Source organism: Bufo bufo, chromosome 9 (genome assembly GCF_905171765.1).
Source record: "Bufo bufo chromosome 9, aBufBuf1.1, whole genome shotgun sequence".
Lineage (NCBI taxonomy): Eukaryota > Metazoa > Chordata > Amphibia > Anura > Bufonidae > Bufo > Bufo bufo.
This window is the reverse complement of record NC_053397.1, coordinates 65573821-65634768: the sequence shown is the minus strand read 5'-3', so window position 1 is coordinate 65634768 and position 60948 is coordinate 65573821. Positions and strand designations below refer to the sequence as shown.

Genomic DNA, 60948 nt, shown 5'->3' with positions numbered 1-60948 from the left:
AAACGTGGTTTTGGTCTGCATCTGATCCGCATTTTTTGCGGATCAGATGCAGACCCATTCATTTCCATAGGGCTGCAAAAGCAGCACACGGTGTGGTGTCTACATCAGCACTTCCATTCCACGGCCCAGTGACAAAAATAGAACATGTACTTTTCTTGTCCATTTTTGCGGACAAAAATAGGCAGTTCTTACAAAGGGCTGGACATCCCCTTCCACAAAAAAGTGGAATGCACATGGTTGGTATCTGTGTTTTGAAGATTCGCAATTTGCAGATCACAAAAATGGCTACAGGTGTATGGATGAGGCCTAAGGCCCCTTGCAGCCGAGCGTTTGTCACGCTGCAAGTCCGCAGCGCAGCTCCCAGCCTCAGCTGCCAGCACTGATGGGGTCACATAGAATTATATTGATTTATGATGCTATGTAACCCTTACAGTTCTGGAATGTATTGGATAACACTGGCAACATTGTTATCCAATACATTCCAGAACTGTAAGGGCTACACAGCATCATAAATCAATATAATTCTATGTGACCCGTCCGTGCTGGGAGGTCAGGCCGCTTGTCTGCAAGGGGCCTAAGGGTCACACTCTTACTAGAATTCTATTTTTATTTTTTTTAAACCAGGAGTTTGCTGGAGATGAACCATTTCAAGATATCATGAATTTGTCCGTCAAGCTGGAGAAACTTAAAAGTGAGTAGCAGCTTTCTATGTAATGGGTATAAAAGACATGATGTGGCCTCGACAATTTCCACTATGCCTTCATTATGGAGTATTTCTCAGAGGCCTCACTCACACCGCTGTATCCAGTTTTCAGTCTGAAAAAAAACTGAGTGTTTGAAAAATGGATAGCTTGGGTGGTGCGTTTTTTTTTTTTGTTTTGTTTTTTTCCTCACCATTGTGTCAAAGAAAACGGATCCATCCCCATTGACTTTCATTGTGTGTCAGGACGGATCTGTTTGGCTCTGCTTCGTCAGGCGGACAGCAAAACGCTGCGTTTTGGTGTCCGCCTCCAGAGCAGAATGGAGACTGAACTGCGGCAAACTGATGCATTCTGAGCGGATACTTTTTCATTCAGAATGCATTAGGGAAAAACTGAACAGTTTTGGACCGCTCGTGAGAGCCCTGAATGGATATCGCAAACGGAAAGCCAAAACGCCAGTGTGAAAGTTGCCTTAGGCAAAAGTTGAATACCAATGTGGTGGGGGGGGTTCAAGCTTATTATTGGCAAATCTTGGGGGTAAAGAAAAATGGGGCATGTTGGCTTCATCATGCTCAATTATTTGGTCATTTTGTGGATAAGCTTCTGCCTAGCTTGCATGTTGATGATGAGGTTGGATGAAATGGTTGCTGTTCAGCAGCCGGTTATTGCATGAATATGTCCAGCTTTAAAAGTCTGGGTCCTGTTGTTCCTCTAGGGAACGTATGAATAAATCCACAGCTGGGCATTACCAGTCCTCTTGTCAATAGGTTGTTTCTCTATATCCTCTGTGCTATGTAGTAAGTGGTACCGGTGAAGCCATGATCTCCTGGCAGAGTGATTTCTCAGAGGCTGACCTAGACTAATCGTGCCTATGACAGCTAGACTTGCTTGGAGGACGGGACCCTCTGGGCAAGGCTTGGTGTAAAGCATGAACTATAGCTGTGATGCAGCTTGGGCATTTTATATGTGAAGTATATAGCAGAAGTATATTGGGTGTCAATGGTTCTCTCTGGGTGACTCTAATATACAGTTTTCTCCCTGAAGGTATATTCCTGAAACATGACCCTACCAGTGGTGGAGAAATAGGTATGTCCATTTTACATAACTGAATAAAAGTTGCTATATATACAGTACAGACCAAAAGTTTGGACACACCTTCTCATTCAAAGAATTTTCTTTATTTTCATGACTATGAAGGCATCAAAACTATGAATTAACACATGTGGAATTATATACATAACAAACAAGTGTGAAACAACTGAAAATATGTCACATTCGAGGTTCTTCAAAGTAGCCACCTTTTGCTTTGATTACTGCTTTGCACACTCTTGGCATTCTCTTGATGAGCTTCAAGAGGTAGTCACCTGAAATGGTCTTCCAACAGTCTTGAAGGAGTTCCCAGAGATGCTTAGCACTTGTTGGCCCTTTTGCCTTCACTCTGCGGTCCAGCTCACCCCAAACCATCTCGATTGGGTTCAGGTCCGGTGACTGTGGAGGCCAGGTCATCTGGCGCAGCACCCCATCACTCTCTCCTTCATGGTCAAATAGCCCTTACTTTCAAAGTTTTCCCAATTTTTCGGCTGACTGACTGACCTTCATTTCTTAAAGTAATTATGGCCACTCATTTTTCTTTACTTAGCTGCTTTTTTCTTGCCATAATACAAATTCTAACAGTCTATTCAGTAGGACTATCAGCTGTGTATCCACCTGACTTCTCCTCAACGCAACTGATGGTCCCAACCCCATTTATAAGGCAAGAAATCCCACTTATTAAACCTGACAGGGCACACCTGTGAAGTGAAAACCATTTCAGGGGACTACCTCTTGAAGCTCATCAAGAGAATGCCAAGAGTGTGCAAAGCAGTAATCAAAGCAAAAGGTGGCTACTTTGAAGAACCTAGAATATGACATATTTTCTGTTGTTTCACACTTGTTTGTCATGTATATACAGGTTCTTCTAAAAAAAAATTGCATATTGTGATAAAGTTCATTATTTTCTGTAATGTACTGATAAACATTAGACTTTCATATATTTTAGATTCATTACACACAACTGAAGTAGTTCAATCCTTTTCTTGTTTTAATATTGATGATTTTGGCATACAGCTCATGAAAACCCAAAATTCCTATCTAAAAAAATTAGCATGTTTCATCCGACCAATAAAAGAAAAGTGTTTTTAATACAAAAAAAAGTCAACCTTCAAATAATTAAGTTCAGTTATGCACTCAATACTTGGTCGGGAATCCTTTTGCAGAAATGACTGCTTCAATGTGGCGTGGCATGGAGGCAATCATCCTGTGGCACTGCTGAGGTGTTATGGAGGCCCAGGATGCTTCGATAGCGGCCTTATGCTCATCCAGAGTGTTGGGTCTTGCGTCTCTCAACTTTCTCTTCCCAATATCCCACAGATTCTCTATGGGGTTCAGGTCAGGAGAGTTGGCAGGCCAATTGAGCACAGTAATACCATGGTCAGTAAACCATTTACCAGTGGTTTTGGCACTGTGAGCAGGTGCCAGGTCGTGGTGAAAAATGAAATCTTCATCTCCATAAAGCTTTTCAGCAGATGGAAGCATGAAGTGCTCCAAAATCTCCTGATAGCTAGCTGCATTGACCCTGCCCTTGATAAAACACAGTGGACCAACACCATTAGCTGACATGGCACCCCAGACCATCACTGACTGTGGGTACTTGACACTGGACTTCAGGCATTTTGGCATTTCCCTCTCCCCAGTCTTCCTCCAGACTCTGGCACCTTGATTTCCGAATGACATGCAAAATTTGCTTTCATCCGAAAAAAGTACTTTGGACCACTGAGCAACAGTCCAGTGCTGCTTCTCTGTAGCCCAGGTCAGGCGCTTCTACCGCTGTTTCTGGTTCAAAAGTGGCTTAACCTGGGGAATGCGGCACCTGTAGCCCATTTCCTGCACACACCTGTACACGGTGGCTCTGGATGTTTCTACTCCAGACTCAGTCCACTGCTTCCGCAGGTCCCCCAAGGTCTGGAATCGGTCCTTCTCCACAATCTTCCTCAGGGTCTGGTCACCTCTTCTCGTTGTGCAGCGTTTTCTGCCACACTTTTTCCTTCCCACAGACTTCCCACTGAGGTGCCTTGATACAGCACTCTGGGAACAGCCTATTCGTTCAGAAATTTCTGTGTCTTACCCTCTTGCTTGAGGGTGTCAATGATGGCCTTCTGGACAGCAGTCAGGTCGGCAGTCTTACCCATGATTGCGGTTTTGAGTAATGAACCAAGCTGGGAGTTTTTAAAAGCCTCAGGAATCTTTTGCAGGTGTTTAGAGTTAATTAGTTGATTCAGATGATTAGGTTATTAGCTCGTTTAGAGAACCTTTTCATGATATGCTAATTTTTTTAGATAGGAATTTTGGGTTTTCATGAGCTGTATGCCAAAATCATCAATATTAAAACAAGAAAAGGCTTGAACTACTTCAGTTGTGTGTAATGAATCTAAAATATATGAAAGTCTAATGTTTATCAGTACATTACAGAAAATAATGAACTTTATCACAATATGCTAATTTTCTGAGAAGAACCTGTAATTCCACATGTGTTATTTCATAGTTGTGATGCCTTCAGTGTGAATCTACAATTTTCATAGTCATGAAAATAAAGAAAACTCTTTGAATGAGAAGGTGTGTCCAAACTTTTGGTCTGTACTGTGTGTATGTGTATGTGTATATGTATGTGTGTATATATATATATATATATATATATATATATATATAATATATTAGATTTTGTCCACATTTTTTCTGTCTTAGATTATATTGCCTTACATGCTATAGCTCAGGACATTGGCATTATCAGAACTTTGGCTGAGCTGAAGAAAAGAGTGCAGGATATAACGGGCAATACTAGAAATGATATATCCTATAAAGACTATGCCATGACGATGCTGGGACGCCGCTCAACTATGTGCCAGAGGTAACTGCTGAAGTGAGAGATCTAATATCAGTGATCAATGGCTTATCATTCAAAGTATAGAAATTTCTGCCACTGTCCATTTAAAAGGGTTGTCTTTCACCCCTTTGCCACCCATACCTCTTTTGGTTGGTACTTATGACCAAAAAATAAAATGCATAACATTACAATACATAGCAATTAAATGATTTGCAGATAACCCCAGGTCTGGGGTACTGCACCGTGACAGCATTGCGCCTGCTCAGCTGAGTAGAATAGCACCTGTTCAGCAGAGACGCAGGGCTAATGTCTGTGATTGGCCATAACGCCGATCAGACCCTTAACCCCTCAGATTCCATGGTCAATTATGACCACAGCATCCGAGGTGGCTTTCCCTGGGATCACTGTGTACTCCTGGGGTCTGAATGGTTCCCCCAAGCGGCAATTGGATATGCTGTTTGTTTCTTGTGATGGCCTCAGGTGGCAGGGCTCCATATGATTGTATTAAATGTCCCATATGCTACAATTGTAACATATTGCAGTGTGTGGGACAATTGCTTGTTAACATCCCCTAAGGGAGCTAGTGTAAAAAATAAATAAATGTGTAAAAAAAAAAAAGTCATACACACTCCATTATATCAATAAAAAAATACAGATCTTCTCGTGACAAATGAGCCCCACTCGGCTATATAGACATAATTATAAAAAGTTATTGGTGTCAGAATATGGCAATGCAAAGAAAAGAAAAACTATATAAATGTGGGAACATGGTAAAAGCAGAACCCATAAAACTATGGAGGAATTTTTTTTTCCTCAGTTCCACCCCATTTGAAATCTTTTTTTTTTTTTTTTTTTTTTTTTTTTTTTTTTTTTTACCTTCCCTTTACATCATATGTTATATTAAATTGTGCCATTTAGAAACTGCAACTTATCTCTCAAAAAAAACAAGCCTTCATATGGCTATGAATAGAAAAATAAAGTTATGGCTCCAGGAAGGCAGGGAGTGAAAAGTAAAAAATCGCCCGGAGTTGAAAAGATTAGAGCCCTGATGCCTTTTCTTGAGTGTAATATAACAAGCTGTATGTCTCCGATTAGTGTTTATTCTGACAGGTATTACTGAGGTTCTCCCGGGCACCTGTATGGCCCCTTTCACACGGGCGAGAATTCCGTGCGGGTGCAATGCGTGAGGTGAACGCATTGCACCTGCACTGAATCCAGACCCATTCACTTCAATGGGGCTGTTCAGATGAGCGGTGATTTTTCACGCATCACTAGTGCGTTGCGTGAAAATCGCAGCATGCTCTATATTCTGCGTGTTTTATGCAATGCAAGCCCCATAGAAATAAATGGGGCTGCGTGAAAATCGCAAGCAAGTGCGGATGCAATGCGATTTTTCACGCATGATTGCTAAGGAGACGAGGGATGAGTTACCCGGGACCCCATTTACTTTATTATTTTCCATTATAACATGATTATAATGAAAAATAATAGCATTCTTTAATTCAGAATGCCAAGTAAAAGGTCCATTGTGGGGTTAAAAAAGAAAAAAAAAATTAACTCTCCTCATCCACTTGATCGCGCAGCCGGGTTGGTCTTTCTTCTTCTTCTTGCAGGACCTGGCTGGAAAAGGACCTTCAGTGACGTCATCGCGTATACAGAACACCGATCCCAAACCTGAACTTCAGTGAAGTCTGGGTACCACAGTGATAAAAACTGAATATCGGAACTCAATCGCAGTCAAAACTGACTGCAATTGCGTACCTACTCGCACAATTTTCCCTGATCGCAGACGCAACTCATCCGGACACGCTCGTCTGCTTGGCATAAGACGTGGAGGAAAAAAATTCTGTGCTTCACCGCAGGAATCTGTCAATGGGGGGGGGAAGGCTAGACTGCAATGAAGACACGTGTCATGTAATTACCAGTGTTCCATCACTATAGGCAGAGTCACCGTCACCTAGTGTGTGGCTGGGAGGCAGCTTGCTCTGTCAACAGTGAAGACCAAGCAAGAGTCAATTCCTTCCAAACTTCAAACCCATCCTTAAATTCCAAATAAATATGGTGATGACTAGGAGACAAAGGATCCATGCCAGGTTTTCACAAGTTTGTTGTTCAGATTTAGTCCCCCTTCCAGATGAAAATCTAAACTCTAAACTTCCACTATAAAATGACATTACAGACAAAATTGATGTTCAGATTTGATTTATTGCTACATATTGTTCCCTAACAGGTTTTTTTTTTTTTTTTTTTAAGGATAACGAGATTCAGTGGTCAAGATGGAGAGTGTGAAAAGAGGCCCTGCTGGTTGGATCATGTCAACCCATCTTATGTCAGTTACTTTGAATTTACTCTACCTCCTGGTCTTCCATCTCCAATCACGCTCTTGCCACCTCCTCCACCCCCATCTCCTGCTGACATAGGTGCCATGGAAAATACAGAGACCTATCCTGCAGCATGATTCAGTTCTTTGACTTGGATAAAGATTTAACTATTTATTTTAGTATTTTTTGAGTAATTCTAATGTAATAAAGATTTCATACAAAACTCTGAATCTTACTGCCCTTTTTGAAAACTCAAATGCATGAATGCAAATGACTGGACCTGCTGGCTGGAATGGGTGTCCACAGGATGGGAATGGGACCTGTGGTTGTGATCTTCACAGCGGCTAATCCCAGCTCCAGCGCTCAGTCAGGCCATGTGTACAGTGGTTGTTGGAGGGAGCCAACTCTTCTTCCCCCCTCCGGGCACACCCTGGACTTTGGAGTCTCTGGCCTGGTGGTGGCTGGGGTGCCCTTGATGTCAGATGAGCAGTGTGGTGCAAGGAAGGAGAACAAGGGCCCTGGATGGATATGGAGAACAATGACCAGGCTGGTTTGGTTATAGTAAAATGATGATGGGTGTCCCAGTGCAAACGCAAGCAGGAGGCACGGTTTTCAAGTATTTCAGAGTAGGCTTTCCCAAAGGCCTCCTGCACACGGCCATTTTTTTTCCCCGTTAACTGCCCGTTTTTTGTGTTCCGTATAGTTCCGTATACAGACCGTATTCATTTCAATGGTTCCGCAAAAAAAACGGAATGTACTCCGTATGCATTCCGTTTCGGTATTTCCGTTCCGTTTTAACATAGAACATGTCCTATTATTGCCCGCAAATCACGTTCCGTGGCTCCATTCAAGTCAATGGGTCCGCAAAAAAACCGGAACACATACGGAAATGCATCCGTATGTTTTACATTCCGTTTTTTGCTGAACCATCTATTGAAAATGTTATGCCCAGCCGAATTTTATCTATGTAATTACTGTATACTGTATATGCCATACGGAAAAACGGAACAAAAACACAACGGAAACAAAAAACGGAACAACGGATCTGTGAAAAACGGACCGCAAAACACTGAAAAAGCCATACGGTCGTGTGCAATAGGCCAAAGGCTGGGGAAAGGAGGTGGCTATATGATGGCCCTCTCTGAGTATTTCTATAGATACTGGTTTCTTTAGATACTTCCCAAATGACCAAAGGTATGCAATTTCTCTCAATATTTCTCTTCCATGCCCAACTGAGGGGCATGTCTTAGATTGTATGGCCACACTAAGTGCAGTAAAATCTACAGCTGTATGCATGCTTTACCTTTACTGCCTTTGTCCAAGCACTGTCCATTTATGGTCTGCAACATTCTGCAAAAATACAGGGATTATTTTGTCCTGCTTCAGCTTATCTGTTTTACCAGCAGCAGCATATGTAGTGTCCCACTAGGTAAAGGTGGGCACTACACAAGGGCTAATGTGACCATTGTAATGTATATGATGTGTTATGTGTATTTTCCATGTGTTATCTGGGTATCAGGCCTGTTAGGGTGTAGTTCCTCCTCCTAGACATTAGAGGGAGCTAGGGAACCCCTAATATATATAGTTAGGCCCAGACAGGAAAGGGTAGTGTAATCCAGGAGGCTAGTGAGTGCAGACTAGCCAGCCTGTGAATAATGAGCCAGAGTTGGCTCAGAAGATTATCACCAGGGGAAGAGTTGCCTCCTGAGAAACCAAGTTCCCATAAGCAGAGCAGAGCCAGTATTCCAGCTAGACGAGTAAGCTGAAGGGCAGTAGGATTTTACCTAAAGCAAGGATATATACCTGAGGAAGTTTGCTACCAAGGATAAAGCCAGCATTAGGGCATACGGGCCTTGGGATAAAGACAGCCAGGAGTTCTGAGGAATAGTGCAGCCTGGTCTGTAAGTGTTGTTTAACCCTCTGAGTATCTTGCAAAGAACATTGTGCCTGCCATATATATATATATATAAAGCCTGCTTTATACTGCTGCATTACTTGGAACTTTACAAAAGACTGTATAAAGTTAACTGTTTCCAGTAAAGAAAGTTTGGTTCACCACAACAGCGTGTTCCTCACTTATTACTCACTATCAACAGGCACTGGCGTCACGAACCTTAAAGGGACCTTGCCCTAAGCACATTAAATATCAAACATCCAGGGCACCTCACCTATATACAAAGAGTGCCCAGAGGACTTCTGTGCCAGCCTCTCCATCACTGCTGTACGCCTGCCCAGGGTCTTCCTACAAACTGTGAGTAACCCATAGCAACCCTCGTTTGCCTAAGTAACTGTGACCTCACATCGCAATAACCTGCAGCGCTGCGTACTGCACATACACGTCTTGACTCTTCCGCAAAACTCTGCGTCTGCAAGTGCCCAGGGTGGGACTTCACTTCAAATGCTGTCTGCATGGAGCTGCTTCACCGCCCCTCCCCTCTTCTCTCAGTGACAAGTGTGGAATTCAACCAGAAGACCACTACAGCTGTCTCTCAGGGCAGAGGGGACGGGCTGTGAGAGCATTTAACAGTGACGCCCCACCCTGGGCACTTGCAGAACCAGAATAAAACTTTATATTCAAACTACTCCTGATGAGAAAAGCTCCTGTCTCTCATGCTTACCCCTGAGGCCCCCCCCCCCCCCCCCCCCCATACTGGAAGTTGTAGTTTTGCAACATCTGGAGGGCCGCAAGTTGGGCCTCCCTGCATTAAATCTGGCAGAGGAACAGCCTGCAGAAGTTCTCTGGATCCAGCTTTTCACCACCAGAGCCCATCACAGACTGCGGCATGGAATAGGAGGAGATTATTATTATTATTATTATTATTATTATTATTATTAATAAAATATATAATTTATTTTTATCTTTGCCACTTTGGATGAGCATACACGGGGGCCATGATCATTACTACTGGGATTACTATAAGGTCATGGTAGGGGGGACTTATTACTGGGGGTACTACAGGAGTGGAGCTTTAGTGCATAGGGTGCCCCCAGATATAACTTCAATGCAAAGTTTTTCCTGCTTGCAACTGTCAGGTCAAAATGCAACCCCATTCACTTTCACTAGTTCCTATGCTGCAGGGCTACACTACAGTGTTTGGCCGTGCAATGTGGATCACTGCCAAAGTCGCTGTATAACCCTCGCCCTAGGCTACATTGAGATTTTATTTTATTGCTGCTAATGTTCACATGATTCAGCTGCAGTCTGCAAGAATGCATCAGTGAAATGTATTCCTTTGGACTGCAGCTGCCATTTGGCTGCAGTCCAGCTTTAGGCCTCTTTCCCACTACCGTTTTATTTTTTTTGTTTTGCGGGCCGTTTTTTGCGTTCCGTATACGGAACCATTCATTTCAATGATTCCGCAAAAAAACGGAATGTACTCCGTATGCATTCCGTTTCCGTTGAAAGATAGAACATGTCCTATTATTGCCCGCAAATCCCATTCCATGGCTCCATTCAAGTCAATGGGTCTGTGTAAAGGGGGAATATTAGTCACCAATATTTATGCAAATATCGATCATTAATATTCATAAATGGGAGGAGCCATCTAGTGATAACTCCGCCTATTTATGCCTTTATATAATAACAATACCTTTGCTATGCTTTACACTAATCACTTATGCTAACTGCATGCGCCTTACTAACTCGCTACCGCTAACAAGTACACGCTACACAAAAGGGTACAAATATAACAGTATTTATTACACCAAGCAATACACTACGCACGCAGTACACTACAATACAGCACTAAATATACAATCCTAAACTACACTACACGTTCCCAATTCCACCCATCAACTAACTAGACAATTCACACATACAAGTATATTAACAATTCCACCCGTCTGTACTCACTGTCCCTACGGGGTTAACGGTGGCACTGCAAGGGAGTGCAGGCCACAGACACTATAGATTCAGCACTGCAAGGGTTACTTGCAAGTGAGTGCTGAGGTTTACCAGGGGTACAGCAGGGATCAGGGACACAGCAGGGAGTGGGGGTTATCAGGGGTACAAATAGGGGGACTTAAGGGTTAGTAGTGTCCACAGGATCAGGGGTACAACAGGTGAACAGACTGCCAGGGTTATAGGGTTACCAGGGCAGGGGAGTAACAGGGGGGTATATAGCAGGGACCAAGAGCAGGGGGATCCACAGGATCAGGGGTACAACAGGGGAACAGACTGCCAGGGTTATAGGGTTACCAGGGCAGGGGAGTAACAGGGGGGTATATAGCAGGGACCAAGAGCAGGGGGATATATATCAGGGGGGTTCACTTAGGGTAACAGGGGGGGGTATATAGAGGACTTAGGGTAATGCTACTTAGGGTAGCAGGGGGGGGGGTATATATACAGGATACTTAGGGTAATGCTCGTTGTCCAGGGAGGCTCGTTGGTCCAGGGGATGATTCTTCAGGGGTCGGGTCCGGTCGGGCTCCTTGTGGGGGCCGCGTTGTCCTGAGCGCCGATGCGCTCACCAGGTGGGGGCCCCGATCCTGCACACCTCCCGGAGCGCAGGACGCGCTCCTCTTCTTAGGTGGGGGGGTCCCGAACCTCCTGCTGAGTGCAGGGGCCGCCGGATATTTATCCCCGGCGGCCCGCACTCCCGCGCCGTCCACCAGGGGGCGCGCGCCCCCATCATCCGCGTGGGCTGGCGCAGTGATATGACGTCACTGCGCCGGCCCGTACATCGGGGACGCGCTGCACACCAGGCGGGAGAAGCCTTTGATCTCCCGCCTGTGGCACTCTGCATTCCGGCCAGCGAGATGTTAATTTCGCTGCTGGAATGCGCATAATAGAAGGAGGGGAGGCTTCTCCCCTTCTCCTATCATGTATAATTGTCGCCAGCGGCGCTGGCGACAATTATATCAAAGGGCTCAGATTCTGTTGAATCTGAGCTCTTTGTATCCATCAGGATGACCGGACCCTTGTCCGGTCATTCTGATGCAATTAGCCAGATTGCATCGGTGTGAATGCTTGGGGCCCATTCACACCGATGCATCTGGTTTCAGGTGTAGGAGGGGGGGGAATATATAGAATATACATGTGTATTGATGCTTGGGGCACATCCATACACATGTATACACTAATACATTCTAAGGGGGATTATATAAGGGGATATATAAGGGGGCACAGATAAGGGGGCATTATAGGATACAGGGGGCATTATAGGATTTCCCCAGTCGTCTCCATGACAGCACAAACTGAGATTGCCTTCCTCTGATAGGACAGGAAAAAGCACACAGAGAGGTTAAAACCCCACCCCCACCCCTCATCGCCAGTGTTTTTTTCCTGTCCTGACAAGGAAGGAATGCCAGAGAGGTGCTGGGAGCTCTTCTGGGTTCCCTAGTCCTTTTTTCTTCGGTTTTTACCTTTTTTCTTCTCGCCCTGCTACGGCAGGGGGTCATCCGTTAGACCGGAGGTCGGTTCCGGGGTCCGGCTCTTCCCTCCTCCAGGTGCGGTCTATGCCCGGGTCACCCTCATTCATGGTGACCCCGGCGAAATTCCCTCTGCGGCGGCCCAGGCGGGCTTGAAGCAGTGCGGTAGGGCGGCTGGAGCGACGCTATGACGCGCTTCCCTCCAGTCGCCAGGTGATGACGTCGGACGCCGGGAGGCGTGGCCAGCGTCGTGACGTCACGGAGGCCGCAGCCGGCGCCAAATTCAAAAGGGACACCGATTCGGACCGCTCTGAGGCCTCTACGATTCACCCTACCTGCTGACAGCATCGTAAGTGGACGGGAGCTGAGAGGATGAGCGCCCCTACCACCACTGGCTCGGGTCCTGAGCCCCCTACCACTCTGGGCGGTGTGAGTAGCCTGCTGGCACCTTTTCTTATTGCATATTTTCCCTGCAGTGGCTGGCCCTTTCCTCCCTTGTGTGTTGCAGGGAGAAAAGGAGTCTACCTCCTCTGTTAAATCCAAACCCAGGAAGTGCGGCGTCTGTTCTAAGCGCCTTCCTTCCTCAGGGTCCAAGTTACTGTGTAAGGACTGCACCTCTACCGTGGTGAAGGCAGAGTCCTCTAGTTTTATGGAGGAGATCAAGACTCTGGTCAGAACGGAGGTCCAATCAGCGTTGGCCGCTAGGGACCCCCCTGCCTCCCCTATACCCCAGCCCTGTCAGGGCCACAGACCACCCTCCTCCAGAGGCCTGGACTACTCCGGGAGTGACCTGGACTCGGCCGACTCTGTTTTGTCAGATGCGGGGACTTCGGCTAGATCTCAGGAATTGGAGGAAAGTAGTGAGTACAGGAGATTCCTCTTTAACCCAGAGGATATAGAAGAATTGATCCGAACCATCAGGGCTACTATTAAGATGGAGGTCCCTAAGAGGTCCAAGTCAGTCCAGGAGGAGATTTTCGGGGGTTTAGGGGAGAGGCACAAATCAGTGTTCCCGGTCCCGGACAATATCCAGAAGATGATACGGGCAGAATGGGAGAAGCCAGAGAAGGGTTCCTTTATCCCACGGGGCCTCAAAAGGCGATACCCCTTCGACGAAGCGGACTGTGCCGACTGGGAGACCATTCCCAGGGTGGATGCTCCCGTCGCTAAGGTAGCGAAACGTACGGTCCTTCCGTTTGAGGACGCAGCGCAGCTCAAGGACCCCCTAGATAGGAAAGCCGAGAGTCTGCTCAAGAGAACCTGGGAAGCTACAGCAGCTCTCCTAAAACCGGGGGTAGCAGCGACATGTGTGGCTCGTACACTCGCGGTGTGGCTTGAACAACTAGAGCACCATTTAGCGAATAAGGCCCCTCGGGAGGAGATCCTGGATAGTATTCCTCTTCTGAAGAAGGCTACTTTCTTCCTTGCCGATGCCGCTGCAGAATCGGTTAGGCTTTCTGCCCGCACGGCGGTTCTGTCCAATACCACCAGACGGGTACTACGGCTTAAAGCCTGGTCGGGCGACTCCGTATCGAAAAACAGGCTGATATCCCTACCCTTTCACGGTCAGTACGTGTTCGGGTCCGACCTGGACAAAATCCTTGAGAATGCCACGGACCGTAAGAAGGGCTTTCCAGAGGACAAATCCAAGTCCAGGAGACCGTTTTTTCGGAGGCCCCAGCAGGATCCCAGGGCCGATAGGAGGAGCCGCGAGGGTCGCGGATTTACGAGAGGCGGGAGAGGAAAAGGTTTTTTCCTTAATCCCAACAGGGGAGATCCCTCTCCCTCTTCATCAAAACAATGACATCATCCCGGTCGGAGGAAGGCTCAGCTCCTTTCTAGGGGTTTGGGAGCAAACCATCACGGATCCATATATATTAGGCATCGTAGAACATGGCTACACTATAGAACTGGATTCCCTTCCTCCGCAGAGGTTCGTCCTGACCAAGCTCACCAGGGGCCTCGAGTCTCCCTTATCCGAGGGCGTAAGAAACTTATTACGCCTGGGGGCAGTAGAAAAGGTACCCGCCAGAGATTTGGGGAAGGGTCACTATTCCCCCTTATTCCTGGTCCGGAAATCGAATGGCAATTTTCGGACCATCATAAATTTGAAACCCCTGAACAAACACATCACCTACCACAAGTTCAGGATGGAGACAGTCAAGTCAGCGGTGAAGCTCATCAAGAGAGGGTCTATGATGGCTACAATAGACCTCTCCGACGCATACTTCCACATCCCAATACAGGTCCGTTCCAGAAGATATCTGAGGTTCGCGGTGGAGCAAGGCGGGACACTTTGCCACTTTCAGTTCAAGTGCCTCCCGTTCGGCATATCATCGGCACCCCGCATATTCACCAAAGTGATGGCGGAGGTCGTAGCCTCCCTAAGCAAGGAGGGGATAATAATCGTCCCTTACCTAGACGACCTGCTAATAGTAGCAGAATCCTCAGATCTCCTTCACAGACACATCCAGGTGGTTCTCTCGCGCCTCCAGAACTTGGGCTGGTTGATCAACCGGGAGAAGTCTGACATGTTCCCAGACCATCGGAAGGTATTCCTGGGTATTCTCTTGGATTCAGTTCTTCAAAAATCTTTTCTCCCTCCGCTAAAGGTACAGAAGCTGAGGTCAAGGGTCCTCCACTTCACCAAACAGTCCCGTTGCTCAATAAGGCAGGGCATGGAAATGCTGGGCCATCTCACCTCCTGCATCCCCGCGGTAGCCTGGGCCCAATTCCATACGAGGCCTTTACAGAAGCTGGTTCTAAAGCAATGGAATGGGTATCGATCATCCCTGGACCAGGGGCTGTCAGTGTCCCGGGAGGTAAAGGCTTCACTGGGCTGGTGGCTCAAGGCAAAGAACCTGGAATCGGGAGTTCCATGGAGGCAGGAAAGTGTGTTTTCCCTCACGACGGACGCCAGCTCTTGGGGCTGGGGGGCCCTCACGGCTTCGGAGACTTTCCAGGGGATTTGGTCCGAGGACCAGAGAGAGATGTCCTCCAACTACAGAGAGCTCCGTGCGGTGTGGGAAGGCCTCAGGTCCATCCAAATACAGGCCAAAAATCGCCACGTTCTGGTCCATTCGGACAATTCTACAGCGGTGGCTTTTATCCAGCACCAAGGAGGAACAAGACACGGTCATCTCCAGAGGCTCTCAGACCGAATCTTCCTTTGGGCAGAAAAGAATCTACAATCCCTTGCGGCAGTACATCTAAAGGGATCCCTGAATCTCCAGGCGGATTACCTCAGTCGGCAAAGTCTGGATCCAGGCGAGTGGTCTTTGTCCCAGATCGCTTTCCAACAAATTCGGGACCGTTGGGGGAATCCCATCCTAGACCTGTTCGCATCAGCAAAGAATCGCAAGGTTCAGAATTTCTTCTCCCTCAATCGGAGAGACCCATGTGTGGCAATAGACGCTTTTACCCAGAGCTGGACGACTGGCCTTGTCTACGCCTTTCCCCCGATACCAGTAATCCCAAGAGTGCTCCAAAAGTTTCAGTCCGAAAGGTGCAGACTGATTCTGGTGGTCCCATTCTGGCCCAGGAGAAGCTGGTTCGGGCTCCTCAGGTCCCTCAGCCCGGAAGATCCCATTCGTTTCCGGCCGGAGGAGGGTCTTCTAACCCAGGGTCCCATACCGCACCCCAATACCAACCTCCTCAAGCTGTCCGCTTGGATTCTGAGCAATCCCTCTTGCTAGGGCTAGGGCTCTCTGAGAGAGTAGTTAAGACCCTCTTACTCAGTAGGAAGTCTAACACCTCCAAAGCGTACCTCAAGGTTTGGAGGAAGTTCGCCTCCTGGGGAGGAGTCAGGTTCAACCGGTCCACCCCTAATATCCCGCTTATCCTGGAATTCCTCCAGGATGGGCTGGATTTGGGTCTTGCTCCTAACACATTGCGAGTTCAGGTGTCTGCCTTGGGGGCCCTCTATAATACCAGCCTCTATGAGGTCCCCTGGGTAGCAAGATTCCTGAAAGCGGCAGATCGACTAAAACCCAGAGTCAGGAATATGGTCGCACCATGGAACCTCAACACTGTCCTTTTAGGGCTGTCAGATGTTCCGTTTGAGCCTCTGCTCTCCCTATCTATTAAGTGGCTCACTCTGAAAACCATCTTCCTAGTGGCCATATCCTCTGCAAGGAGGGTTTGCGAGCTCCAGGCCCTGTCCATACAGGAACCCTTCCTCAAGGTGCTAGACGACAAGCTCATTTTCAAATTAGACCCCTGTTTTCTCCCTAAGGTGGTCTCCTCCTTTCATAGGTCGCAAGATATAGTTATCCCGTCTTTTTTTCCTAATCCTAAAGACGAGCAGGAATCTAGATTCCACAATTTAGACGTTAGGCGTTCAGTTCTTCATTATTTGCACGCCACGGAGGAATGGCGTATCGATAAAAATTTATTTATCCAATTTGCAGGTCCAAATAAGGGTAAGAAGGCAGCTAAGAGCTCTATATCCCGCTGGATTAGATGCACCATTTCTGAGGCCTATAGAGCTTCTGGCAAGGAGGCTCCTACATCCCTTAGAGCCCACTCGGTTAGATCGGTCTCCACTTCTTGGGCTGAGAGAGCCTCTGCTTCGTTAGAACAGATCTGCAGGGCAGCTACCTGGAAGAGGGCCCACACCTTCACCAAGCATTATAGGGTGGATGTGTTTGCTGACGAGGACTTGGCCTTTGGACGTAAAGTCCTAGGTGCTGTAGTCCCCCCCTAAGTTACTTTGTTAGTTCTCAGTTTGTGCTGTCATGGAGACGACTGGGGAAATGAGTATTACACTCACCGGTAATCCGGTTTCCTGGAAGTCTCCATGACAGCACAACTTTGTCCCGCCCTTGTTTTTTTTTTTCTCTGTCAATAGACTATTTGGCTAGCTTTATGTTCTACCCCTTGTCCTAGTCCTGTTATAATACACTGGCGATGAGGGGTGGGGGTGGGGTTTTAACCTCTGTGTGCTTTTTCCTGTCCTATCAGAGGAAGGCAATCTCAGTTTGTGCTGTCATGGAGACTTCCAGGAAACCGGATTACCGGTGAGTGTAATACTCATATATCTATTAAGGGGGCACATACATATATGAATTCCCACAGGGGCATGGATGAGCCCCTGGGGAATATCAGAGAGCACAAGCCCCTACAATAGCCTTTACATCACAAGCCCCTACATCATAAGGGGGCACCAGCCCCTACCTCACATATTTCCCACAGGGATCACCATGGGCAGACGTGCGCAGATGCTGGGCACATCTGCGCACATTGTCCCATGCTGCTATGTCTAATGTATGCACATATATACCATACATGCCCGCACGTGTTTGCAGGCATGCATGGATATATATGCATACGTCTCAACCGTTCCTCAACAGTCTGCAAAAAAAAAAAACGGAACACATACGGAAATGCATCCGTATGTCTTCCTTATCCGTTCCGTTTTTGCGGAACCATCTAATGAAAATTTTATGCCCAGCCCAATTTTTTCTATGTAATTACTGTATACTGTATATGCCATACGGAAAAACTGAACGGAAACAAAAAAACGGAACAACGGATCCGTGAAAAACAGACTGCAAAACACTGAAATAGCCATACAGTAGTGTGAAAGAGGCCTGTACTTATGCTAGCTGACAAGCTACTGCACCATGTGAATAGACCCAAAAGCATTTACTGCCTGAAAACAAAGCATTTCAACAAATACACCAATCGCCAGATAAACAGTAGAAAATAGTCTTTATTCTTATAATATACAAGATATTTGAAAGCAACAACTGCATTTTGTTTTGATACATTTTGACCAATTTTGATAGAACAAGATTCTTCATATATTTATCTACATAACAAAACCTGTAGTAAGGATAATATCTGCATCGTAACATTACTTTGGAATGTATTAGTAAGTCTTTTTGCTGTAGGATGAAAACTAAAAATGTATAAATGTATTTTCTACCTTTATTATAGGGTACAGGTTTGATTGAACAATATACAGTTACATTCTGAGGGTCATATATTTGACAGTGCACTTTGTATACATAGGTTTGTAGAGGCACGTGCTTTACTTGATGCATAAATCCCTTATTACACAGACGTCCAGCAGCATTGCGTTAGTAAAGGGTTAACACCACTTTGCAACTAGTGACTGGGTGGTGAAATAGATTTTATGTGGCACACAACGTGGATGTCATGAGGTTTAATCATAAAATTAGTCTGCTTGTAGCCCCTTACTAAAATAGGTGTGACCTTGGTGCAGAATTCAGAGCAATCAGGCTTTGTTTCATCAATCTACATGACTGCTGTCACAAAATCAAAAGCTTGGTTGACATATTGAACACTTACACGCCACAGGTAGGTCGTTATATCTAATCAGTAAAGGGTCCGACACCCAGCACCCTCTTGATTGGTTGTTCCTTGCAGCCTCCAGTGCTGGACCTAGCACTTTCAATGGAGCGGGAAGCACAGCTCCGTTCAAAGTGTAGTGGCCATGCTGGGTTACTGCAGCTCGGCTCCCATTCACTTCAGTTGGAGCTGAGCTGCAGTAACCCGACACGGCCACTACACTTTGAACGGAGCTGTGCTTCCGACTCCATTCAAGGGCTAGATCCAGCATCGGTGGCTGCAGGGTGTGTCGAACCTTCACCAATTGGATATTAATAACCTATCCTGAGGATAGGTTATCAATATCTAGAACTTGGAAAACCCCTTTAAGCATCTATTAAGAGTTGCAGAGATAGTTATGATATCCCAGTGATGTTGGAGATGACTCCCATTCTTATTTACTATTCTGTCTTTCCAAGAAGGATCATGGCTTAGCAATCTTCACAAAATGTGTACCTTTGACTAAAAGGGATTGATTTATAAGAGGTAAGATTTGGTGCTACAGACTTTTCCTGCATGGAAGTACATACTATGCTTGGTGGCCGGTTACTCCAGTTCTCTATATGTATCCAATAAACTGTGTAAGCATAACTAGCCTATGGGGAAATCTTTTCAGATTCCGAATACAAGCATGATTTTGCTCTAGGTTCTGCCTTCTGATTGTATCTCCTAATGCCACAAACGTTACAAAGCATTATTTGTTCCCCACTTCCGCTTGAGTATATGGTACCTCACTGCAAGGAAGAACATGTTTCAGTGGCTAAAGCACAGATAATATTGGGAGACGTGCATGAGAGGTAGTTCCTCTTAGTTCTTGGCTTCTTTTTTTTTTTTCTGCAGCAAAGCTAACCCCCTCCCTCCTAATGTCCCCCATGCCAACCGGCAGTCTTCCCACCCTGCCTTTTTCACATATGATTCTCCACTTCCATGTTTACTCACATTTTGGAAAGCCTAACATCATAGGCCACCATGTTATAATTGTCCCAGCCATAAATTTTTTTCTCAGTTGGGTTGTAATCCACCATACTGGTGTAGCCATAGAGATTCTGAAATGGGATGCTAGTTTGCTTCTGGACACCTGTGTGAGTATCAAAAGCAAAATTGATTGTGGTGGTTGGAGAGGCATAGCTCCCAACCGTGTAGAGTGAGCCACACACCATGAAAGCATTAGCCACGGACTGCTTCCGAATTGTGGTGTTCCAGCTCTGCTTCGCTTCCAAGGTTTTGGGATCTAACTGTGAAATAACTATAGATCCTTTAGTATTTTCTGTGCTATAGATCGCCCACAAACCCATCTCATCCACTGCCAGATCAATATCTGTATAGCCTCCCCAGGAATAAGGGAATTTACCATGATATCCAGCGTCAACAAGTTCCTTCTGGATTGCTAACGTTTCTGTTTTGAAATCATATTTTACTAATATTCTAGATTTTCGGCGTACGTAGTAGAGAGAGCCCTTGTATACCACGGCCCCATTGCTCTCCATGGAACGAGGTACAACATATACTTTGGTAGGATAGCCTTTTACTAGTTCATCAAGAGTTTCGTACTCAAAAACTTGACGTATGTCTGCCCCCACAGTATTTATTCTCCAAATAGTGTCCAGGGTAAAGGGAGATGGTGGTTCAGGGTCTTTCATCCAAACTCCATATTTCCCTGCTATATTATCTGCCTTTCTGTAAGTAGTGGGTTCGCCAAGCCATGTAAGTTCACCACATCCTGGAAAAGAAGAGAAATATACATTTCCAATTAGCTTTTATTAATGAGATTTGCAGACAAACAATTTGGATGAACTGCCTAGAATAGGATGACTGCCAGACTGAACAATATATACCCTGTTGCCAAGACATGATACACATAGCTATTTCATAGCATCCACTTCAGAAAATCAATTTAAGGCCAAGTTTTTCATTGTCTTTTTAGGAAATGCTAATGGAGCATTTAATGTAAGGTTGGTGTAATGTATTGTAAGGGTGGTGTGATGAGGTTTTTTTTTGTCTGACACAAGCATTCCGAAAAAAAATTGTACCATCTGTTCCCGTGTCCTCTGGTCCTTGACTTGCTGAGTGAATTTCTGGTAACATTCTAGAAGCCGGAAGTGCTGTCAGCTCTGATTTCAGCTCCTGGTACCCCACCCCGTCTGCTCCCCAGCGAGACACTAGAAAATGAAAAGAGACACTGCTAAAAGAAGACCTTAAAAATGGAAGAAATAATGTAGAAAGCGCATAATCTCTATAATGTGAGTACTTTAGGTCTTTTAAATAAAAAATATTATTGAATTTACATCTTATCTTTTAATCCATTAATATTTTGAAATGTTAAACCTGCGATTGGGCTTGCAATAAATTTACCGGTTTTCACTGAGTTTGTATGGTTGAAGGCATGAACTATGTAAATTATGACATTGGCATGTTCTCCTCTCAACTAAAAATGTGTTACTGATGGCAAACGTTGTCATTCTGATTCTGTTTATTCCTATGATGGTGAGGAGGAATTGAATAAGCTTACATTCAGAGGGTCCACCCCTGCTTTGTACTGAGGATTTTCTGGCTGCCACTCCACGACTTCCTGTTGCAGAGGGTTCTGAAAAATGAAAGATTTGCAAACAATTAGAGCATTGACAGAATAACATAGTAATATTGTTTAATTAGTGACAGACAGGCTGCAAATAACCCCAAAGCCACCAAGCGCTCATTTGCCCAACAGTTATATATTTTTTTGACTCTCCCAAACCCATTCTCGGCCTGGCCAAACATACACATGTTCTCAATGGGAAGACGGAAGTGAACTGCCAGGTACCTCTGGTAGTGGCTTATCTCACATCAAAACTCAAGATGCCTGATCTCTTTCCTCCAATATCATCTATAAGGGGATAGTGTGTGCACACCCCCATAAAAGACTGTTGGTCCTGCTGAAATAGTCAGATTTTCCCAACTTTTATACGTATGAGCACCTTTAGGCAGTGTTCCCCAACCAGTGGACTGGGAGACATATGTTGTTCTTGGGCCTCCTGCATTTGGTTTCCATGCTGTTAGCTACTCTAGAAACTGCTGTACACTTTTGGCATCAGGGTTGTCATAGTATTAACCCATTAGTGACATTGGGCACACAGTACACATATGCCAGATGGTCTTTAAAGATGGTGCCCAATCAGGAGTTGAGCGGGAGCTGCAGCCACAGGATGCCTGCTGTTCTATGCAGTAGACCGGTGTTTCCCAACCAGTGTGCCTCCAGCTGTTGCAAAACTACAACTCCCAGCATGCCCGCACAGCCAAAGGCTGTCCGGGCATGCTGGGAGTTGTAGTTTTGCAACAGCTGGAGGCACACTGGTTGGGAAACACTGCAGTAGACAACCAGTGCCATAGTGCGTGATCAGTGATAATGGCAAACGCAGACTTTAAACCCCTCAATTACGACCACGGCACATATAAAAAAAAAAGTTATGGAGGTCAAAATATGGTGATGATTTTAAAGTATTAAGAGAAAAACGGTATAAATTTAGTATATCTGTAATTGTCCTGACCCGCAGAATGAAGTTAACGTCATAACTAGGGGTAAGCAAACTTCAAGTCTGATTTGCGTTATGGATTCCGTTTTGCTGGCCATAGACTTCTAAAGGCATTCCGTTATGCATTCCATCATGGAATTGCGTTATGGTCCGTGGTAACGGAATCCATAACGCAATTCAGCATATACCTGAACTTCAAAAAGTTTGCTCATCCCTTGTCATAACGCTGTAAAAATCGAAATCCATAAAACTGGTAAAATTGCATTTTTGTTCCAATTCAACTAGGTTTTCTTTCAAGCTTCCCATACATTGTATGCAATATTAAATTGTGCCATTAGAAAGTACAACTTGTGCCGCAAAAAATTAGCCCTCATACGTCTATTTGAATTGAAAAATATTAAAGTTATGGAAGTAAAAAAAACAACTTAAGCACTTCTGTGCCCTCATTTTAGCTATCAGTGGAGGTCTCAGCACCTGGACCTACATTGATCACAACTACTCGCGTGTTATTATTTTAAGTTGCAGATACCTGGTGGTTGACTGCCAAAGAATTACATAAACACCAGGGGTGTAACTGCCATAGCGGCAGACCATGCGACTGCTATGGGGCTCGGGGCAAGAGGGGGCCCAGTATTGGTTGGGATTATCTCCTCTTCTACTGGAGGTGAAAACTTGGACCTCTAAAGGAACAACTTTTAGAAAATGAGGCCGTTGAAAAATGGCCCAAGGGTCATTGAAAGGGGTTTAGGCAGAAACCCTTCTGTCCTGTGTGGGGGGCCTGATTTGATCCTTGCTATAGGGCCCTTACTTCTCTATGTACGCCACTGATGAACACTAATGCCAAAGTGGCAAGATTAATCCCATTTGTCACACTGGTAAATTAAAACTTTACTTTTTTTAGAAAATTGATTAAGAAAATATTATCAAGGACAAAAGAAGAAAATATGAAGAAAAAGTGTATATACAGAAGGAGAGAAAAGGATGATAAAGATATTTTCTTATTAATGTTCAGTGTTCCTCAAAACCACCAATCCTGTTGGTTAATGGTTAGTCTATGGAAGACCCAATACACAGCATGGACACACCAATTGTTCCATTTAGTTGCATCTTATCTTTTCCCATAAGTTGACTAGAATTGGATGTAAGACTGTTTTGGTTCATCTAATGAAAAAAAATGGAGATAATTGCTGATCAAGGCAATGGAAATGAGAAAGAGGACAGTTGTGGTAATTCTTATAAGGAACTAATGCCATCAGAGCAGTGAACAGTTGTGGTGTTTGGTGGCAATAAACTAAAGAGATAGAATTACTGTGTGACATTATAGCACCAAAAAGTACATCAAGAGCATCCCCAGTAGGGAAAACTATTGAAGGTGAAGACATGTTGAACATGGCTAATCTATCTATTGAATGGAATTGGACTGAAGGTTGACCAGAGACAAATGCACATTGGTCATGAGAGGATGTGGGACATTGTTACGTGCTTGGCTCAAACATCCTTCTATTCTCAATTTGTCAACAGCAATCTAATATATTTCCAGCATTGGACAAGAACATGGACATGTAGGTCTAGGTCTTGACATAATAATGGGACATTGCCACAGCAGGGCCTATGGGGTCCTTCAGTAGACAACCTTATGTGAAGATGACTTTAAAGTAAATTAATTGACCTGTTTTTGCAATGATAAGGGAGAATTTATGCCGTAATGAAAAGTAGACATGAATGTGTTCTTCTGCCGAGCCTGAGATCTAAGGGCCCATATGCAGGGCTGCTATATAGGTGATATGTGTTGTACAAATCCATACAGTGGAACCTATAGGCTGCTACGGGCCCATACTATACCTCAATGTGCCTCTGATTCTTTTATATTCTCACAGATTCTTTAAGACTCTATGATAAAAAAAATATGGAGAATAGGAGTCTCCTCTTTGCTTCTCTCCATTTATATATTTTATGCACTTGTATAGCGCTACTATATTCCACAGCATTTTACAGATATTACCATCAAGCTGTCCCCAATGGGGCTCACAATTTTAGTTCCCTATCAGTATGTCTTTGGAATGTGGGAGGAAACCGGAGAACTCGGATTCGAACCTCGGACCCCAGAGCTGCAAGGCAACAGTGCTAACCACTGAGCCACACCGTGCTGTGGATGGATGATTATTATCGAATACAAAAAGACTGATTCTTAATAGGAAGTTTGGCATAAACAAGATAAATTAGGTTGGGGTCAGATGACTGTGTGAATGACATTAAAATTCTATTAGTAGGGTTAAATGGACTTGTGACACTCTGCTGGGTTGAGGACTTGTACAGTCATAATCAGAGACTATAAATTCTTTGCTGACACAAGATATGGGCTTCTCTTGAGGCATGTCCTGTATCATGTTACTACTGCTTGCAACCCAATGAATTTGTTGATGATGAGCAGGTCATGATCTTTTTGACGTAACCTCCAGGGGTAAATCAGTTGGGTCGTATAAATAAACAGGTCAGTCAACCTAAGACTCAAAAGCTGTAGAACGTCATGTCCCCGTATCCTTCAGTCTACCCTTCTATGTGTGTTTGGAACTGTTATGGGTGATCAGAAAAAAAACAAAAAAATCCAATAAAATAGGCCTTAAAATAAATTTATTTTGATCATTATATTTGACTCTGTTGAAGTCCTCGCACATCATTCCAAGCTACTTTGTGGGATATGAACAGCAGATTGATTCAATATGGATGTGTCTTGCCCTATCTGTTTTGATCATAGACCCAGTAATATATTGGACTATGTAGCTCTATGTAGTATAAAGAAAACTATGCATGTGCACTGGCATTATTGCAGTGTAAGGCCGGAATGTTAATGGTAGTATCTTCATACATTTTCTACCTTCTGATTTGTATATGGTTGTGTAGCCATGTTTTATAATTGATGTGTGGGGTTACTTACAGTAGATGAGTGTTAAAAGGGTTATCCAGCCTTTACTAAGTGGTCCGATACCCCGCACCCCCACCAATCAGCTGTTCGTTGGAGTCAGAATTACATAGCACCATTAAACGTGTAATGGAGAGAATGCGTTAGTACAGTGCTGCCCCCATTGACTTTAATGGGAACAGTGCTGTAGTAACAAGCTCCCTCCTCTACAAGTGTAGTTACAGCACCAACCTCTGGCAATAGAACTACCCCCGAACAGCTTATTCTGATCCTGAGGATAGGCCATCACTTAATAAAGTCTGGACAACCCCTTAAAGGGGTTGTGAAAGAGTGTTTCAGCAAACCCCTTCATATTGCCCGACCTGTAAAGAGAAGATTACTTACCTGCTTTTCCGGGGCTGGCTCCCCGCTTCTTCTCCTCTAGAGCTGCGATGCTCCACTAGGCTCCCTCAATGTCAACATCCTGTTTGACCTCATCACAGCCAATCACTGTCTGCGGCAGGGACCGGCTTCCCTTACGTCATGACAAATGATCACATGACGCAAGAGAATCCGCCCCATTCTTGCGAAATCCCTTTAAAGTGGCCATACATGTTAGTCTACAGTTGATCGAAATGAAAGATTTTAACCTACATTATTGTTAGTCGGGTGAAATTTAACAACGAATAATCGTTAACCAACCAGTGACTGACCATCATTGTATCAAATTTTCGTCCAAAAAAAATCTTTCAGTCAAGGAAGGAACGTTCCCAGAGAAATTATTCATCGGCCACACAGTTTTTATTGAATATTTAACATCCAATATGGACTTAAATGTGTATGGCCGTGTCAGCAAAAAGATTGTTAACCCGATGATTGTTTGTTCCAGTGCTATTCAACCATCAACCATCTTCTATCTAATGTGTATTGCCAGCTTTCGGGTTTACAAACGTGTTCACACAGTAGGTACTTCAGCATGAAAACAGCACATGGGTTACTAATACTAAGTTAGGAATTAGGGTTGTAACAAATCTGTATCGGATAAAACAAGCACAGCATAGAGAAATAAGGACAAATAGACTTAGGACAAAATATAGGATTGAGCTTAAAGGGATTGTCTGGGTTCAGAGCTGAATCCGGACATATCCCATTCTTCACCCAGGCAGCCCCTCTGAGATGAGCATCTCATGCTTTTTCAGCAGATCCTAGAGCAGTGCTAAAGAGTACCCATTAGTTCCAGTGACGTCACCGGGCTCACTGCTAGGCGGAAGCCTCCGCCTAGCAGTGCGGAAGCCTCCGCCTAGCAGTGCAGAAGCCTCCGCCTAGCAGTGCAGAAGCCTCCGCCTAGCAGTGTAAGTTTGTAAACAAAAAAGCTCTTGCCCTGGGCTATACAGTGTAGGGCAAGGGAGAGGATCAGAGCATGAAATGCTCCGATGCTCCTGTCAGAGGGGCTGAGTGGGGAAGAAGGGGATATGTCCGGGTTCATCTTTGAATCCGGAAAAACCCTTTTAATGGAGTGATGTGATAAAAGGTTCAAACACTGAAGAGGTATGAGTTCCTGGTTTACAGATCAGATTTTAACAGCCGATCTTTTCACCCCATAACTTGCTGACCCTTCTCTCCCCAGGTGACAGGTGTATTTGATGACATGTCAAACTGCAAGCATTTAGTGCAAACATTTTCTCCAGTCTTAACTCCTTGTGTGAGTGAAAATACACCTGTACAATGGTCAAATATAACAAAAAAAGCCTGCCAAATTGAGGTCAATTGGCTGTAGAGGCTTAAAGGGGTTGTCCAGCTTTTTATGCGCTTTTAAATTCTTCACATACCCCCCTCCGGACCTACAGAGACAAGCATACTTACCTGCTACCCGCTGCATGGTTCCAAGTCCATTGGTGTAGAAACAGCACCACACTTGGCCATAGGCTGTGTCTGGTATTGCAGCCCATTCAAGTGAATGAAGCCAGGCTGCAATAGCAGACACAGCACACATACAGATTGGCATGGTTTCTGAATGAAAAGCTTAAAAAAAAAAATTCCAATCCAGGACAAACCTCTTAATCCTGGCAATGCGTACCGCTGATTGCTAATTTTGAATGTGGCTAATATGAATGTATACGTTTAAAGGGGTTGTCTGGCTTCCTATAAGTTTTTAAATTCTGCCCCCCTACCCACGGGACCTGTGGAGTTTAGCATTATTTACCTGCTCTCCAATGCTTGTTTCCGGCTCCATTGGTCTACCGCTCTCTTCGCCGCGCTCTGGTCCCCGCATGTAAACTTCCAGCACAGACAGAGGCCATATGCACCACTGCCTGGCAGCAGAGGTGGCATGCCTCCCAAGTGGCACATCACTGAGTGACGTGCCGCCTTGGGGATACATCATCGCTGCAGCAGCGCATGTGATCTCCTTGGTTGCCAGAAGTTTACGTGCAGGGACGCGAGCGAGGCAAAGAAAGCAATGGACTGAAGGAGCCAGAACCATGCAGCGCAGAGCAGGTAAATATGCTTGACTCCTAGGTCTGGCGGGGAGGGGGACAGAAATTAAAAGCTTATAAAAAAAAAAAGCCAGACAATCCCTTTTACACATATGTCCCTATATTCTAGAACTAAGCAATAGTCAAATTAGCAATTCATGGTAAGCATTATCAGTTTTAAGTGTTTTTTTTAATTTTTATTCAGAAACCACGAGCTGCACTACCAAGGACAGCCTATGGCCAAGAGTGGTGCTGTTTCAAAAAAAAAAAGACCCCAGACAACCCCTAACTAATTTTTAACCTATCATTGTTGTAATACAATCTTAGATGATCACAAGAAAGTCTTGCTTCCCACAGAGTACTGAATACAATAAAAAAAAGTAACATATTACCTGTTCTACATACGACTGAGCCTACCATACACGTCACTTCCTAAATATGATCCAGATGTCATTACATAATGAAAGTTATATGAATATGTTTATTTGGTTTGCATACTTGTAAGCGTTGGTTTCAGTCTGGAACTAGATCCTTTTTAGATGTTGGCACTCTCTAAGATTTACACTAGTCCTGCAGCTTAATTTGGCAGACTTTCATCAAAATGAGCTCTCGACAATGTCATATTAGACCAAAAACATGCAGTTATAGTTATTTCTGGGTGACATTAAGGCTCACCTTGTTTTGAAGGTACTGGCTGATCTCTATTCCTAGATGTCTCGACAACTTGAGGACATTGCCTTTGTTGCACCTTTTCTAGCCTCTCAGTTAGCCTCTGTTTTTCTTCTTCCAAAGAAGACTTCTCCTTCAGAAGGTCTGAATAAGCCATCTCCAGACTACCCCTTTGACTTTCCCATTCATCCTTTTCCAACTTCAGCCTCTGCAGTTCTATCTGAGCATCTGTGAAAGAGTGGGGTGCAGAAGTTGATTGTCCAACTCCTTCACCTCCCAATAACCTGTTGATCACCTTCTCCAATAAGCTCAGCCTAATTTTCAAAGCATCAGCATCTTGTTTGACAGCAGAGTTTTCACGTTGTAGTTCCCAAATAGCTGTCATTGCTTCTCCAGGTTCTGTGCAGGTTCCTTCCCTAGGACTTGGAACTGTGAATGTGTAGGTGCACTGTCCTTGACGATCATTCGCTCTTCGAAGTTGGGGACTTCCTTGCGCCACACAAAGCATAACTGAAATAAAAACAGGAAGGGTAAGAAGCCCCATTATGCAGCACTTTGTCCTATATTGGTGTGTTAAGAGAGGTAAAAGTAAGTTTCCAATAAAAGTTCAGCCTGAGAGACAAGTATCACAGTGAAGCTATGAGTCTCCAGCTACAAGAAACTATTCCAAGCTGCTCGGTATGGAGCAGTTCACCTCAACTTCTCTTTTATACACAGAGGATTGATGAGGGATGGAGTGGGGGCGTGCCAAAAAAAGGGGGATACATAAAATGACAGGAATCTTCCAGACTCCTGTGTCTGAACTCTGGAGTGACACCATGCCTGGAGCCAGCTCATATTGCAGCCTCTTGCTGTTTGGTAGTTGCTACTCTCAAGAAACCTAAATTAACATAAAAGCAGCCTGTTCTAAGACTGTGGACAGAGCAAAGCAGGGGTTTAGTTACTAAAGGCCTGAGATATCATCCTGAATAATTAATATTAGTGGTAGCAGACAGTTTAGAAATAGTTTTTTTTTAAATGAATTTATTGGATCTAATTTTTCAACCTTCTTTTGTTTCTTTTCTTCTAAACTATACTTTGTATTTGCTACACCTATACTGAGAATTAAAGGGAACCTGTCACCGGGATTTTGTGTATAGAGCTGAGGACATGGGTTGCTAGATGGCCGCTAGCACATCCGCAATACCCAGTCCCCATAGCTCTGTGTGCTTTTATTGTGTAAAAAAAACGACTTGATACATATGCAAATTACCCTGAGATGAGTCCTGTCTATGACTCATCTCACGTACAGGACTCATCTCAGGTTAATTTGCATATGTATCAAGTCGGTTTTTTTACACAATAAAAGCACACAGAGCTATGGGGACTGGGTATTGCGGATGTGCTAGTGGCCATCTAGCAACCCATATGCTCAGCTCTATACACAAAATCCCGGTGACAGGTTCCCTTTAAGTAAAAGTGTAATATAGAAATACACGATAAAAAGAAAGTGCTTAAAAAACAGAAGGCAATGAGGAGACACTAACAAACTACAGAGAAAAAGTTAAAGGAGTTATCCCATAAATAATAAAAAAAATATGGAAATCAGATATTATATAGTACATGACAATCTCTTTCTAACATAGCTAGAAACAGCCCTGTACCTTACATTCATTGTTCCAAATGCTCTGTTAGATTTATTTCAATTTCATTTCATTTTCTTGGACGGCATGTCCTTTCTTCTGCAGCTCTATCCCTGTCACAGCTTCTAAGGGCTGGTGGCGGTTGAAAGATGAAACTGAGCATGTGTGACCACCTCAGCAATTATACTGAGATGGACAGGGAAATAAGGAAAATAACAAAGAGCAGGTGGTGCTATACAGATGCATTTTATTAAATAACTGTGACTAGACAACATTTTTAATTCTATGCAATTACAAAAGTATTTAGTATTAGTGCTGATTAGAAAAAATACTTTTCATGGGACAACTCCTTTAAAGGGACACTACCAGCAAAAAGTGTTATCACATATTACTTTTTACCAATATGAGTGGATGGTTTTCTGTATATAATTTTTGCAGTCACTCCATGTATTATTCCTGCTCTAGATCTTAACTTCCTCCTTTGTTTGGATTTTAAGCACAGCAAACAGCCTCACTAAACTTTCTCAGACAAACCATTCACTCTGACCAGCGAGGGAAGGGAAATAAGTAACTCAATTAGAGCATCATACATTACACCAATGAGTGTAATGTTCTTCTGTGGGCATCTTTATCTAAGCCTGAGAGCAATAGATTTGTCACTGTTATCCCAATTCTACTAATCTACTATTATACTAGCAGATAACAGCTTTACCTTGCAGCAGCAGAAAACAGTGGGATCCTTATCTGTATAGGAGTTTTACCTCTCCCTGCTGACTGCTACATACAATGCATTCAAAAAAGTCTTCTGACCTTTTCACTTTTTTTCATATTTTGTTATTTGCCTTTTGGGGTAAAATAAAAATATAAATATTTCCCATCATTCTGCATTCAGTACCCAATAATGTCAACCTAAAAACAGAATGTTAGAAATCTTTGATAACTTATTGAAAAGGAAATACTGAAATCTTTACTCAGGTCTTAGGTGATGCACCTTTGGCAGCGATTATGATCTCCAGTCTTCTTTGGTATGGTGCCACAAGGTTTGCACACCGCAATTTTCTGACATTCTTCTCTGCAGATCCTCATGGATCTATTTAAGGATTATGGAGGCCACTGTGCTCTTGGGAGCCGGCAGTGCACCAGAAATTTTGTTGTACCTTTCTGCAGATCTATACCTGCACACAATCCTGTCTCTGGGCTCTACAGGCAGTTCTTTCCTCCTCAGGCCTTGGTTTTTGCTCTGATATGCATTGTCAGCTGTGAGATCTTATATAGGCATGGGTTTATCTTTCCATGTCCAATCAACTGAATTTACCTCAGATGGACATCAATCGAGGTGAAGAAACATCTTCAAAGATGATCAAGAGAAATAAGCGGCCTCGAGAGCTAAATTTCAAGTGTCATAGCAAAAGTTCAGAATACTGATGTCCATAGGAAATTTTAGTTTTTCCCTTTTAATAGATTTGCAAAATTTTCTAAAATGCTGTTTTCCCTTTCTTATTATAGAGTATTGATTGCAGATCAAAGGGGGGAGAATTTTTTTATTTTAGCACAAGTCGGCAAAATAACAAAATGTGAAAAAGCAAAAGGTTCTGAAGGCTTTCCAAATGCATCGTAGTACTGCTGAGAGGATTAAAAAAAAGTACCAAGAATTCTTAATAAAAATTTGTTTTATGAAAATTAAAGTTAAAAAAATAAACTTTTCTGACAGATGTGCCTCTTTAAATTGTGGGAAAGGCAGAAAATATTGAAACAGATTATTACAGAAGAAAGTAAAAATAATTCAAAAATATTTTTCAATGACATGAATAATAATAAAAAAAAAAACTAATAGTGTTGCCCTCTGAAATAATCTAGTTGCAAAGGCTAAACTATTAATTACCTTCTTCTCTACTGTACTACAATAGGCAAATCATCAGATCCACATTGCATTCATCCCCAACTTAATTCTAATATTTAACTATTCTATAATGCGGGGGCGCAGACCTAGTGGAATGCGTCTTGACTTGGGGGGGAGACTTCAGGCAAGGTAAGGGTTAAGATTTTGCGAGTGTGGTAAGATGGGAGGTAGTTAAGGGGTGGAGCTGGAGTACGGTTTGGCGGGCATTATAAAAGAAAGAGAGGGGAGGGGCTAGGGGTAGTTGAAGAGAGCGAGGAAGTTATGGCGGACCTGGAGGCTTTGATGGCGGCGTTGAGAGATGCGGCGCGGCAGCACGGGACGGCGTGGCTGCAGGATCACCTGTCTGGGGCTTTGAATGCGGTTCCTATTCCGAGTGGAGCGGTGGAGGTGAGGACCAGGACGCGCCGTTCGGTCCCCCCGGAGCGGCTTAGCCCGGAGGCGACCCCTCGTACCAGGAGGCGGGTGCGGAGTCCTTCCCGCAGCCCACAGAGGAGAGAGGCGGTGACGGCGTCCCGATCGGCACCTCGGCGCAGCGAGAGGTCAGTGGCGGCTCGGGCCGGGTCGGCGGGGGGGGGGGCTCAGGCATCTGCTGGGTCTGCCCCCAGGTCCGTGAGGGAATCGCGCGGCGGTTTTAGGCCCCTGAGCGGGAGACAGAGGTCGACGGACTCACCTGCTGATGCGGGGGGAGTCCTGCTGGATAGAGGAGATGCGGTCGGGCGGGAATCCGCTGCGGCCTTGCGCGAATCAGAGTGTGAAGATGGAGCGCGACCGGAGGCCTCAGCCGGGAGGAGGGGACAGGCGCTGAGGGCTGCAGCAGGAAACAGTCGAGGCGGTGGCGCGTCGCGGCCTCTGGCGGAGGGCCGGCGACAGGACGAGGGAGCTCTGTCTGGGGGTCCGGATGTGCTTCCGCCCCCGGTGCGGCGGTGTGGCAGGAGTAGAGCGGCAGGAAATGAAGGGGAGACGGCGATATGTGGGTCAGTGGGGAATGCGGTGGCCGGGGCCAGGAGGTCCTTAGGCTCAGCGGTTCGACAAGGAGGCAGGGACCAGGAATCAGGTTCCCACACCCTCGCTAGGAGCCATAGCGGTGGGTCATCATCCGGACGGAGCATGGAGGAAGGAGAGCTTGAAGCGGATCCTCCCCAGGCGGCAGGTGTCTTAGCAGAGGAAGAGGTGCCGGATGCTGTGCCATTATCGTGTGGGGGCCCGTCGGTGACATATGGTGGAGGAGCGACGGCTGCTGGGTCTTCTTCCCAGGGACGGCCAGGTGAGAGGACATCTGGGAATGTTGCGGTGGGGGCAGGGATTGGGGATTCTGTGCCTAGTCAGGTGGGGGGAGGGGGTCCTGCGTTGTTAGCACAGGAACTGTTACCTGGTATGTTGACTTTATTGACAAAATTGGGGCAGGGAGCAGCGGTGTCGCCGGCGACGGTTTGGGAGCCTTTGCAGGGTGCCAGTAGTACGGGAGTGGTTGCTGGGGCGGAGCGCTTGGGTTCTCAGCCTGGGTTGTCTGCGGGACCGGCAGCGGGGGAGTCAGCAAATCAAGGGAGTATGCTGGGTGATGGTGTGCGGTTGGCGGATGCGGCTAAGGGTGAAGTTTACGTTTGCTTCGAGGGTCCGTTGGGTGCGCACCTGAAGCAGGAGGTTAAGGAAAAAATATGGCGGGATGAATATGTGGAGATATTCTCCCTGCTTCCGTTAGAGAAGTTTAATCTGGATAGGGGAAAACCTGACGAAAGTAAGGGGGAGGAGGAGGAAAAACGGAGGTATAGGCTTATTCCGCGTACATTTCAGAATTGGCTCCAAGCGTTTTCCATTTTTGCTAGTGTGGTTGGGGAAAAGGCTCCGGAACATTGCTCGGCGTTGTTCAGTTATATGGATGCCATCGGAGAGGCTCATCGGGTTTATGGGGGTGTGGCGTGGCTCAGATACGATGAGCAGTTTAGGCAGAGGAAGGCGGTCAGACCAAGCATTAGATGGGATCATAAAGACATTAGTCTTTGGATGAAATTGATGATGGCTCCAAAAGGGGGGTCTATGCCCTTTCGAGGGGGGGCCGGGGGATCCTGGGCCAGTGAGGGGCAAGGCGTTGGGAGGAAGGGCTGTTGCTGGCAATACAATGAAGGCCACTGTCGGACACGAGTGCTCCGGTTGCGGAGGCTCCCATAGTCTGTCAAAATGCTTTAAGAGGGGGAGAGGCAAGGGACCCGAGGTTGGGCAAAAGAGGGGTGACACCGGTGAAGGTGGGAGAGATGGTGCCTTATTTAGAGAAGTACCCAAATAGAGAGGCGGCTGCATTGTTGCTGGCAGGTTTTCAGTGGGGTTTCAAAATTCCGTGTCAATCGGTTGGTGATGGTACCGTACCGCGGAACCTGGCCTCGGCGTTGCGTTGTCTAGGGGTGGTGGCTGAGAAGATTGAAAAGGAGGTTGCTGCGGGAAGGGTTGTTGGTCCTTTTGCTTGTCAGCCGTTGCCAGATTTTTGGGTATCACCGTTGGGGCTAGTGCCAAAAAAGGAGCCCAAAAAATTCCGTTTAATACATCACCTGTCCTTTCCGCCGGGTGGGGCGGTGAATGATGGGATAGCGGAGGAGTTGTGTTCAGTTTCATACACTTCTTTTGACGCAGCAGTGCGGTGGGTCCGGCGTTTTGGTCAGGGGGCCTTGTTGGTCAAGACCGATATTGAGGCCGCGTTTAGGTTGTTACCGATTCATCCAGAGAGTTTTCATTTGTTGGGTTTTCAGTGGGAGGGGAGTTTTTATGTAGATTGCTGTTTGCCGATGGGTTGTGCGATTTCCTGTTCGCTGTTTGAATGTTTTAGTACGTTTTTGGAGTGGGTAATCAAGATGGAATCTGGTTGGAATTCGGTATTACACTATCTTGATGACTTTTTGTTTATCGGCCCCGCGGGATCACGGGTTTGCTCGGTTTTGTTGAGAACGATGGAACGGGTGGCGGCTCGTTTTGGAGTGCCATTGGCCCAGGAAAAGACGGAAGGTCCGGCAACGGTGCTTCGTTTTTTGGGGATTGAAATTGATAGTGTGGCTATAGAATGTCGGTTGCCGGTGGACAAGGTTAGGGATTTGTTGGAGGATTTGGCCTTTTTGGTGCGGGGTAGGCGGGTTCAGTTGCGGAAGGTCCAGTCAGTGCTGGGCAAGTTGAATTTCGCCTGCAGGATATTGCCAATGGGTAGGGTGTTTTGTCGACGGCTGGCACAGGCCTCGGCGAGAGTAGTGGTTCAGTTTCACTATTTGCGTTTGTCCTCGGAGGTGAGGGAGGACTTACGGGTATGGCAGGCCTTTTTGGTGGGTTTCAATGGCCGGGCGATGTGGATGGAGGCGCCTGTCTCTAATGTGGACTTGGAGTTATTCTCGGATGCATCGGGTTCCGGCGGTTATGGGGTATATTGCGGTAAACAGTGGAGTGCGGGGCCCTGGCCGGTGGAGTGGCAAGAAGCAGGTTTTCTTGGGAACTTGGTTTTGTTGGAGCTGTTTCCGATAGTGTTGGCTACAATACTGTGGGGTGACAGGCTACGTAATAAACGAGTGCGTTTCTATTGTGACAACATGGGGGTGGTGCAGGTGATTAATAGTCAATCGGCGGCGTCTCCTCCGGTGTTGCGATTACTTAGGTTGTTAGTGTTACAAGGTTTGCGGTTGAATGCTTGTTTTGTTTCTGTTCATCTGCCGGGGGTTGAGAACGCCATAGCTGATTCTCTTTCTCGTTTCCAGTGGGATCGTTTTTGAGGATTGGCACCGGAAGCAGAGGTTCAAGGGTTGTCCTGTCCCCAGTGGCTCTGGAGCGTGGCCTTGGGGTCTCGGCTGACTTGATTCGGCGGTCAGTGAGCAAAGGGACGTGGTCGTCCTACTCGGCAGTGTGGTCGCTTTGGGAAGGTTTGTTGGAAAAAGTGGGGGTGGCTGATGTAGCGGAGGAGTGGCAGACCTTGTTGGTATATTGGTTGGGGGTGTCGTTTAGTGAGGGGTTGTCCTTCTCGGTTGCTTCCAAGAGGTTAGCTGCAGTTTCCTTCTGGTTGCGTTTGCGCGGGATGGCGGACGTGACCAAGAGTTTTTTGGTGCGGCAGGCTCTAAAGGGCTATCGCCGTGAGGCAGTTCGCAGGGATTCGCCGCGCCCAGTGTCTTTTGAAGTTTTGTTGCAGTTATGGGAGCAGGCTGGAGTGGTTTGTGCTTCGTCTTTTGAGGTAGTGCTTTTTAGGGTGGCTTTTTCCTTAGCTTTCTTTGGTGCGTTCAGAATATCAGAGTTGGTGTCAGCTACTCGGAAAGGGTCCGGGGGTCTGTTGAGGGAAGATGTGAGTGTTCAGGAGGGAGTATTGCGATGTAAGTTGCGCAGGTCCAAAACGGATCAGGTTGGTAAAGGGGCAGTGTTGTGGTTGCGGCCTTTGATAGGGTCCGTACTTTGTCCGGTGCGCTGTGTGGAGGAATTTTTGGCAGTGCGGCCACGTGGTTCCGCTTCGTTACTGGTGCATCAAGACGGATCTAGTTTGTCGGTTTTTCAGTTTGTGGCTGTGTTTCGGTCTTGTTTGAAGGCGGCTGGGTTGCCGGCCCAGGAATATGCGTCGCATTCGTTTCGGATTGGCGCAGCGACTGAAGCGGCACGGTGGGGCCTGGGGGATAATGTCATTAAGAGGATTGGCCGGTGGGAGTCGTCATGTTTTCGGTCATACGTTCGGCCACATTTGTTGTATGGCGGTTCTATGTAGATGCGGCCTTAAGGATATTTTCTTTTGCTGGGTTTAATGTCAGTGGTTTGTTGTTTTGTTTTGTTTTACAGAACCGGAGACTGGATTGGCGTGGATTTTCGGACACTCGTATGTCTACTGGGGTGCATTGCGGGCGGACGTGCGGCGGAACGGTCGGCTTTTGGGGTTTTCCCCTGAGCAGTTGCAAGTACGGTGGATCGGGCTGCGGGGCCTCATGTGGGGTCGTGTGTTGCCGGAGTTTCAGACTTACGTAGCCTTGGATCGGGCTCCTGATATTGTGGTGATGCATGTGGGGGGGAATGACCTGGGCGTTCGTAGGTCACGTGTTGTTATAAGAGACATTAAGCTTGATCTTCTCCGCTTGCTGTCACAATTCCCGGATCTGATCGTGGTATGGTCTGATGTAGTAGCCAGGAGATCTTGGCGATTTGCGCGGTCGGTGGACCGTATTAATAAGGCCCGGGCAAAATTAAGTAAAGAGGTAGGGCGTTTTGTGCGTCGCCAGGGTGGCTTGGTGGTTCGGCATCAGGAGTTGGAGGCGGCTTCTCCTCAATTTCTGAGGTCGGATGGAGTACATCTGAATGATCTGGGGATTGATATGTGGGCTTTGGGGATTCGAGATGGTTTAGAGATGGCTTTCAAGGTGTGGCGTGACTCCCACAGGTGAGGTGTCACCGGTGGTTGTTGGTGGCAGTTTCTGATGTGGGATCCTGGGGGGCAATTCATGGTTAAGAGATGCGCTAGATGGTGGAATGCGCGTCTATTGGAGTTAAAATAAGCTGGTTAATGCGCTTCCTGTTCGGCCTAAGTTGGCCTAGGGAAGTTGTATACTTGGAATTGGTGGATCTGGTGTCCTTGGGTCGGTGAACGCGGCCAAGGGCAAGGAAAGTCAGGAGAAAAGGAGATCGGAAAAAGACGTGTTTTTGGGGTTGCCTCCCAGGATCTCTTGGAGGGTTAACAGCGGATAATGTTAAGATAATGTGTGATATTATTGTTAAAGAATATGCATGTTTGGAAAGTTGTAAGTTATATGTTAAATTAATAAAGGTGGCCTTGTACGGCCATATTTTACCAACAAGATTGTGGTTGAGTATTATTAAAGGAGGAGGGGGTTGTGGTAAGGGTATGGGGTAGCTGGAAGGGTTCTTCCATCCCATTAAGTCAAAAGTTTCCAAGTTCACGCGCAGGCGCGAGCCTATACAATATATTGTGGTATTGGAAATAAAGAGATATTCTCTACAAGTCCGCGCGCATGCGCGAGGTTCTATCATACATCACGTGACTCAGAAAAGAACAGCATTCGATAAAGTTTATAAGTCCACACGCATGCGCGAGCGTATGCAAAACGAAGAAAATATTTATAAGTTTGCGCGCATGCGCGATATCAAATAACGTATTGCGAAATTTATCAGGGTTAGCCCCGGTACAACACTAACCTATCAGGAGAAAGGAGGCGTATCCTTGGGGAGAGGAGTATGATGCTATGTCATTCCATTGGTGGTTAGAAATACGTCTCTCAGACGAAGTATTAAAAGTTGGTCCCCAACACTCATACCTGCACGATCCCCTGAAGACGCTGGGTGTCCAGCGAAACATGTCGGGATGTAGGGTGTATTGAGTGTTCATGTTTTTAATTCAGTGGTAGCAAGGGAGCTCCGTAAAAGGAGTAAATTTCAGCTAGTATGGTTGACAAGAGGAAATAGTTGCAAGCAACACACAAGCTGCAACTAATAGTGTATAAATACGAGCTGTGAATTAACAGCAATAACACTGTCCCATAAGACGGAGCCACCCGCAGCACTGGTAGTTTTAACCTGTCTATGTATGGTCTATGTCAAATAAAGGAGCATTTTAAAAGAAACTAAATAAAAGTAAAGTTTTAGACATGTTTGACAGCACATGATCCAAAGACGTATTTAGGTCCAATTGGACCATCTGTTAGCTTGCTAAAATAGTAAACGTTGACATGTGCTGGGAGGTCCTATAATATATAATATATTTTTTTTATTTGGCACCTTGCAGTTTGGTCAACTTGAGGAAGGGGGAAAGGAGCATTATGGGGGCATCTACTGGGGAGACAATATAAGTGAAGTTTATTCTGGTACAGACTATGGGGGCATCTACTGGGGGGGACAACATACGCAAACTTTATTTTTGCCCATGGGGGCACTATATAGGGGAATTTTTAATCTGGCACAGATTATGGGGGCACTATATAGGGGAATTTTTAATCTGGCACAGATTATGGGAGAACTACAGTATATAGGGGGATTTTTTATTCTGACACAGATTATGGGGCACTATATAGGGAAATTTTTATTCTGGCAAAGATTATGGGGGGCACTATATAGGAGAATTTTATTCTCGCACAGATTATGGGGGGCACTATATAGGAAAATTTTATTCTGGCACAGATCATGGGGGCACTAAATAGGGGAATTTTCATTCTGGCACAGATTCTGGGGGCACTATATGGGAGAATTTTATTCCAGCACAGATTATGGGGGCACTATATAGGAGAATTTTATTCTAGCACAAATTATGGAGGGCACTATATAGGGGGATTTTTATTCTGCCACAGATTATGGGGGCACTACATAGGGGAATTTTATTCTGTCATAGATTGTGGGGGGCACTATATAAAGGAATTTTATTCTGGCACAGATTATGGGGGGCACTATGAGGGCATCTACTGGAGGCACTATATAGGAGTATTTTATACTGACACATATTGTAGGGGCACAATGGGGACATTATCTCTACTGGGGGCACTAAGAGGGGGTATTTTTGTACTGGCACACACAAGGGTGCATTGACACATATTATGGGGGCACTATGGGGGCAATGGCTTTACTGGGTCCACTAAGAGGGGGTATTTTATGTACTGGCACACAGTATGGGCATTGGCACACGTTATGGGGGCAGTATGGGGCCATTGGTTCTACTGGGAGCAAAGAGCAAGTATTTTTTGTACTGGCACACAACGGGGGCATTTTTTTTGTACTGGCACACATTATAAGGACATTTATATGCTGTTTCTTTTTCTGCAGTATAGTATTGGGGAGCACAGCGGGCACAGTACTGGGGGTGACAGGATGGGTTGTTCAGAAGGTGGGAAGGATGATGGAAAAGTAGGAAACTAACATGTCTGTCAATCTCTGCAGAGATGAGACACGGCTGAAAAAAATCATCATGGTGGTCTGGTCTGAAAGGAGAAGATGAGGAAAGAGAATATCTGAATCTGAGGAGACATCACTAGAAGGTAAGAGGTAAGGGGGCGCTGTAATACCCTGTATGTTCTGTAGTGCTGTATATAATGTCAGGAGGGAAGAGATTAAGTTGAGAATTTGGCATGGGGGTGCTGTTTAAATTTTTGCCTCAGGCCGCAAAAAGTTTAGGTGCACCCCTGGGTTTATGAGTACTGCACTCAAAACAAGAATTGGTATTATTAGGCTATGTCACAGATTTAAATGGAATGTAGACCTAAATCCCCATCAAATCTGCTAATATTCTGCATTCAGTACATACGAATGAAGTTTTAGTAACTCTATTCACATATCTTAAAAAAAACAAAAAAACATCTACAATAGGAAAGAGTGTGCATTTTATTTCTGTGGGTACCACATTGAAAAGCTACACATGAATGACAATGAGGCTAATTCTTGTGTCGATCTGTGGATCACCATCAATTGTATAGAAGAAATCTGAGTGTCAGCCTCCAGTTTCTGCCACAGATTCTCTTGTAAAATACATAAAAAACAGAAGAAAAAGAAGTCCAAGGATGGTGCACTTGCCAAACAATACTCCACGCTTTCCAATAAAGATAACGGGACAACCGTCTTTACTCGATACAGTGTAACACCATTTAAAGTGATATGCCGGTAGGTAAGTTATTCCCTATCTACAGGATAGGGGATAACTTTCAGATCAGTGGGTGTCCTACTGCTGGGACCCCCACTGATCCCAAGAACTGAGGCCCCATAGCGGTAAGACCCCCACCAATCTGATAGTTATCTTCTGTCTTGAATATCCGTCCCCAAGGGTCCTCCTCAGGTGGTAGGTTCCTGGTAGCTGCATCCTGAAACCGGGATGGACCTCCATAATACGTGACAGTTGTTGTGTTACACACAACCCTCTCAGGTGAGCATCTTTCATCTCGAGATGTGGGGTTTTCGGACCATACTGTCTGGATGTCATTACCTTTCGGAGCGCTGTGTCTTTTTTTTTTTTTTTTTTACTAGATTGTAAAATACATGTCAGATTTATCATGGGCAGATCTATGATGCAGCCTTATGTCATCTCACAGTTGTTTTGAAGGTCCCGAATAATGTCATGATTAGCTGGAGTTCTGCTTTAAAGGCTATGTACAACTTTGGGGGCAATTTTTTTTTAATTATTGCATTGTACTCATTTTGAGCTAAAAATATATTTTTCTTAATTGGTCTTTATTAAAAATATGGAGCCTTTTTTTCTGTACAGAGCTGAGATACTCTAGTAGCAGACTGTGGATTCTCTCTCTTCTCCGTCAGTTGAGGAGCTGATAACTCCTTATCTCTGCTCTCTGACATTATAAACACTCATTATAGCTTAGTTCTTATCTTACTGATAAGAATGTGGCTTAAATAAGTGTTTGTGACCTCTTAGTAGTTTAGAGATGAGTTATTAGATGTTCGACACAAAGTGAAAGTATCAAACACACAGCTAGACAAACAGTTAACCCTTTGTGACAGAATGGCTCAATATTTTTAATAAGGCTGGTTGAAAATAAGATTTTTAGCTAAATATTTGTAAAATGCAATCATAAACAAAAATAGCCTCCGAAGGTGTACATAGCCTTTAATATCACAGTCTACTGCAGTTTCTCATATACGCTATATAATAGTCTTAATGGTTGTGTTTCCACACTGGAAAAATATTTTACTTGCCACAACGTCTTCTTGACTGAAAACGTAGACGTTAATTTCAGAAGACATCTTTATCCTGACATTTCTTCTGGCACCAGAAACCTGTGCTAGTCCAATATATACACTGACGTAGGAAGCAGTATTAATTCTGCAGTGCAAAACATGAGGCAGTAATTAGCATGTCAGTCAACGCTGTGTAACCTTTCCAGCCTCCAGTCTAGTAGGTCTTGTTCACACAGTGCCCATGTGCACAGTGCATTTTTTCTTATTTCTTTACATAAAAGTAGAATTATATCTTAAACAGAGGGAAAGTGCCATGAAAAAGATCTAAGGCCATGTTCAGACATGGCAAAACGGTTGCAGATTTTCATTGCAGATTCTGAGCAAAGAATCCACATAAAATGTTAGGCCATTCGAGTGAATGGGGTTTTAGAAAAAAAACTAAACACTGCAATGTGAAAAAAAACCTGTCTAGATTTTAGAGTATGCACTGGTGGTAGCTACAGACACATCAGCTCTTTGATAATGTTTTGAATTGAAAATGGAAATCATTATCCTAGAATTGTTTCCCTTTTTAATTATTGGCCAATATGCCTTCTTTCTTTTTATTAAAGGGGTTGGTTCCATATTACCTTGGCTGAAATGGCAATAACCACACTAAGCGCCATTTTGGGCACTCCGATGTCTTTTGTGGGACAACCACTTTTAATGTCATGAATAGTGTTGCCCGAACCCAAACTGTAAGGTTCGGGTCCGTACCGAACTTTGCGAGGTCAGGTACCTGGACCCGAACTGGAACTTTGCTGGTGGTTTGGTGTTCAGCTCTGAGTAATGCAGGGACAGGAAGCAGGCAGCTGAAGCGAGGGAGGGTGTTAGGAATCTGGCTATTTGTTTTGTGGGTGACCTACAGTATAATGATTTTTTGTGGGTGCAATACACCAGCTTTGCACCCTTGACACGGAAATATAATAATAAATCTGGCTGTTAATTCTGTGAGTGACCTATAGTGATTTTTTGTGGGTGCAATGCACCATCTTTGTACCCCTGACACAAAAATATAATAGTTAATGCGTCTGTTAGTTTGATTGGTGACATATACCCATTTTTGGTGTGAGATACACCTGCACTTTATACGTGACAGGTAAATTAATATAGTTAATCTGACTGTTAGTTCGGCCAGTGACATACCCATTTTTGGTGTGAGGTACACGTGCACTGCATATGTGACAGGGAAAATAATATAGTTAATCTGACTGTTAGTTGAGTGGGTGACATATTCCCATTTTTGGTGTGAGGTACACCTGCACTTTATACGTGACAGGGAAATTAATATAGTTAATCTGACTGTTAGTTCGGTGGGTGACCTCAAAGAATGAGGAGAGCATCAAATAAGGGACGTGGCCCTGGTCGTGGTGCTGCTGGTGGAGCTCCTGTTGCAGGGAGAGGACATGGTTGATCTGTGCTAGCTACACGCACAAATGAAACACCTTCCTCAGGTGCACGTAGGCAACAGGATATTCAGCGTCATTTTGAAGGCCCGAAAACCTGTGTACGAATGGTGAGGCCAGAACAAATAGAGGCGGTAGTGGATGGCTGACAGTGCCTCCAGTTCCTTCACATTGTCTCCCACCTGGTCCCCTGCTGAAACTGCAGAGTGTCACGCCCTGCCCTGTGAGAGGCCTGAGAAGATCTGACAGACTTGCTACACGTGAGTCTATCTGACAGATTGTTCTGTTTCTCTTTGTTGTGGTTTTGGGCAGGATCCAGGGATGGACTGGGACAATAAAGTGGCCCTGGACTTCAGCCAGACCGGCCCACTTTATTTTTCCCAAACACACTCAAAAAAAAACTAATGTATTGTGATTGTCCATATTGCTTCCTTTGCTGGCGGGAGTCATTTTTCCATCACATTATGCACTGCTCGTTTCCATGGTTTTGACCACCCTGTAATCCAGCAGCGGTGGTCATGCTTGCACACTATAGGAGTAAATTAGCAATAAATTATCTGTGGATCGCTTCAGCTGGACAAGATGGAGTAGGTGCTCTTGGTCTAGGTGGCACACCCAGCCACGAGCAAGTGATATATTATAAAAATGGATAGACCAGGCACTCAATATATGTTGCTAAAATGAGATATTTATTTACACACTGGTAAAAGTTAATAAAATTCAATTAAACAAACTGTGACAATATAATAACACTCGCAATAAATATAGCAGCAACAATATGTCAGTGCAGCACATGTGGCATAAGACAAAATAAGTGATAAAGCGCATTCAAATGATGTTGGGATCCAAAATATATAACTCTGGAGTTGAGTTAATCACCATGGTAACATAGATGATTCCTTATGGAAAGATAGCAGCATAGATAGTTCCTTCTGGGGAAATAAATAGTTCCTTCTGGGAAAATAACAGCACAGGTGGTTCTTTATAAAGAATCGTAATAGTCACTCAATTCAGGAAATTTTCATAAAGACAATTCTGCTCCTAGCACATAAAGCTGTTGAAAAAGTTAATAGGTCACCGATCCTTTCGGTTTTTGCAAACTGACCTCAGGTACAGAAAGATGAGCGCTCGTGGTGGCGTCCCACTCACCTGCGCAATATTACCTTGGTCTAGTCGCTTTGTTTCTCCGGAGAAACAAAGCGACTAGACCAAGGTAATATTGCGCAGGTGAGTGGGACGCCACCACGAGCGCTCATCTTTCTGTACCTGAGGTCAGTTTGCAAAAACCGAAAGGATCGGTGACCTATTAACTTTTTCAACAGCTTTATGTGCTAGGAGCAGAATTGTCTTTATGAAAATTTCCTGAATTGAGTGACTATTACGATTCTTTATAAAGAACCACCTGTGCTGTTATTTTCCCAGAAGGAACTATTTATTTCCCCAGAAGGAACTATCTATGCTGCTATCTTTCCATAAGGAATCATCTATGTTACCATGGTGATTAACTCAACTCCAGAGTTATATATTTTGGATCCCAACATCATTTGAATGCGCTTTATCACTTATTTTGTCTTATGCCACATGTGCTGCACTGACATATTGTTGCTGCTATATTTATTGCGAGTGTTATTATATTGTCACAGTTTGTTTAATTCAATTTTATTAACTTTTACCAGTGTGTAAATAAATATCTCATTTTAGCAACATATATTGAGTGCCTGGTCTATCCATTTTTATAATATAACACTATAGGAGTAGCCGGGATTGTGGGAGTGCACATAGTTTGGTGCTTTTTTCGACCACCAATGCTGGATTACAGGGAGGTCGTAACCATGATGACGAGCCATGTATAATGTGCTGGGAGACATTTTGTCTCTATGGCACTATCTGCCCTAATAGTGATACAGTGCCCACATAGAGCACGATAGTGCCCTCCTATTCACAGAAAAATAGCGCATTTGTACCCATATAGTACCTACCTAGGTGCATAGAAAGTGCCATACTTTGGCTCTATGTCGGCACTGTATGACTGTGGCCAAAGTACTGTAGGTTTTCACTTTAGGTAGGTACTGTATGGCACCATAAGCAAGAAATACACAATTTATCTGTGCATAACATGGCGCTATCTGAGCACTGTATGACCGTGGGAAGACCTGGGCATACTATGCTCAGATAAGTTGTGTATTTAGTGTCTACAGTGCCCACAAAGTGCCATATCATACCTACCTAGAGCTAAAACGTGGGCAGAAAGTGCCATACTTTGCCTATAATTATACTCTGTCTACACAAGTATGGCGCTTTCCGAGTATGGGTTCTATATGGCACTATGTGGGCACGACAGGCACTAAATGCGCCATTTATCTGTGGATAGTATGGCACTATCTGCCCACAATCATACAGTGCCCACATAGAACCAAATATCGCCGTACCGTACCCACACTATTATATGGCAGTGCCCAGAGCGCCATATGTTGACTATGTGGGCAGATAGTGCCCTACTATGCCCAGATAAATAGTGCCCTTAGTGACTGCAGTGCCACACTGTACCCACCTAGAGCCAATCTGTGCACAGAAAGTGCCATACTTTGTCCACAGTGACAAAGTGCCCTTTCTGTGCACAGTCTGGCACTGGCTCCAGGTAGGTATTCTACTACACGTGGGGGCACAGCGCTCATCTCTTTAGTAAAGAGTTTTACTACCTTACATATTCAGCTCCCGCCTCCAGCCTCCAGTAACAAGTGCGGGCGGCAGCGCTCACTCACTGACGTCACGCGCCTGCGCCGCCTAGTGGGAGGAGCAGGCGTGTGACGTCAGTGAGTGAGCGCCGCCCCCACACTGCCTGCTGTTACTGGAGCTTTACCCCCCTGATGCCTGGCGGCCCTGGCCGGCCCATAATTCGATCGGCCCACCGGGATTCTCCCGGTACTCCCGATGGCCAGTCCATCGCTGGCAGGATCCCACCTCCCCATAGGTTCTGCTCATTAGCTATTTAGTGGTGCTATTTATACCCGCCTCTCACTATAGCCCTTGCGGTTTATACACTGCTCAAAAAAAATAAAGGGAACACTTAAACAACACAATGTAACTCCAAGTCAATCACAATTCTGTGAAATCAAACTGTCCACTTAGGAAGCAACACTGAGTGACAATCAATTTCACATGCTGTTGTGCAAATGGGATAGACAACAGCTGGAAATTATAGGCAATTAGCAAGACACCCCCAATAAAGGAGTGGTTCTGCAGGTGGTGACCTGACCACTTCTCAGTTCCTATGCTTCCTGGCTGATGTTTTGGTCACTTTTGAATGCTGCCGGTGCTTTCACTCTAGTGGTAGCATGAGACGGAGTCTACAACCCACACAAGTGGCTCAGGTAGTGCAGCTTATCCAGGATGGCACATCAATGCGAGCTGTGGCAAGAAGGTTTGCTGTGTCTGTCAGCGTAGTGTCCAGAACATGGAGGCGCTACCAGGAGACAGGCCAGTACATCAGGAGACGTGGAGGAGGCCGTAGGAGGGCAACAACCCAGCAGCAGGACCACTACCTCCGCCTTTGTGCAAGGAGGAACAAGAGGAGCACTGCCAGAGCCCTGCAAAATGATCTCCAGCAGGCCACAAATGTGCATGTGTCTGCTCAAACGGTCAGAAACAAACTCCATGAGGGTGATATGAGGGCCCGACGTCCACAGGTGGGGGTTGTGCTTACAGCCCAACACCGTGCAGGACGTTTGGCATTTGCCAGAAAACACCAAGATTGGCAAATTCGCCACTGGCGCCCTGTGCTCTTCACAGATAAAAGCAGGTTCACACTGAGCACATGTGACAGACGTGACAGAGTCTGGAGACGCCGTGGAGAACGTTCTGCTGCCTGCAACATCCTCCAGCATGACCGTTTTGGCATTAGGTCAGTAATGGTGTGGGGTGGCATTTCTTTGGAGGGCCGCACAGCCCTCTATGTGCTCGCCAGAGGTAGCCTGACTGCCATTAGGCACCCAGATGAGATCCTCAGACCCCTTGTGAGACCATATGCTGGTGCGGTTGGCCCTGGATTCCTCCTAATGCAAGAAATGCTAGACCTCATGTGGCTGGAGTGTGTCAGCAGTTCCTGCAAGACAAAGGCATTGATGCTATGGACTGGCCCGCCCGTTCCCCAGACCTGAATCCAATTGAGCACATCTGGGACATCACGTCTCGCTCTATCCACCAACGTCACGTTGCACCACAGACTGTCCAGGAGTTGGCAGATGCTTTAGTCCAGGTCTGGGAGGAGATCCCTCAGGAGACCGTCCGCCACCTCATCAGGAGCATGCACAGGCGTTGTAGGGAGGTCATACAGGCACGTGGAGGCCACACACACTACTGAGCCTCATTTTGACTTGTTTTAAGGACATTACATCAAATTTGGATCAGCCTGTAGTGTGTTATGGGTTAAAAAATTTGATTTCCATTTTTTTTTTGTGTGATTTTGTTGTCAGCACATTAAACTATGTAAAGAACAAAGTATTTCCGAAGAATATTTAATTAATTCAGATCTAGGATGTGTTATTTTTGTGTTCCCTTTATTTTTTTGAGCAGTGTATTTGCTTCTGAAGTTCTCAGCTGGTGTTTTGTGGATCTCCTGCTCCCCGTCCGTCTTAAGCTAAGTCCTACTCCTTCCCTTATGTTGTGTATTCTGGCTAGGCCTCAGGAAGACGCTGGTTCCTGCACCTTGCGCTAGGAACCGGTTGTCTTATCTCCAGCTCCCTAGCTGAGGGTTTGCTTCAGTTTCAGCTAGGCTTAGGTTCCAGCGCATAAGCACTTCCACCCTAAGGACTTGCTCATGTTGTCAGCAGTCAGGGAAAGGTTCAGGGATTGTCAGGTGGTGACCTTTCCCTGTTCCCTAGCTTTGGGGACTAGCCTGGTGTTTTGTGGTTTTCGTTGGATTTGGTTTGCTTCCCTTCCCTCACCTACTGTGACACAGAGTTGGCACCTGCAGCCGGGGGCGTACATAGAAATCACTGGGCCCCATAGCAAGAATCTGAATTGGGCCCCCCATGCCCATACCCATCTCTGGTACCTCCCACTACTTGTGCCCTGGCCCCTCTCCTGCCCCACCTATGAACTGTGCATTCTTCTGCTTATTATATAGTGTACCGTACCTCCCATGTACTGTCTGCTGCTGCGTACTATATAGTGTGCCATACCTGCCCAGAGACTATGCCTTCTGCTGTGTATTATACAGTGTGCTATTCCTGCCTAAGCCTTGTTTAACATCTGTGTTAAAACAGATATGCCAAGGGGCGCCCATACAAATAATGCTGCACGAAGCAGTTTTCGTCTGGCCGCGTCTTGGCATATTTGCCAGGTTGTGGCCAGATCTCCACTGGTCCCCATTATAATGAATGGGGCAGGACCGAACCTCGGCAGCGCACGGTAGCACCCAGTATTCACGGATCTGGTCGGAACAGCCTGCTAGGATCTGTTTTAACGCAAATATGAAACAGGCCTAAAGACGATGCCTTCTGCTGCATATTATAAAGTGTGCCATACCATTCCCTGCCCCATGAACTGTCACTTCTGTTGTTGCTGATTTTTATATAATATATATGTGTCTGTGCCCACTCCCTCTTGTCAATAAAGTGCGCCCTGGATTCTCCATCTTAGCACCACAACCCCCATGGCACACACCAACCCCCAGGCACTTTTGTTATCAGTCTTGACAGATGACTTACTGCATAACACAGAGATTGCTCTCCTGTGCTTCTCCTTCAGCGTGCAGAGCGCAGCAGTCAGGGCCCTGACACACTGCAGATGACGGAGCTGGAGGTCACGCTAAGTCAGGGCAGGTCACAGGTTGTGCGTGGAGGCAGACAAGTGACATGTCTGCACATCCTACAGCAGCTAAAGTTTCTCTGCTAGGCAGAAGGACAGAGCATTCATCAGTGGCCACTGATGGACTCATTAAGGAGGGGGGCCCGAGATCAGGGAGCAAGGAGCCAGAAGGGGGCGGGGCCATTCATCCACAGCCAGGCCCCCTTCAACCATGGGCCCCATAGCAGCTGCGTGGTCTGTCTCTATTAGAGGTACGCCACTGCCTGCATCCGATGTCCATCTGTCTTTCACCCCACCCCCTTGCAAATCAGCCAAGCAGTCTGAGCCCCAAGTCATGCAGCAGTCTCTTCTGCTTTTTAATGACTCTGCTGGCGGGGTTTCCATGGGCCATCCACCTAGCCCTGCCCCAGAAGTGGAAGAGATTGAGTGCACTGATGTCCAACCACTTATGTTTCAGGATGTGGACATGGGAGGACCACTGCAGCACGTCTCTGATGATGATGACGAAACACAGGTGCCAACTGCTGCAGCTTTCTGCCGTGTGCAGACCGGCAAGGAGGGCAGGGGTGAAGAGTGGGTGGAAGATGATGTGGAGGATGATGGGTTCCTAGACCCAACATGGAATCAAGGTCATGCGAGTGACATGTGCAGTTCGGAGGAAGAGGCGGTGGTCACACAGCGCCAGCCGCACAGCAAAAGAGGGAGCACTGTGCAAAAGCAGAGTGGCCGTCCCCTAGCCAGTATGCCTGCTACTGCCCACCGCACCCAGGGACTGAGCACACCAAAGCCAGCTCCAAGGAGTTCCCTGGCGTGGCAGTTCTTCAGACAATGTGCTGACGACAAGATGCAAGTGGTTTGCACGCTGTGCAATCAGAGCCTGAAGCGAGGCATAAATGCTCTTAACCTGAGCACAACCTGCATGACCAGGCATCTAAATGCAAAGCACGAACTGCAGTGGAGAAGACACCTGAAAATCCACAAAAGATCTCAGGCTCTTCTTTCTCCCTCTTCTGTTGCGGTCTTGGCCACTTCCTCCCCCTCTGGAGTGACAGTGGCACATGCCACCCAGCAAACAGAGGGTGTGGCAGCAACACCATTACCACCGTCACCCAGCATGTCTATATTGTCCCATGGAAGCATTCAGCTGTCCATCTCCCAAACACTGGAGAGAAAGAGGAAGTACCCCCTACCCACCCACAATCTCTGGCCCTGAATGCCAGCATTTCAAAATTCCTGGCCTTGGAAATGCTGTCATTCCGTCTGGTGGAGACAGAGACTTTTAAAAACCTTATGGTGGTGGCTGTCCCACAGTACGTGTTCCCAGCCACCACTACTTTTCCAGGCGAGCCATCCCTGCCCTGCACAACCAAGTGGCGGACAAAACCAGGTGTGCACTGCACAACGCCATCTGTGACAATGTCCACATAACTACAAATACGTGGACCAGTAAGCATGGACAGGGACGTTATATTTCCCTAACTGCACACTGGGTAAATGCAGTGGCGGTTAAGCCTGAGGCGGATAGCAGTTTGAAGCATGTCATACCGCCACAGAGGATTGCAGGACATTTCTCGTTGCCTCCTCCTCGTACTACTCCGCTTCCTACTCTACCGCCTCCTCATCCGGTCAGCGTAACACCTTCACCACCAACTTTAGCACAACCAGGGAAAAATGACAGCAGGCAGTTTTGAAAATCATCTGTTTGGGGGAAAAAACCCACACAGCGCAGGAGCTGTAGACGGGCATAGAACAACAGACCCATGAATGGTTGGTGCTGCTGAGCCTCAAGCCTCGCCTGAGCCTCGCCTGCGATAACGGGTGAAATCTCGTAGCAGCTCTGGGGCTAGCCGGTTTGACGCACATCCCTTCCCTGGCGCGTGTGCTGAATTTGGTGGTGCAGAGGTTCTTGAAAAATTACCCCGATATGTCAAAGCTGCTGCAGAAAGTGCGGTCCGTCTGTGCGCGTTTTCAACGTTCTCACCCTGCTGCTGCTCGCCTGTCTGCGCTGCAGCATAACTTCGGCCTTCCCGCTCACTGCCTCATATGCAATGTACCCACAAGGTGGAACTCCACCTTGCACAAGCTGGAGAGACTGTGCGAGCAGCAGCAGGAGATAGTGGAGTTTCAGCCGCAGCACGCACAGATGAGTCGCTCTGCGGAACAGCACTTTACCACCAACGAGTGGGCCTCCATGCGGGACGCATGTGCTGTGTAGCATTGTTTCGAGTACTCGACCAACATGGCCAGTCCCATTGACACAGTCCTCAGCGTTACTATACCACTTCTATGTCTCCTTGAAAAAACACTTCGGGCAATGATGGAAGAGGATGTGGCACAGGAGGAAGAGGGATCATTTCCACGGTTATCAGGCCAGTCATTCACAAGTGGCTCAGAGGATGGGTTCCTGCACCAACAGAGGCCAGGTACACAACTGTCTAGCCAGGGCACAGTTCTGCAGGATGAGGAGGATGATGAAGAGGAGGAACCTGGCCTGTCCTGCAGCCAGTGTATTGTCCGAATGTGTGTTTAGCATGGCAGGGTGGGTGATCACAGACAAGCCAGCCGCCTGTCCACAGCCAACGTGGACAAGCTCACGTTCATTAAAATGAACCAGGCATGGATCCCACAGGACTTGTCCATACCTTGTGCTGAGTAGACAAGTATACCGGCCACACCCAGCTATTGTTATACTCCAGCGTACTTTCTCTTAGCGTTCTTCTCTATTCTATTTCCCAATCTTTTGGGGTCTTCACAAATTTATAAAATAAATAAATAAAGGAAAAAAACAAAAAAACAAAAACAGTGTTGGCTACCTCCTCCTTCACCGCCGCTTCCACCTACGCCGCCACGTCCACCCACTCCTCAACCTCCTACTCCACTTTAACCTCCACCTCCATGTTCAAGATTATTATTATATTTTTTTTTCTATTCTATGTTATTTTAAGTCATTTTCCTATCCACATTTGTTTGCAGGGCAACTGTCCTGCTCTTACCCCCATTTTGCTTCCTTTTGCAGGCCTCTAGCCCTTACTACGACTATTTTACAGCCATTTTACTGCACCAAAGTTCAGGTCCCCATTGACTTCAACGGGATTCGGGTTCAAGTTCAAGTCAAATTCGGGTCCCGAACTTTGAACCGAAGTTCGGCCAAACCCGGACATCCACAGGTCCGCTCATCCCTAGTTATAAACACTAAGGCCCCTTTCACACGGGCGAGTATTCCACGCGGATGTGATGCGTGAGTTGAACGCATTGCACCCGCACTGAATATCGACCCATTCATTTCTATGGGGCTGTTCACATGAGCGGTGATTTTCACGCATCACTTGTGCGTTGCGTGAAAATCGCAGCATGTTCTATATTCTGCGTTTTTTACGCAACGCATGCCCCATAGAAATGAATGGGGTTGCGTGAAAATTGCAAGCATGCGCAAGCAAGTGCGGATGCGGTGCGATTTTCACGCACGGGATGGAGACCCGATCATTATTATTTTCCCTTATAACATGGTTATAAGGGAAAATAATAGCATTCTGAATACAGAATGCATAGTAAAATAGCGCTGGAGGGGTTAAATTTTTTTTAAAAATAATTTAACTCACCTTAATCCACTTGCTGGCGCTGCCAGCATCTCGTCTGTCTTCTTCTTTGCTGAACAGGACCTGTGGAGAGCATTCATTCCAGGACCTGTGGTGACGTCACTCCGGTCATCACATGATCCATCACATGATCTTTTACCATGGTGATGGGCTATTGTGATGGATCATGTGATGACCGGAGTGACGTCAACACAGGTCCTGGAATGAATGCTCACCACAGGTCCTGTTCAGCAAAGAAGGAGACAGACGAGATGCTGGCAGCGCCAGCAAGTGGATTATGGTGAGTTAAATCATTTTTTAATTTTTTTTAACCCCTCCAGCGCTATTTTACTATGCATTCTGTATTCAGAATGCTATTATTTTCCCTTATAACCATGTTATAAGGGAAAATAATACAATCTACAGAACACCGATCCCAAGCCCGAACTTCTGTGAAGAAGTTCGGGTTTGGGTACCAAACATGCGCGATTTTTCTCACGCGAGTGCAAAACACATTACAATGTTTTGCACTCGCGCGGAAAAATCACGGGTGTTCCCGTAACGCACCCGCACATTTTCCCGCAACGCCCGTGTGAAAGAGGCCTAAGGCCCCTTTCAAACTAGCGAGTTTTCCACGTGGGTACAATGAGTGACGTGAACGCATAGCACCCGCACTGAATCCTGACCCATTCATTTCAATGGGTCTGTGTACATGAGCATTTTTTTTCACTCATCAGTTCTGCGTTGTGTGAAAAACGCAGCGTGTTCTATATTCTGCGTTTTTCACGCAGCCCTGGCCCCACAGAAGTGAATGGGGCTTCAGTGAAAAACGCATTGCATCTGGAAGCAAGTGCGGATGCAATGCGTTTTTCACGGATGGTTGCTAAGAGATGTTGTTTGTAAACCTTCAGTTTTTTATCACACGCGTGAAAAACGCATCAAAACGCATTGTACCCGCGCGGAAAAAACTGAACGCAATCGCAGACAAAACTGACTGAACTTGCTTGCAAAATGGTGCGAGTTTCACCGAATGCACCCTGAACGCATCCGGAGCCAATCCTTCACGCTCGTGTGAAAGAGGCCTAAGCTTTGTTCACAGCAGCGTTCAACGTAAACCATTCAAAACTGATCCTCGTATGACAATTACCACAGAGCCCATTGACTTATCGGGCTCCGTCAGGTTCCAGCACCATTTTGACAGGATAAATAGTAGGGATCGACCGATATTGATTTTTTAGAGCCGATACCGATAATCTGTGAATTTTTAGGCCGATAGCCGATAATTTATACCGATATTCTGTGCATTTTCATTTTTGAAAAAACAAAAAATTCCCACACAAATCTGCTGAAAATTAACATGTTTATTGTTAACGTGTAGCTTTTTTTTGTAAATCTTTATTTTTCATTTATACTTAATATTTTGGTGTTTGTGTTTTTTTACTAACTTTTAGTCCCCTTAGGGGCTAGAACCCTTGTCCTATTCACCCTGATAGATCTCTATTAAGGTGAATAGGAATTCACACTCTCCCTGCTGCTCTGTGCTTTGTGCACACAGCAGCAGGGATCTTACCATGGCAGTCAAGGCTTCAGTAGCGTCCTGGCTGCCATGGTAACTGATCAGAGCCCCAGGCTTACACTGCTGGGGCTCTGATGAGAATCTGCCACTGCAGCACCAATGATTAATAATGGGGGGCTTGGGTGGGGGGCGCAATGCGCCACCAATGTCTTTAATACTGGGGTTGGGGGGGGGCGCACTGCGCCACCAATGAAGATAACTCTCTCATTAATTCATATACAGGAGGCGGGTGCTGGCTGCAGAATCATATAGCCGCACCCGACCTCTATGAGTGGTAGCCGCGATCCGCGGCAGTTAACCCCTTGTTCCCGATTCGTTATCGGCAATAGATGCCGATACAGATAACTTTTAAAATCCTGAATATCGGCCGATAATATCGGTAAAACCGATAATCGGTCGATCCCTAATAAATAGGCAGCACTATTTTCCATGTGAAATATGGTGGATCGTGCACTAGAGATCCAAAGCAGGTGTGTACAGAGCCTAACACAAGACATTGTAGAATGTTTAAGCTGTGTTAAGCAGGGGTGTCGCTAAAGGCTCATGGGCCCAGGTTGAAGAGTTCAGCTTGGGCCCCCATTCCCTCAGTGCCTTGTGGCAAGGGGGAGGCACATAACCTTCATGGTGCTAGCACCACTGGACCTGTTAAGGGAAACGTTACTTACCTGGCTCCTGCCACTTTGTGCCCTCTCCATGGTTCCCTGGCTGTCTTCACTGCACTTTGGTACCCGCATGTAAACTTCTGGCATGGGTGTGGTCACATGCGCCACTGCAGGCATTACTGGGCTCAGTGGTGATGTGTGTCCAAGTGGCATGTGATCTAGCAGTGACATGCTGCTTGGGGACATGTCACCGCTGAGGCCAGTCATTGGCTGCAGTGGGGTACGTGACCCCGTCCACACGGAGCCAGAACTGATAAGAAGGGCTCAGGGAGCAAGTGAGTATGCTTCCATTCACAGGTTCAGTGGGAAAGTGGTATTTAAAGGCTATGTACACCTTTGGGGGAAATGTTTTTTATTATTGCTTTGGACTCATTTTGAGCTAAAAATCTTTTTTACAGTTCTTTATTAAAAATGTTAAACCCTTTTCTCTGTGCAGCCTTGAGTTTCTCTAGTAGCAGAATCTGAATTTTCGCTCTGTTTCATCAGGCAGTTCAGGTGATGGCTCCTTATCTCTGTTCTTTGACCTTATAAACACATTATAGTTCAATTTAGGGGCGTTGCTAGGGTCTCAAAAGATCCGGGGCCCAAGCCCCAATGCATATGGCCCAAATCTCTAAGTCGACTAACCGACCCCTAAGCCCGCTATAGCTATATAGCTATACAGCAGCACGTACCTCGCACATCCAGTTCCTCCCAGGTGATGTCTCCTCTGATGTAGATCTTCTCTGTCATCATCCCCTCCATTCTGTCCGGACAACTTCTCTCAGCCACGCCTTGTCTCTACAGAGTGTGACACACAGACATCTTAGCTTCCTCATTTTTCTGTACCCCCAAATACTATCCTGAAGAAAAATGAGTGCCCCCATAGTAATAGTGCTCCTCATAGTCCCACCAATAGTAATTTCCTTCTAGAATGCCCTCATTAGTAATACTGCCCCCTACAGTGTCCCCAACTGTGATAATTCTCCCCAAGAGTGCCCCCATTAGTTGAAGAGCACTCCAGTATTAATAATGCCCTTACAGAGCCCCTAGTAGTAATAAGGCCCCCCCCTATTGTTCCCCCAGTGGTAATAAAGTTATCTACTGACTCCTCAGAAGTAATAAGACCCCCACAGTGCTCCTAGTAGAAATAATGCAGATCTATAAGTCCCTCCTATAGAGCCCCCAATAGTAATAGGAACGCCTAATGTCTCCTGGATCTAAAATGCCCCCACAGTGCCCCCAGTATTTATAATGCCCCCTACTGTTATAATGCTCACCCTGAAGTGCCCCAGTATTTACATCAGCCCCTACTGTTATAATGCTCGCCCTGAAGCCCTCCCAGTATTTATAATGCCCCCTGCAGTGCCCCTTGTAGTTATATTCCTCTGTTAACTGTCCTCAAAATTTATAATTCCTCAGTCCCTCCACCATACAGTCCCATGTAAATATCATTATTTCCCTTCTCCGCCATAGAGTGCCATATAAATACCATCACACCATCTCTCCTGCCCCCTCAATATACAGTCCCACGTAAATAACATTACCCCATCCCCAACTGCCTTCAACATACAGTCTCATGCAAAGAACATAACCCCCTCCCCAGCCGCCTTCAACATACAGTCCCATGTAAATAACATCACCCCCTTAATATTCAGTCCCATGTAAATAACATCACTTCCTACCCCAGTCACTTTCCACATACAGTCCCATGTAAATCAAATCACCCCCTCCCCAGCTACCTCCAACATGCAGTCCCATATAAATCACATTACCCCTCAACATTTAGTCCCATGTAAATAATATCACTCCCTCCCACAGCCGCCTTCAACATATAGTCCTATGTAAATAACATCACCCTGCCCCAGCCACCTCCAACATGCATTCCCATGTAAATAACATTACTCCCTCAACTTTCAGTCCCATGTAAATAACATCACTCCACCCCACTGTCCCATGCAGGGGTGTTAACCAGTTAAAACATTCGGGGCCTGGGCCCCTGATGTTTTGTCCCAGGCCCCGAATGTCCTGCCAGATAGATACAACTGTATTGCCATCCTCAGGACGGCAATACAATTGAATCTAATGCCCTGCAAGAGCTGAAGGACCTGTGGTGACATCACAGGTCATGTGATCATTGATAAATGCAGTAAATGCACTTGTCACCATCATGTGACAAGTGCAGGAGAGGACGGCTCAGCAGTGAAGAGAAGGCCTGAGAAGAAGCTGTGCTGAGGTCTGCTACATGAGGAGAGGTAAGTGAAGGGAGAGGCAGAGCAATGCTGGGAGTTGTGGTTATTTAACTGGGACTGTATGTTAGGGCTGAAGGGAGGGAAGTTATTTACATGGGACTGAAACTTGAGGGGGTGATGTTATTTACATGGGAATTCATGTTGGAGGTTGCTAGGGCAGGGTGATATTATTTACATGGGACTATATGTTGAAGGCGGCTGTGGAAGGGAGTGATATTATTTACACGGGACTAAATGTTGAGGCGTAATGTTATTTACATGGGGCTGTATGTTGAAGGCGGCTGGGTAGGGGGTAATGTTATTTACATGGAGCTGTATGTTTAAGGCGGCTGGGGAGGGGGTGATGTTCTTTACATGGGACTGTATGTTGAAGGCGGCTCAGAAGGGGAGATGCTATTTACGTGGGACTGTATATTGGAGGGGGCAGGAGAGATGGTGTGATGTTATTTACATAGAATTGTATTTTGGAGGGGGCTGTAGGTAGAGAGGGATGTTATTTACATGGTACTGTATATTGGAGGGGGCTGGAGAGGTGGTGTGATGGTATTTACATGGGAGTCTATGATGGAGGGAGGGAAATAATGTTATTTACATGGGACTGTATGGTGGAGGGGCGATATAAATACTGGGGCGCTTCAGGGTGAGCATTATAACAGTAGGGGGCGATATAAATACTGGGGCACGTCAGGGTGAGCATTATAACAGTAGGGGGCGATATGAATACTGGGGGCACTGTAGGGGTATTATAACATTAGGGGGCGATATAAATACTGGGGCACTTCAGGGTGAGCATTATAACAGTAGGGGACGATATAAATATGGGGGCACTGTGGGAGCATTTTAAATCCAGGGGACATTAGGCATTCTTATTACTACTGGGGGGCTCTATAGGAAGGACTTATAGATCTGCATTATTTCTACTAAGATCACTGTGGGGGCCTTATTACTACTGAGGGTTCTGTAGATAGCTTTATTACCACTGGGGGAACAATAGGGGTCTTATTTCTACTGGGGGGCTCTGTAAGGGCATTATTAATACTGGAGGGCTCTTCTACTAATGGGGGCACTCTTGGGGAGCATTATCACTATTGGGGGCACTGTAAGGGGCAGTATTACTAATGAGGGCATTCTAGAAGGGAATTACTATTGGTGGGACTATGAGAAGCACTATTACTATGGGGAAGATTATCTGTATGGCACTCATTTTTCTTCAGGATAGTATTTGGGGATACAGAAAAGTAAGGAACCTAAGATGTCCATGTGTCACACTCTGCAGAGACAAGGCAGCTGAGAGAAGTTGTCTGGACCGAATGGAGAAGATGATGACAGAGAAGATCTACATGAGAGGAGACGTCACCTGGGAGGCACTGGATATGAGAGGTATAGCTGTATAGTAAGTACAGTAAAATGTCTTCAGTGCTAGTGTTTGCGGTGGTGGGGGGGTTGGGGTCGGTTGGTCGACTTAGAGAATTGGTCAATATGCATTGGGGCTTGGGCCTCGGATCTTTTGGGACCCTAGCAACGCCCCTGGTCCCATGTAAATAACTTTGCTCCCTTCAGCCCTACCATAAAGTCCCAGTTAAATAACCAAAACTCCCAGCATTGCTCTGCCTCTCCCTTCACTTAGCTCTCCTCATGTAGCAGACCTCACCAGAGCTTATTCCCAGGACTTCTCTTCACTGCTGAGCCATCCTCTCCTGCACTGGTCACATGACGGTGTCCTTTTGAGCTACTGCATTTAGCACTGATCACATGACCTGTGATGTAATCACAGGTCCTTTAGCTCTTGCAGGGCATTAGATTCAATTGTATTGCCGTCCTGAGGATGGCAATACAGTTGTATCTAGCAGGCAGGCAGGACATTTGGGCCCTGGAACAAAACATCAGGGGCCCAGGCCCCGAATGTTTTAACCTAGCAACGGTTCAATTCTTATCTTACGTGATAAGAATGTGGCATAAATGTTTATGACCTCCTAGTAAATTAGAGATAAGGTATATTAGATGACCGGCACAAAGTGAAAGTACCATTCACACAGCTAGACAAACAGCTAACCCTTTGTGACAACGACTTACTATTTTTTGCCCAAAATAAGTAAAATGCAAATCATAAAAAAATTGCCCCAAAGCCTTTAAAAAAACATGTCAATCCTGGACAACCCCAAGGTGATCCCATGTCAAAGAAACCCAGCCATGTGACATCAACTTCTTCACATAAATAAGTGTTATTTTACCTTTAAAACCTATTTCCAGAAGTGAAATCCTTTGCCTTGGCAGCAGCGAATATAAACACTCCTGTTTTGCAGCGTTTTTCTACTGTTTCATAGGCTCATTGTGTGACTCAAATTACACCCATCCGAGAATTTTGGGATATTTTTTTTTCACTAATGCTTTGTAATGGGTGTGACATCAAATTAGGTTTTTCACCTGTTTTTATATTCTAGTAAAAGCAAATTTGTACTTTAGGTCTAAAACTTCTGCAAAACAGATCTTGTTTTCTCCAACTAGCTGCACGTTTTGTACTTCAGAGCTTTTCCAATCATTAAATTCCAGTCTTTCTTGGAATCCACCAGGTTTCTGCTTTAGTAAAGTTGCCTTACACATGACAATGAATTACAGGTCTCGGAGGGCGCTGGTTGGCATAGTATGTATAGTTTTTTATGGCGCCTATTACTGTAGACACAAATTTCATGCCAGAGTCTAAGGAGACTACAGAAACTGGCAAACTCCTGCTCTACAGTGGAAGACATTTCTACTGCCTCGAAATGTCTTCCTTAAAAGTCCACTTACCATATAAACCATTTATCAAAACTGTCTAGAAGAAAGGCAGCCATTGTTGCCTATAGCAACCAATCACAGTGGAGCTTTCATTTTACCAGAGCAGTTTAAGAAATAAAAGCTGAGCTTTGATTGGTTGCTCTGGGCAAAATGACTTAGAGGAGACAAGAGTAGCGGTGGGTTCAAACATAGGTTTTTAATGGTGTTTTTGTGCACTTTTGTGGCTTTGGTAGTGTTTCCTGTACCTACAGTTTTTGGTGCATTTTTTTTTGCAGTATGGCTTCTGCCATTTTTTCCATGCCATTTACTTCTCTATAGGGGAAAACACCAGAAAAATTGTGGTTCACACACTTGCTTAGAAAAAAACTCAGGTAAGGCCTCGTTCACATCACCGTTTATCCTTTCCGTTCTCCGGCTCCGTTAAGGAGAACGGAAAGGACGGATTCTGCAGATAACTGAGACCTAACTGAGCGTAACGGAGCCTAAAGACCCCATAGACTATAATGGGGTCCGTTCGGTGTCCGCTCAGAACATGATTTTTGAGCGGAGACGAAAGTCCTGCATGCAGCATGGAAAAGTGGTTTCCATGGCATTTTTTGAGTGAACAAAAACGTCAGAACAAATTTTTGTATGAAGGGAGCATCTACAAATGAAGACCTGTTGATATAAAAACCACATGGTTGCACAGTGTCTATCAAAAGATACAGTAAGGAACGGACTGAGGGATATTCAAGTCTTTTTTTATGAAATGGCCCATCACTCAACTGATTTATTTAAAAGGTGTGCACCGGCCCAAAAATATTAATAATAATAATAATTTACAGTTATGTATAACCTAGAAAACCCCTTTAAAAGTGAATGTCCACCCTGTAACACCCCCCTTTTTTGGGGTCATTTATCAAACTGGTGTAAAGCAGAACTGCCTAGTTGCCCCTTGCAGCCAATCCACCTTTTATTTTCCAAAGGAGCTGTCAAAAATGATAGGTGGAATCTGATTGGTTGCTATGGGCAACTAAGCCAGTTCTAATTGTCACCAGTGGATAAATGACCCCATTTGTTTTTTAATTCAAAATAGATCAGTTGTTCAGATCTTCAAATTCTCTGTATAGAAATAGGGTATAAAATGCTATCTATCACCACCATCAGAGGGAGCTTAAGAGCTCACAGCATACTTTTATACAGTACTGTGCAAAAGTTTTAGGAGTGGGAAAAATGCTGCAAAGTAAGAATACTTTCAAAAATAGAAGTGTTAAAAAATAAACTTTTATCAATTAACAAAATGCAAAATAAATGAACAAGAGAAATCTAAATCAAATCAATATTTAGGGTGACCACCCTTTACCTTCAAAAAACAGCATCAATTCTTCTAGGTACACTTGCACACAGTTTTTGAAGGAACCTGACAGGTAGGTTGTTACAAACATCTCCAAGAACTAACCACAGATCTTCTGTAGATGTAGGCTTGCTCAAATCCTTCTATCTCTTCATGTAATCCCAGACAGACTTGATAATGTTGAGGT

General features: G+C 45.5%; 1 protein-coding gene and 1 long non-coding RNA gene across 2 annotated transcripts; one reads left to right on the top strand and one right to left on the bottom strand.

Annotated features, from left to right (window-relative positions):
- Positions 1–363: 363 nt before the first annotated feature.
- LOC120979501 lies at positions 364–20290 on the top strand. The gene is made up of 4 exons (XR_005774302.1): positions 364–466; positions 11700–11701; positions 16947–16955; positions 20280–20290. It is a non-coding gene; the product is annotated as an uncharacterized LOC120979501 (long non-coding RNA).
- Positions 18009–28875, bottom strand: MYOC (myocilin). Its single transcript, XM_040408290.1, has 4 exons — positions 28223–28875; positions 21175–21249; positions 20696–20824; positions 18009–20385 (listed from the first exon to the last, which is right to left on the bottom strand). Exons 1-4 carry the CDS (start codon positions 28758–28760, stop codon positions 19601–19603), a joined length of 1527 nt encoding a protein of 508 aa, XP_040264224.1. The 5' UTR covers positions 28761–28875; the 3' UTR covers positions 18009–19600.
- Between the last annotated feature and the right edge of the window lie 32073 nt (positions 28876–60948).

What these genes read in the sequence shown, in the direction of transcription:
- MYOC (XM_040408290.1), bottom strand. Translation starts at nt 28,760, where the DNA reads ATGGGGCTTCTTACCCTTCCTGTTTTTATTTCAGTTATGCTTTGTGTG. An exon ending in GCCAGTACCTTCAAAACAAG is followed by an intron (nt 21,250 to 28,222) that starts GTGAGCCTTAAT and finishes TTCATTTTTCAG; the next exon opens with AACCCTCTGCAACAGGAAGT. An exon ending in AGAGGACACGGGAACAGATG is followed by an intron (nt 20,386 to 20,695) that starts GTACAATTTTTT and finishes CTTCTTTTCCAG; the next exon opens with GATGTGGTGAACTTACATGG.